At 36.7% G+C, this 72089-nt stretch overlaps 1 protein-coding gene and 1 pseudogene across 1 annotated transcript; both read left to right on the top strand.

Moving 5' to 3' along the window:
• Positions 1-38323: 38323 nt before the first annotated feature.
• Positions 38324-61967, top strand: LOC134678368 (glucose dehydrogenase [FAD, quinone]-like). The gene is made up of 4 exons (XM_063536920.1): positions 38324-39113; positions 54859-55016; positions 59894-60008; positions 60572-61967. Exons 1-4 carry the CDS (start codon positions 38484-38486, stop codon positions 61898-61900), a joined length of 2232 nt encoding a protein of 743 aa, XP_063392990.1. The 5' UTR covers positions 38324-38483; the 3' UTR covers positions 61901-61967.
• Positions 61968-63220: 1253 nt separating this feature from the next.
• Positions 63221-66592, top strand: LOC134672035 (glucose dehydrogenase [FAD, quinone]-like; annotated as a pseudogene).
• The last annotated feature ends 5497 nt before the right edge of the window (positions 66593-72089 follow it).

Raw genomic sequence — 72089 nt, 5'->3', positions numbered from 1 at the left:
TTCTTCACGACAGAAGGCAATTTTAGAAATAAACTACGAAAGTCCAAAAGTTCGGTACCTACACATGACACGAAGCTGTTTTTTTTTACTTTTTCCAAAAAACTTTCCGTATTAAATGTGATAAGAATCCTCCATTATACGTGGTCTGACACGCACTTATTCGTTTTTATTCGATTTTTATATCGGCAGCAAAACTCGACCATTTTAAGATTTTTTTCAATCAAATGCTCGTCGCGCTGTTTGCTCTGCCGTTCTCAAATATTCCTCGCTTGTTGGTCGTGAATAGAATTTCTTTTTCACGGTTTTCTCTATCCATTCCAGTGGAATGTAACTAAAATTCGAAATTCTCGCTATACGGCGGGGTAGGTACAATTTTGTTACACAAGAAGTCGAATGGAACTGCCACTTGCAGTGCCTCGTTTTTCATATGGGTATTCTGAAGCTTTGTTTTTTTTTCATATATGACAGTTGTGTGACTATGTATTGCCATCTTCAATTTTTAACAATCGCTCTACGGACGGTACAAAAACCATTTTTATGTATATATCATTTGTACACTGTAGGTAGGTACTCAACTCACTTAAATACAATCCAGTACCTAACCGAGCAAAGAGCTTGTACTTTGTAGTGGACTAGAAAAGATATTTGTATTGCAAAGGAGCAAAGTTGTTGTTTAATTCTTGTGCTATTGATACCCGAGCAATCTTAAAAAATTTGGTACAGTCACTTGCAGTAATATGTTACTCTTCGACGGCCGCAAAAATATGTGACACGCTCTTATGGCTCTACAAATAAGATTGTGTGTCAGATATTTTTGCGGCTTTCGTTGTGTAACATGTTATTGCAGGTGACTGTACAAAAACAGGTCGGATACAAAGTTTATATTATCATGTAATATTAAGTTTTTATGTGGATAAAATGCAACTTTCTCATTAGTTTTTGAATAATACATCTCCCCCCTCCCCCCCCAAAAAAGCTCACTCCAATACCCTTACGCATAATATATTAAACGTTTTTGCGCGTTATGCTGGAAATCTCAAATAGGTACCTAAATGTGTTAGTTTAGTAATGGTCGTTGACCTAACTGAATGATAGCAGAAAGACGCGTCGCGAAGGAATGCTAATAATTGCTCTCCTATGTCTCTTCGTCAAGTGTGTCACTTCATAGATTATGCTATAAGCATGTTAGGTTAATGTTATAAAGTAGACTAGGTATATTTTTTCCAAAAATAATACTATTTAATTACCGAATGACTTCATTCAATGTCATACTTTAAACAAGCAGAGAATAAAAGTTTCTAAACAAATTTTAAAATGTTGAACAAATTCTGCACAGATTTTTCTACGTAGTAACTTAGTTACTTACGTTGTTTCTAATATTCTGTACCATCCACATGCTCTCACTAATGCTATATGTCATCTGAAAGCAATTTGCTTCGCGGCGTGTGGTCCGTCTCTCATTACCTAACTATGTCTGGGTTTCTTGAGAAAACCGCCGAAAGCAATCTTTGAAATTTGCACTTTGAGATAAAAACGTAAGGTAGTTTTTGCTACTTGCATTATTTTCTTTAGGGCGTTAATAAATAATCTAAAAACTTGGAAAGGGTTTGCAGCTTTTAAGCGCATGTTGCTTAAAAATGTTATACCTATATGAGACGTGAACCTATGTTATTTTGTGTTATGTCGTATCATAAAGTCCATGATATTATCATCATCATCTCAGCCATAAGACGTCCACTGCTGAACATAGGTCCAAGGGGGAGGCCCCTTGGACCTCCATATTTGTGTTCTGCATGATGGGGGGTGAAGGTGAATGCCATAATCGCCACGCTTGGCAGGCGGGTTGGCGATCGCAGTCGAGTACACCGAATTTGAGGCACGCTGCTGCAAGTCCATGATATGACTTCTGTAAAAACAATTTTCTTTATCATTTCTCAGAGAAAACCTGCATAATTTTACAGCGACAAATTATATGTTCATGAAATTCAACTTTCTACAAAACACAGCTTTAAACATCATTGCGACGAAGTTTAAAATTTCTTTTTCAGGGTTACCTTTAAGGTGAAAAAACCAGTAAGTTTGACATTTCCGTATTTCTACAAGGCTTAGCATCTGTAAGCGGTACACTGAATTTGAGCAAGAAACTGGGATTTAAAATGAATAATAATAATAATAAGGCTTAGGGATGTGACGACCCCATCGCCCGCTGGTTTTACCAGTGCAATCAGTCAACGCAGGGCAGCTTGTGGCGAGCTGTTGGGGATTAGCGACCTCACGTACCCGAGTGCTCCTGGGGAGTTCTGTTACCCGCAAGGAGGGTGGGTGGGACAGGATTCTCTGCCTCTGGCTTGCCTTAGCCGGCCGGCCAGAGTGGAGTCGTTAGAGCTATAAGCTCCAGGGGTGGAAGTGAAATATGCATAAGACGCGAGTTGGCACAGTGGCTGTTAACAGCCACTGGGTAGAAAGCGGCGCACACCTCTCGACACCCCTGAGCCGCTCACACCGGTGTTGCCCTTGAGCCATCCTAGATGTCGCTTTTTGCGGGGGCCCATCTTGTGAGGGCGAGTCACCGTCTGCCGGAAATAAAATTGCATACCGTTTTATTGGGCAGGCGTCCGGTTTTTTACCCCATAGCGCAGTACTTAGTCCATCGCTTTCACCCAATAACCTAGTTCATTTTAGATTCCATCAACTCTTAATAGCCCTTACACCCTGGCGGGTGCTGCCTCTGCGTGCGTCCCATGACACGGGTAAGGGCAGCATCCGCTCGGTGTACCCCTTACATTTCATTAAAGTGTCATAAGGGCCTCTACGTGTTGGCTTCGGCTCCGCGCACGCCTCCCAAAGGTCCGGAACACCATTGTTCCGTGATGGGAAAGACATACAAATAATGATTTATGCCAATAAAGTGGTGAAATTAAATATTGTGAAGACATATAAGAATACCATGGTTTTTTGTTTGCTTAAATCCAATTGGGCTTAAGCAAACAAAAAACACACTATAGTGTGTGCGGATTCAGAAACCCAGTTATGATAAATACTTCAAAAGTGAATTCTGTAGAGTTCAGCAGCTACGCTTTTTTAAATAATTATTTTTTTGCACGAATACACTTCATAAGGAAAATGTTATTGAATGCTTGACTTTTAAAAGTTATTCGAAATTGGAATATTATTAATAATTCTTCGAAATTGGAAAATTTTGAATTGAAAAACTGAATACTGCATAACCTGACTTACTTTCAACGGTTTTCATTCAAACGACACGTCTGTCTCAATATTTTGAAAATATATTAGCTTAATAACCATGGTGCGTAATTACTAGACCTAAAGAACTACTAGGTACTTTTAATGTTTCAGTTGTTTGTAATTATTTTTAATACGTGGTCATTTTGTTTGATAAACTAGTACCTACTTATTGTCCTTAAGTGGTCGCCATGCCACAAGTTGTCCTTGCTGGTTTTCCCTGTGATTATTAGATTGACAGAATTCTCTTTAGGCACACTTCGTTATTGATTATTGACTTTCAGCGCTTATCGTATTAAGACCGCTAAGTAAGGACGTGTTCTCGCATAGGCATAAATTTTATAATATGGATGAGTTTGTTTCTGCATTCGTAACTCATAACATTGAGATTTGGAATAACTTTTGCGTTTCAGTTAAGTAATCCATATTTATGACTATTTTTTTGTACAGTGGAATCTATATAAATTAAGGTTTCTCACATTTCTCAGCAACTGGACGGATGCTGCAGTTAATCGGGAGGATCCGAAGTCTAGGGGGAGGCCCACTGCTGGGCATAGGCCCAGCAGTGGGACACCTTATAGGCTCGTTAAAAAAAAACCGGTCAAGTACGAGTTGGATTCGCGTTCCAAGGGTTCCGTACATAAGTCCGACTCACGCTTGACTGCACATTTCTAATAGGTTTTCCTGTCATCTATAGGCAAAGTACTATTTTGTGTATTTTTGCAAAATTTTAGGCCCAGTAGTTTCAGAGATAAAGGGAAGGGGGGATGGTCAGACAGACAGACAGACGCACGATCCTATTAAGGGTTCCGTTTTTTCCTTTAGAGGTGTGCAGTAAGGTTTATGTGCTGTCCATTGACGAACCTCTAAAATAATCCAGTCGTCATTAAAGCAAATACAGCTCCACTTACATAATCTTATTCAGTCGGTTTCCATCCACAGCCATTAAGATTATACCTATCAATGCTACAATACTATTAAGAGACCTATTTCTTCTTTGTTTCGCCACACTCCTAGGACCTCTGACATCCTCATCTATGGCTTACTCCCTGTCCGGCTGCTGTCCTGAACTAGTCCATAAATCGCTCCACTATGCAGTGATCCTTACACAAAATTAGGCGAGCATTTTCCGCGGAGACCTGTTTGGAAAGGCCTAATTGGGAACGCCGCGTTCCAATCACTGTCACTCACAGTACATTGCCGACACGCTCACGGTGGAATTTACTCTTAATTAACAAACCACGCTCTATTTAGGCTTTCATTTACCGTTATTTACCAATTTCCCACTTTCAAAAACCATAAGATCTGAACGAAGCTTTCGGAGAAAAATTAAATGGGGAAAGTGTCGACGAAGAATATAGAATAACTAATTGTTTCTAGAGCCTTTTGATTCCCCTGAATCTGAAACGGAGTGTTTATGTAACTTTGGATAAAACAGGAATGAGGAAAATTAAGACTGAGGCATAGTTCAAGGAAAAAAGTAGCGTATCTCTTCGTTAGAACTTGATAGGTATTCCGTATACCTACTTTGAAATAACAAAAAAATATCATTAAGCTGTCGGCGCTCTTATGCAGGTAGTAGATTATGTTAGTTAAATAAATAAATAAGGACAAGCTTACAACAAGCCGACTTAGTCCCATAGCAAGCTCAATAAGGCTTACAGCTCTGAAGTTCTGAACGTCGAATATCAAACATTTATTCAGCAAATAAGCCACAGCCTGGGGCACTTTTACATGTCAATTTTTTACAAGCAATATAAATAACCAAAATTTATAAAATACAATAACAAATATGGAATAAAAGAAATATTAGATACTTTATTACAGATGTATATAGTTACTAAATGTAAAATTACAAAAGAAAAATGTAATAAAAAAACAACAGACCAATACTAAAATTCTTTAGAAAATACAAAAATACTTTTCAAACCTTCACGGTTTCAAAATATTTATCCTAGAAAACAGGTTAGATATTATGGATGCTTTCATGTGACCCCGAATGAAACATGACGTAACTGTGACGTGATCCAAGATGACCCAAGAGCCAATTAGGGATCGTAATCTATCATCAATCGCACTAAATGCGGATATTACTGCGACATTCCGCAGCAATTGATAGATAACCGGGAATCGCGCTAACCATCTCTCTAGATAATAATTAATAACACTGAGCCTTTGATGCTCTCTTACGGCCCGATTCGAACTTTAAGATACGTCAAATAGTACGGATAGATACGATATGGATTGGATATGGCAGTGTCAAAATTGACGTTTCTTCAAAAAACACACATATCTTTGCCATATCGTATCTAGCCGTAATATTTGACGTATCTTAAAGTTCGAACGTCGACGTGTCTAAAGTGACGTTTCTTAAAACAAAAACATCATTTTTGACACTGACATATCTAATCCATATCGTATCTAGCCGTAATTTACGATCGAATAAAGTTCGAATCGGGCAGATAGTAGCGTCAAGTGTGGAACCTACTGAAGTGGATAGACTCCAAACATTTTGATTTTATTTTTAACGTGAGGATTTCAATTAGATAGGGTACGAGAGGGATAACTTCAGCTCGGTTGATTTTAGCTTTATAAAACAAACCCGGTAGCCGCGTTTTGGAGTAGGTACGCAATTTCCTCTTCCAAGAATTGACTTATAGTAATACTTCTTTAAAATTTAATTTAAAGTGGACTTGGATGACGCCTAAACGAATGTCTTTTTTAACAAGCTTTTATTAGGTCGACCTGTATGTAACTAACTATGTAATGGAATCTAAGGTAACTAATTTAAGCATCTTCCAAGGATCGTAGCATCATGAAAATTGGCAGCTGTATGTAGTTTTGATGACAATACCATAATATGGTAAGTACTGACGAACTGATCTATTGATGGAGACAGGAGGTGGCCATAGGAACTCTGTGATGAAAAAACGCAACCTAATTGTGTTAGGGGTTTTTAGAATTGTCTCGATGAGTATTAGTTGTCTGTCGTAAGAAAAGTACAGTCAGCGATAAAAGCTTGTACCAAAAATGAAATTTTTGTCAAAAACTTATTTTTGATTTGATGTAATATTTAATCCGATTGCAAGTATCTTAATACGTACGAAAGTTTTAATACGCATACATATAGAAACCACAACATTGCATTCACAATGTCGAATTGATCCATAATATTTTTTTAAGTAAGTATGTAAGATAATATTTTACTTGTATTCATACTTCATAAGGGTATTGGATTCATCAACACAACTTGTTATATAACCTCAAGGTATATATTTAATGTCGGTACTTTCGTAAAAACTCGTACCTCGTACCTTCGCGTATTTTCAGGTCTTTTAAGCAGCACGGACCACATGACGGGCCTTAAGGGGCCCACTGATTAACAGTCCGCACGGTATCGGCCTGTCAGTTGTTTGTAACTGTCAAAATTTTGTTCTAACTGACAGGCCGATACCGTGCGGCGGATTGTTAATCAGTGGGCCCTTTTAGGTATAACCAAAAGAAAGTCGACGAGGAAGAAGGGTTCACATTAAAAATTTTAAAAGATCACGATTCAAACAAATTATTTATCAAATAAAAAGACTGCCGATTTATCAGAAACGTGCTGTTCCTTGAACGGAGTCCTGCGGGGCTACCGCGAACTACATTCGACGTGTTGCCTCTCTGTCGCACTTGTAAATTCGTACGTAAGTGTGACAGGGAGACAACACGTCGAAAGTGGTTCGCGGTAGACCCTCTGAGCAGTGCTGGTGTTATTAATGCCCATTATCAACCATTTTCCTCTTACGCGCTGCTATATTTCAAGGGCCGCGAAATGAGAAAGGATTTATGTCAGCAGATACGTTGAAACTTAATAACTCATAGTTTTTGGGCGTATACGAAATATATGAGCAATTTAGATTTGTCGATAAATTTATGAGTTACCTTGTTATTTTGACTGAATTTTCAAACAAACAAACAAAACAAATGCAATGTAATGTCTTTTTAAATGTGAGGCAAATAGAGGCTTACTCGTAATAACGCAATTTTGAAACTCGAGTACGGATTGAGTAGCGATTTATATTCTATTAAATTGGGTTGTTAGGTTTGAATTAATTTCCGTAACCTTGTTTTCATACTAAAAATAGGCCTTCGTTTAGCTGGATAGTAAATCAGCTAAATTAAATCAGATCTAAGCCATTATTTACATATATTATATAGGGTAAAGGCACCAGTGCTCAGCCATGCACCAGTAGTCAGCCTTTCTTGCCTATTTTTGGCTGTAAATAATAAAGTTTTTCTAATTTTCATGTGAAAACTAGGTAATATTATAGATTGATAAGCTATTCATTGAAAAATACCTTAATTTTTAAACGAATACTCTACGATGATCCACAAAAAAAATTCAAAGTGGTGGTGTCTTCTGACATGAAAGGTTAAGAGATATGCGCCATTTTTTTTGGAATGTCACATGGTATTTTGATAAGACGATAGCAGCCGAATTGTGATTTATTTTTAAAAGAATATGGACTGCTTCACCTAATTAATACCTAAACTATCTGAAAAACGTAAAAGATTAATATTAATCCATGTGGAAGTAACATTTTTATGGCGGCTGACTATTGGAAACTACTTTTTTGTACAAAATCCAATAGTCGGCCTCCCCTGGCTGACTGGGTTTGAAGCAGTAATTTTAAAAATGTCGTAAACCCAGAAGTCAGTCGGGGGAGGCTGACCATAGGATTTAGGATTTGTTATTATTTTAAAATGAAGTGTAAGTCGTTATATCAAGCCCCTTTAAAAAATTACGTTATTATGAATTTATTTGATTGAAATACATTAAATACCCCAGTAGTCAGCCTGTGGCTGACCACTGGACAATAAGCTCACTCTATTTGAACCCACTAATCAGCCATTAGAATGGGATGGCTGGGCACTGGGTACCTAAAGGCTGTGTATTGGTATACAGGGGGCTGATTACTGGGAAAAATGCCCTTTTATCATATTTAATTAAATATTTCCGAACGTTGAATTCAATTAAGTTTTATTCTTTACAAAAATTAAACTTTATTAAATTCTTGAACAGAAAAAACATTGATAATACCTATTGGTCCATAAGTGTGCAAATTATACGATCTTGAACATAGAAATTTCGTTATAAGGCTGACTACTGGTGCTTTTACCCTAACTACCTACGTTTGCCACGGTTTCAATTCTCGTTTTCTTCGAAGTCATTTGTTGAACACATGCAACTATCTTGAACTGAATCCAACATCCTACAGGCAAAGTTTGTCAAGCTTTAATATGGTTTCCGACAAATATCAATCGAACTCTACTTGCTTGCTTGACATCGCCTAGAGAGTACTAGTTCTGGCACTGTGTTGGGATTCCAACCTGATCGCAGAATTTGAAGATTCAAACTTTGGCATGGATCGACCAAGTTTCGACATATTTAGAGATTGCTGTGAGAACTTTCCGATCTAAGCGTTGTAAAGTGATCTAGAGTTTACTAAGTTTTTTCAGAAATATTACTGAAATGGAAATGTGTGGTGTCTCTATAAGCAAACACTTCTCGTCTAAATTCCGCAACAACAACAAACAACAAGCCGATAAATCATAGGAATAAGACGACAATCAGTACCCACATGTGGTGGTGTGGTGACCTTTTTTAGGGTTCCGTACACAAAGGGTAAAACGGGACCCTATTACTAAGACTTCGCTGTCCGTCCGTCCGTCCGTCCGTCCGTCTGTCACCAGGCTGTATCTCACGAACCGTGATAGCTAGACAGTTGAAATTTTCACAGATGATGTATTTCTGTTGCCGCTATAACAACAAATACTAAAAACAGAATAAAATAAAGATTTAAATGGGGCTCCCATACAACAAACGTGATTTTTGACCAAAGTTAAGCAACGTCGGGAGTGGTCAGTACTTGGATGGGTGACCGTTTTCTTTTTGCTTTTTTTTTGTTTTTTTTTGCATTATGGTACGGAACCCTTCGTGCGCGAGTCCGACTCGCACTTGCCCGGTTTTTTTAATTATGAATGGGCTTACTCATGGCCACAGACTAGCCGAGGCGTATACGTGGCCTACGATGGAGCCTGCCTACCTACCTGCCACCTGCTACCTGTTGCTACCTGGTGACAAATTTAAAAAATTGTACCTACGGTATCATTTCCGCTACTAGTGTGTAGATCTGGCCAAGATAGGATACTCTGACAACACCGATTATCGTATGTGTGGCGAAGAGGAAGAGACAGTAAAACTCCTAATATGTGAATGTCACGCCCTTGCCAGACAAAGAATAAAGGACTTTGGAGCAGGGTATCTGGAACCAAAGGACTTTAAAACGCTACACATGAGCTCCATCATCCGGCACATAGAAATGGTGGAAAAAGCTCTTAAGCAGTTGACAGATCTTTTCTAGGGGGTAATTGCACAAAAGATCCCTATGGGTCGAAGTGTATCCGCAAGGGCCCCCGAAAACAATAAGATAAGATAAGTGTGTATACTCTTGTATACCTAATCATAGATGACAGGACAATATTACACCAACCGACCTAGTCCCACAGTAAGCTCAATAACACTTATGTTGTAGTTACACTTGTGTTGCGTGTACACTTGTGTTGTGTTACTTGTGTTGTGTATCCTAGTACCCATAACGAAACCACATCAACAGTTGCAAAAAGCGATAAAGCTCCTTATTACCCGACTACGGCAACGCAAAAGGAGGGTTATGATTTTGACCGGTATGTATGTGGGTATGTATGTATGTATGTATGTATGTATGTTCATCTGTTCCCTCATAACTTCTAAAGTACTTATTATATTTTAACAAACGATGAGTCATTCGAATCGTCTTAATCGTCCGCTGGTTATAGGCTATATGGCGTCACAAAAAAATGAACACTGCGCCCTCTAGAGGTCATAAAGTCACGAACCAAAAAACTAAAATTAAGTAATGATGATGTGTTATACATCATTGAATAGAGCTTAATTAGCACATTTCTAATATATAAATATTTTATATATGCTGGAACTTCGCTATTTACATATGTTAGCTTTTGCACCCGGCTTTGCTTGCATGCGCCAGATAAAACATTAATTTATCGGTTAGGTGATTCGAACTATGAATCTACAAGCGCTCTGGATTCTATCCGCGTGTTACGCGACTACGGCGATACAAGAAGGTTTTTGCAAAAGAAATTTGTTTGGCTGGTATACATGGTGTTTTTTTAATGTCCTACAACATTTTATAACGTGAATAGGTATAGAAGTCCTGATCAGCCAAAATGTACGAGTATGAAACGGTCAATTTTTTACAAGATACGTACGCGTTCCGTAGCCAGGCGCCTTCGGCGCCCTCATACTAAAAGAGTCGGGCGTAGCCCGACGGACGCGTTCCAAAGCCGGGCGCCTTCGGCGCCCTCATACTAAAAGAGTCGGGCGTAGCCCGACATACGCGTTCCAAAGCCGGGCGCCTTCGGCGCCCTCATACTAAAAGAGTTGGGCGGAGCCCGACGTACGCGTTCGAAAGCCGGGCGCCTTCGGCGCCCTCATACTAAAAGAGTCGGGCGTAGCCCGACATACACGTTCTAAAGCCGGGCGCCTTAGGCGCCCTCATACTAAAAGTGTCGGGCGTAGCCCGACGTACGCGTTCCAAAGCCGGGCGCCTTCGGCGCCCCCATACTAAAAGAGTCGGGCGTAGCCCGACATACGCGTTCGAAAGCCGGGCGCCTTCGGCGCCCTCATACTAAAAGTGTCGGGCCTAGCCCGACGTACGCGTTCCAAAGCCGGGCGCCTTCGGCGCCCCCATACTAAAAGAGTCGGGCGTAGCCCGACATACGCGTTCCAAAGCCGGGCGCCTTCGGCGCCCTCATACTAAAAGTGTCGGGCGCAGCCCGACATACGCGTTCCAAAGCCGGGCGCCTTCCGCGGCCTCATACTAACAGCCCGACGTACGCGTTCCAAAGCCGGGCGCCTTCGGCGCCCTCATATACTTAAAGTGCCGGGCGTAGCCCGACGTACGCGTTCCAAAGCCGGGCGCCTTCGGCGCCCCCATACTAAATGTGTCGGGCGTAGCCCGACATACGCGTTCCAAAGCCGGGCACCTTCGGCGCCCTCATACTAAAGGTGTCGGGCGTAGCCCAACATACGCGTTCCAAAGCCGGGCGCCTTCGGCGCCCCCATACTAAATGTGTCGGGCGTAGCCCGACATACGCGTTCCAAAGCCGGGCACCTTCGGCGCCCTCATACTAAAGGTGTCGGGCGTAGCCCAACATACGCGTTCCAAAGCCGGGCGCCTTCGGCGCCCTCATACTAAAAGAGTCGGGCGTAGCCCGACATACGCGTTCCAAAGCCGGGCGCCTTCGGCGCCCTCATACTAAAAGAGTCGGGCGTAGCCCGACATACGCGTTCCAAAGCCGGGCGCCTTCATACTAAAAGAGTCGGGCGTAGCCCGACATACGCGTTCCAAAGCCGGGCGCCTTCGGCGCCCTCATACTAAAAGAGTCGGACGTAGCGCCGCCCGTCGCCCGTCGGCGCCCTCATAGGCACTAAAGGGCGTAGCCCGATATAGGCGGCGCTCTGCGTGCATTTCTGTACTGAGGACGCCCTCGCAAAAGTAATATAAAGTGACTTCAAAAAGTTAGTAACGAAATCATGACCCCAAAATTAATTAAATAAAAAATAAGTTCAAAAACTAAAACCCGACTACTGCAAATCGCGCTCTAAAAAGTATGAAACAAGATAGAATTCTTATCTAAAATTATCAGGCAGGAAATATTATAAATGTTACCATTTTTTTATATAAAAAAACAACGTAATATAATTTACTGATTTTTTTATATATTTACAGAGATTCAGAGGATAGCCGTGGTCGTATGCCACATTACTTTTAAGTTTATAATCGTGGCATACGACCACGGCGATCCTTTGTATCTCTGTAAATATATAAAAAAATCAGTAAATTATATTACGTTGTTTTTTTATATAAAAAAATGGTAACATTTATAATATTTCCTGCCTGATAATTTTAGATAAGAATTCTATCTTGTTTCATACTTTTTAGAGCGCGATTTGCAGTAGTCGGGTTTTAGTTTTTGAACTTATTTTTTTTTATTTTCGACATTGAAATGACCAAAGAGCTCAGTAAATGGCATATCGCGACTGCTTCAGGAGCAGAGGTCCGGCGATTGTCAATAAAAATAAAACGTTTAAATTGGTTTTATGTCAAGTGGGAACGACGTAAACAGAGGCCACTGGAATGGCTGAAAAGATCGAGCAAAACACACAGCAGGTCCGTGGTTCGCAACTTTTTTTGCATCAAATTTAATGATGTCATAAGTAGGACTGAGTAGGTGTACCTAAACATATCACGTCCACATTTTCTTTATCTGTAATTAATTTCGCGCCTTTTTTCATCATATTACTCACCCTAGAAACGCGCTTCATTGGCTGACAGGCGGTACTCCAGTAACAGGCGGTTTTGCGAACGTACCTAATCTTAAGATTACGTTCGTAAAACCGGAATATTGACTATAATATGTAAGATCTTAGGTATCATAAATGTGCGATTGTTAAAATATCGTGAAAAAACCTGCATAATAATATAGTTAGGTACTTAGGTAAGGCAGAAGTAGGTAGATTTTCAAAGGTAAGCACCCAATCCGCATTAAGCTAGCTTGTGTAGACAATAAATAACCCAAATTGGACAGTACCTGTTCCAAGCTGTGAGACTTATAATACTCGTATTTGCTTACCTACATAATTATATACCTATAAAACTACACGTGGAAAACACGATAGGTATTATTTTCACTCCAGGCAATAAAAGCATTGTAGTGAAAATAACCCTTACCATAAAAAATGGACGAACCCATGAAACTGCAAATTTGTATTATATCAACCAATTAGGATAGTTTATTGGGCGGAAACAAGTTTTGCGAAGTTGTTTTTATCATGGGAAGGGATGCGAATAATATTCCGATTCGGAGTTACCAGGACTACAACGATTCAACTGTTTATGGCTTTATTACATAGAAAGTTATAAAATTACATTTTATTCATAACACTTGGCAAATCTCTGTTACATTTGGTCTCTTTCAAACAAATTAAAGTGTGAACGTGAAGGACCGGGACAAAAAAAATAACGGTTTTTTAGATTCGAGAGACATAAATTATTTTACTTTTACTATAGTATGTGTGTGTATAGGTAAATTCGTAAGAGTTGGCGGTAGAATTGTACTGAATTGTAATAATAATTCTCATATAAACAATATCCCCGTCAGTTTTCGTGAATAAACCTACGAGTAAGTATATTAGTATAATAAATTAATAATATTATATAATAATTAAACACTTTATTGTTTTTCTTTAGACAAGTACCTAGTCATTTAAGATACCGACCCTATTAAATTTTCGTTTCTCATCATAATATTTAGGGGCTATTCATAAATTACGTCATTTCAAATTGGGGGGGGGGGGGGGGTCTGGACATCGGATGATGGTAGCATGACGTAGGAGGAAACGGAGTCATTCGAAGCATGATTTTTGGATGATTTTAGGGGGGGGGGGGGTCAAAAATTGTAAAAAAACGATGACGTAATTTATGGACAGCCCCTATCATCATCGTCATCAGCCGATTCGGCCGGCCGGCTTTTGTCTGTTGCAGACGATTTCTGGTATCACACCCACCATAGAGACCGTTTTTAGTTGCTGAATAATACTCAAGATCGCTAATCACTATTTAACACCAACATTACGTAGGTTTTCAAATATTACGAGCTAATTACAATTACAGACGTATGTAGTGCATAATTATTGTCAATCGTATTTTCTCGGAAACTATCGTATTTGTCATGCTACTTCAGTCAACCTCAGTACTTTTTGTACCGAGGCAGACTAAAATAGCAAAACACGTTCGTACGTTTCCGTAAAAAATGACTGAAAAACATACTACTAATTTTAATTGATCGTTACATAATCCAGTAAATTTGTCGAATTTTGTAACCTGGCTCTTTTGCGTCAAATCCGGTAGTTCTGATTTTTTGCAGACTTGTTTATGATGTTGGCCCAATGAATAATCCAAGTTTGTGACTTCGAGCGCCGAACGCAACTTTGTCAAAAATCGAATAAACCGTAATTTTTTTTAGATTTGGGCGATTATAACCCTAAAGTACTAGTTTTTGGTAGTAACTTCCTAGGGCGTTTTTAAAGTAGACTAAATTTGCTACAATAAAACACTAGAATTGTCTCTGTACATCTAATATTTTCCGAGATAAAACCTTTCAAAATTTTATATTTAAATTTTTATATTTTTAAATATTTTTTCAAATTAGGCACTCATACATTTTTTTATGGAAAATAAATATTTTGTAGAACGTGCCGGTGATGAATTCCATATAAATTACCTACCTAACCCTTATATTATAGCTAAAAACTGATGTAAAATTATAAAATTTTGAAAGGCTTTATCTCGGAAAATATTAGATGTACAGAGACAATTCTAGTGTCTTATTGTAGCAAATTTAGTCTACTTTAAAAACGCCCTAGGAAGTTACTATCAAAAACAAGTACTTTAGGGTTATAATCGCCAAAATCTAAAAAAAATTGTGGGTTATTCGATTTTTGACAAAGTTGCGTTCGGCGCTCGAGGTCACAAACTTGGATTATTCATTGGGCCAACACCATAAACAAGCCTGCAAAAAATCAGAACTACCGGATTTGACGCAAACGCAAAATGTATAATTTTACTGTATTAACATTAACCTTATTAAAGTTACGACAAAACTACTGTTCCTGTCTCCAGTAAAGCCGCCACTTCGGTCGTCGGCTCGCACATTTCTACCCATTATATTTATTGCACCGGAAAATTGAAATCGGGAACGTTCACGCTTACATAAGCAGTTTGTCTGACTTTTAAACTATTTAATTCCCAAGATGTTTGTAAGCAACATTGTCGGGTTTAAAGATTATTCCGATTTCCCTTTTCTACTTTTGTAAGTATGTAAGTAAGTTGGTTGTTCTATTCTGTACTGAGGAGCACACCACTATTTTTATAAGCAATAAATTAAGAAGCACGGATATAGTAGAGTCGGACCCAAAAAAGTCTGCAGCGGATTTGATAGCACCACGCAGTGCAAGTGTCATTTATACGTCATAATTTCATAGAAGTTTGACGTTTAAAATAACACTTTCACTCGGTGAGCTATCAAATCCGCTGCAGACTATTCTTGGTCTGACTCTAGATAAAATTAATAATTATTTATTATGATAAATCAATATGTCAACATACCTTATTTATTTATAGCGGAAGTTATGTATCTGTGTTATAATGGACGAACGACATAAAATCAATTTTTTTTCTTAAACGCGGTAATAGAATATTTCTTCATTTTTTTATTTAGCCTATTAAAAAAAGGCTTGGAGGAACTAGTGTTAGTAATACCTATATTTACATAGCGAATCAAGCAGCGGTAATACTCGTATATCACTGTGGGCATTAGATGTGGTGTCCCGCCGCATCGGACTGGGAAATCGGTAGTGCATTAATTAAATCGAGTCTACGGCATAATCGCGTATCGATTTGATCGTCGCTAGCCTGCATGGTCAGCTAGAAGCTCCGTTTCGGCTAGTAATATACCGAGTGTGGCATATAACAGGAGCTAATTATTAAACTGTAGGCTCCTCAAACTGACCATTAATTTTGCTCAGACTTGTCCGCACCGCATTTGTTAGTGTTCCGTACAAAACTTTGTTCACGGAACACTTATGGGATCACTTCGGTCTTGCAAATCAGTTAAATCCGTTTTTCTCAGAGACCGTTAGACGTAGATACCTAAAATTTGGAACAGTTATAGCAATTACCACCACTCATATTGTAAATAAGTCAAAACTGCTTATTTTGTTTCAGTAACTGTCGTTACGTTTATGAACTGCAAGTAAAGTTCTTTAAGTAAATGTCTTAGTGTATGACACACTAGCCCAAATAGTTGCACCCTGCTGTCACTTCTAAGTATGACAGTGATGAGCACTTGCACACACATACTATCAACATATAAAGTAAATTTTAATTTCATGTCATGTTTAAATATGATAATAAACTTATTGTGGGGGGTAAATTATTTACTTAATACGTTTTATTTTCAATTCTTAAGCGGACAATTACAGTAGGTAACACAAACGCAAAATATGACTCACGTGATTTATGTAATAAATTCTGTTTTATTCACGCGAGCGGATTCGGCATTGATACTTTTCTATTTGTAGGTTTCTTTGATTTTGCAAGAAGCAAAAACATAGTTGACCGCTGTCAGTTCAAGGTTATTCTATTTAGCACCAATGTAATCGTTATAAAAATGTAAGTAACACTTGCGCAATAGATTGGCACAGATAATTGGCGAAAACACAATTAGTCTCGGTATTTATGTATAGTCGCACCAAACAAAGTCTGCAGCGGATTTGATAGCCCACGCAGTGTAAGTGTTATGTATACGTCATAATTGCATAGAAGTTTGACGTTTAAAATGACACTTGCACTGCGTGGGCTATCAAAATCACTGCAGACTTTTTACTGTCTGACTATAGGTATGTTTTTCGCATTTGGTCTAAAATAGGTGAGGATTAAAATGGAATATACGTAGGATCTTACCATTGGTAAAATGGTAAAATATTTTTTAAATTAGTCGTAGGTAAATATGTACCAGCACGAAAAACTGGTTCACTGACCAAGTAACCTAATAATTTAATGTTGGTGTTTGATCGATGTGACCTATATTCATTCACCTCGCATAATTTACTTTTAGAGTGACATTCCATTTCCAACTGCAGCTGCAATACTGTTCATTTTACTATGGAAATTGACAATGACAGCGACGCGTTTCCATACTAAAATGAACAGTATTGCATCTTGCGGTTGGAAATGGAATGTCACTCTTAGTAACCTAATTATGTATTAATTATGTGAAAGTAAACAAAGTAATTCTATATTAATTTTATTTTGATGTTTTATTATGTACGGCAGGTAAGATAAACGTACTGTGGCTCGACGCGCTCCCTATACATGTCATCTTGAAACTTAAGTACTTAATTGTCAATAAAGGTGACAGCAAGGTGTCATCTATTGGGCATTAGCATGTCGAGCACTAGTATGTTTACCTTATACGTATTTACTCGTCGTATTAACTTAATAGGTAGGTAAACGACGATGCTCTTTGTACAAAATTACAACCTTATAAAGCAATTTTCTCAACAATTACCTGCTATATTGAACTCTGCATGAAAAACTATTAAAATGGTGACTTCGAAAACGTCCAGTAACTGGGGCTCATATCCAATCGTGTATTTCTAAAACGTCGTATGTGCAATAGGTTGTAGAGATGCACCGGATATCCGGTTACTATCCGGTATCCGGCCTATCCGGCCTATCCAGCCATTATTTTACTATCCGGCCGGATACCGGATAGTAACATTGCTTGATTTCGGAGTAAACTAATTGGATTTAAGAAACAGACACGGTCATAATCGTACTTGTTTATTATTTTAAAACAATTTTATCATTCCACTGACTTGCACGCGCACTCATTTCGAACCTAGAAATGAGTCCGCGCGAACGTTCACTAGGAAACAGGTCAAACCTGCAGAATGCGCACCTGAAAAACCGAAATGTAGGTATAGTTCCGCTGGCCGAATATTCGGCGGCCGTATACGGGATATTCGGCCGATGGTCAGGCCGAATATCCGGTATCTGGCCAAACAACTATCCGTTGCATCTCTAATTGGTTCTCGAAGGCAGATAATACGTTTTGAAAGGGAGCGTTGTCGCAGCCTCAATTACACCGCGAACGTGGTGCAGGTGCTTCGTGGTGCATAAAGTGATTATCGCAAGTAATAAGCTTAAGCGATTATGAGTCTTCTAAAACCACTGATGTACTTGATCTTTGAGTGATACTACTTAAGTATACTTAACTATATTTCACTACATATTCCTGTTGAAGTCATACTTACTATTAACTTATTTTTCTACTTTAGAAACACCTTTTTTTTAATGCTTTAATTTCGAATTGTGATATGTAGGTACATATTACTAAATATGTTATTGAAATGATAGCAATACGAGTATGCAGGTGATTTTGCCATATAGGTACCTAAGCCGGTTTTGATTAGTCTAACCGGAAAATTTGTATACCTAGTCCTTTTTTTGGGAACAAAAATAGACACAGATTAATTCACGCCCTCTTCTCTCTTACAAATACAGCATCTAAACGTGCAAAACCTTCAACGGCTCGCCTCCCAATCCTTGCACCAAAAGCAATCGTCCGGTTATGCTTCCATTAGTCGAATGCACTATTGTTCGGGAAATAACAAGTTTGCATTGAAACACTAGTCATTGTTCCCATACAAGCTTACATGAAAAAGTGACAATTAATCGCAGCAGAGAAAGGGGAAAAACTGGTACATTTTTTGCCCCAGAAAATGAGAGAAATGCGCAGTGAGATTACAGAATGAGTTCCGTGCCTCATTGTTTATGCTAATGGATTGAGCGTTAAACACAAATAAACTGCTGATAACTAGTAGTTTAGATCCCAGTAGGTTGGTTTAGGCTTAGAATAGTAATTAAGTGCTTTTGTGGTCATAGATTGAGCGTAAATTTATAAGTTTAGCTTGAGATATAGTTTAGATTACCTATGTATTATGTTAGGCGGAACTAATTAGCCCAGTAAATACGTTTACATTACTTACGGCACTGCTCCATTACGACACTCTGTGCTATAATAAGCACATAACGCAACCACGTCGAAAACATAGAGGGCTTTATGTACTGTAAAACGTTGTACGATACACGTGCGAATAGGTAATTGGCACTTGTATCGTAAATCGTGAATAACCATTTCATTTCCTACATTTTGTTATAAAGCCAAAGGCGACGTTATTATATACGTAATTAAAAAATCCCTTTATACATTTTTTTAACGCTTCTCAGGTTCCGTTTGTACGCTGAGAGAAAATTTAATAATTAAGGTCAAAACGTTAGCTACTTTGTCTGTGTAATTTGTATTTGGGGCAACACCGCCAAACGTAGCTCTGTTGTCTACACATTGTTTCTCGACTAGCGTACAGCGCACAACGCTTTGTAAGGAAATTAGGGAGCAGTTTCAGTGGACCAGGTGTTTTGCGGACGGTGTTCCGGAATCTAAGCACGCTTGTATAAGTCTTTGTCTTTAGCAAGATTTTGTTTAAAAACCTTTCCTACTATAAATAATAGTTATTTAAGATACAAGTTCGGAAAAGAGGAAATACGAAGCTACATGATTTACGAATTACCTATTTGCACGTGTATCGTACAACGTTTTACAGTACATATGGCTCTTTAAACTTTTGACATACACTCGTGCGGGAAAGCATGTCTGTGAAGTTGGCATATCAAAGTCTAGCAGATCACGTTTTTATTGTAGTTCTATTAGCATGCGCCATAGTTCTAGAGTTCCTGATAATTTTTAGCAAAAGTTCTGTGGGGATCATAATATGTAGGTACTGTAATAGTAGTTTATGTGACTGCTACATAATGAAAGGCATTAAAATACGAGTGTGGGTTTATGAAACGAATGAAATGAGTTTCATAATAGTATCACACGAGTGTTTTAATGCCTAATTATGTACAGTTACATACACTGCTTTATCTACACACATATTATAAACTTTCTATGATATATTCACTAACTTCATATTACAGCCGACTTTGCTCTCTGGCGGAACTCGCGGATATGAGATGGCGTTTCCGAAATATCTTTATCGCACATTTTACACGAAACTTTTGTTATAGTTCCTTTAAAACCAACAAAACAAATTATATTTTACTTATAAACTAATAAAAAGATAAACTGTACGTCAAATGGCGGCAAATGAAAACTTTTTTCACGCACGTCACGCATCCGTAGTTTTTTTTTAATTCAGAGACAAACTAGAGTCGGGGTCGATTACCATATCGTCCGATACCAACTTACATGCGAGATTTGTCAATATTGTATGCAATTGTCATTTGATTTCGAATAAAACGTCATCTAAACTGATATTAGAATAGGGGTCAAATCAAATTGCTTTTTTTTTCAGAGATGTTCGAAATTTGAAATGCATTACCAAATCGATTTTGATATAGTAATGAAGCTATTACCACATTTTCACAGATAAGAAATTTGCTGTAACAAAACAGTTTATCGTAATGTGGGCCATTATTTACGAATTTTGAAGGCATCATAGACAGTTTATGATATGTATGTAGATAAAATAAATTATAGTTTAGGAACGGTTATAATTTTATTTTCGTGTGACCATCGTAAATCACTTTCCATTCTAATGTGGTCTTCGTAGATAGTTAATTTTTAATCCTCTGCAGGCGATACTCACATTTAAAATAGTTCCTAATCCTAGTTCCATATACAATATTTAATCGATTGGACTAGCAATACTGCAATGTATGGTATACGATTTAAGAACGATACAAATTTTTATTTTATTACTTTAAACATATCAAGTTTTAATATTGTCTTCGGTTACCGCGATAGTTATTCATGTTCAGTAGTTTCATTTCATATCAAGTTTTAGTTATTCTTCATCAAGAACAGAAGAGAATGTTATTATTATTATTCGGGCGTTACGGGCCTTTAAGTGCCACATCGTCCAAGCGGTGATTTATTGTAACGGTCCTTTAAAGGTCATTATCAATGCCCGTTTAATCACAGATAATTCCAGATTTTTTGGGCCGTAACCTCATAGGGTTACAATACATGCAACCCTAAGTAGGTAGGTTTACACAAAGAAAGTCTGCAGCGATTTTGATAGCCCACGCAGTGCAATATTCTAAATGTCAAACTTCTATAAATGCTACAGATTTTTCTCGGTCTAACTCTTCTTCTTTTTGACATAACAGGAGGACTCTAACTGCCCGATTCGAACTTTAAGATACCTACGTCAATCAATAGATCTAGACACGATATGGATTAGATGAATCAGTGTCAAATGTGACGTTTCTTCAAACAAAAACGTCACTTTTGACACTGACACATATCCATATCGTTTCTAGATCTATTGCCGTATCTTAAAGAATCGGTCAGTAAGTCACGTACTGAAGTGATCATAATTACAAGTGTCGCAATCCACTACAATTAGATCGTAACTGATAACCAATGGCATTGAATTAAAGAAATGAGCGGTTCGTGCTCATTTCTATCGATATTCAGAACTGTATTGTTACCCAGCAGGAAATGACCTGCCATTTGGACCTTGACTAATTACAGTACGCGGATAACGGCTAACGCAATTCAACCTCGTTATCATTCATATTTTAATTGTCTGATTAAAATTAGTTTTCAATACAGACACAAAAGAGCCGTGCGTTTTAAGATATGTATCATTTGTGCGTAATATAGATATACCTATATCATTTCAAAAGGAAGTGCAAATACGCAAGTATGCTTGGTAAATACCCTGTTTTTGATACATAGCACTTCGTCAAAAATATATACAAAGAAATAAAGGGGACACAAACTTTTGATATTGACCCAGGGATAGTCACACACACGGGTCTGTAGATAAAGATCTATAAATTGTCATAAGATTTTTGGTCATTGTAGGCAGTTTACATTACATTTTTACCTATCTACACTAAATACATCGTACAACTAGACTGATATATAATTATTTTCATCAGGTTTTCAGCATAACAATAAAGCGCAGGTTTTTTCATAATATTTAACCCATTTTCGAAAATATCCCTAATTAATTTACAAAAACAGCATAATAAAAAAGTTATACAAAGAGTCCAAAAGCGACACTTGGAAGGTCATCTTTTTACAAATAAAACAAAATGAAAGTACGTAAGTACATTGTCTTTGTGTAGTGTAGGTACATACAAAAGCAATTGCGAAATTATCAAATCTTCGAAGCTTTGTAGAATTGCTTTTGCGGCATTCATCAAAGTGGAACCTAAAATGTAAACCCATGCAATCAGCGGACATCCGGACAGCCGGCATGCATATTCACGATCTATTTACGTGTGTAACAATGTATCACATAGGATGGAACAAATCTTCCGATGGGGTCATGCATTTAGCAAATCATATTACCTAGTTGAGCGCAAAAATCACGTTCTTCCGCAGCGTTACTGTTGCAACATTGCTGTCGTTGTGTTTGTTCTGTCACTCGTTTAATCAATCAAATTCTCAGTGACGTGACAACGTCCGATATCTCGTTGCTGCAACGCTGCGGTCGCAATTGGAATGTAACCATAATTTGGTATTGTAATGTAGGTATATTCGCGCTCAAAAACATAACCACGTTCAAAATGTCATGAAACATACATTTATGGACATGTACAAAATTAATTTCCGATTTAAACAATAATACAACAAACCCTGATGGATTGAGAGACCGCATTATGCTTTAAGGCTACAAGCTTATTACCATTGTACCTACGTCCATGGTAAAGGAAAACTAAACAGCGAAACCTAATTTAGTTTTTCCATTTCCTCGGAAGTTTCCCAACGTAAAATGTATCATGTTTCGTTCATCGTCACGTTGAAAGCTAATTTCTAGTTAACCTCGGGGACGTTAGTATTTACAGTTCTCGTTAAGACCAGTTTCTAGGAAATGGAGCTATTTACTGAACGATTGGAGGCAAAATGATTGGTGCGCCGACCTGGCCCTTGTTTGATGCTTGTAAAGTTAGGCTTTATGAATGAGTGGGCAAAATAATTTTTATGCTGAATAGGATAAAAATGTTAATCTTTTTTTAATACCAGGGGTAGCATTCTTAAAATATCTCAACTTGATTTGTTGACTTGATACTTACAAATATTACACGACTCCCAGTGCTCGCTTGCGCTTATTGTTGCGCGCGCAGAGCCTAAATTTTAGTTCAGTGACAAATAAAAGTACGATGAAATAATAAACGGAAAATTGATGTCATTGACTAAAGAAAAAGTAACTAATCTCACCCGTGGTCAAGGCCGGAATTGAACCGGCGTCTCTTCAGCTTACGCGGCTAAAGCCTTTGACCCCTAGGCCACCCGGCGGCCCGTCCCAAATACAAGTACAATAACATGGAAACTTTGAAGGCGACTGCTAGGTGACTTCTAAAGACACAAATCAAAATATTATAAATAATTTTATATATCATTTAGATTTATACAATGACCGGTCGTACACTGTTATTTTCTTAGACTGCTTTTCCTATTTTAGCCGAACAATTACGACAATTCTGTCAAATTCATTAACAATTGAAACTCCCGATACAAACATTTGGGTCTCTATCTCGCATACTAGCGCTTTGGTTCGATGTATCTAATTGCATTCTGTAGATTGCATAACCTGAGGCACATTGCCATATTGTTTTACACCATTTGTGACATGGCTGTCAGAATTAGGCCCATGAAATTTGTTGTTTATACATAGATATGGAGCATGAGAATTAGAATATATTTAACAAGCACATATTTGGTAGTTTCCACGTTTCATAAAAAAATAGCTTTGTTATGAGCTGCTACTAAAATACGTAAAATATAATCCTTATCACTTTCGGGAAATTATGCCAAAATTATAATAATAGGCGACTAAAAACTGAACATGGTGTCAAAATGCACTGTCATAAAAAATGGAGTTGAAGAAAGAGCATACAAAGTGCAAGCTATCTATTCTTGTAATGTGACCAAGATAGCTACCATGAGATGTCATATACTGGTAATTTAACACGTTCGCGGACGCTCAGTCACACCAGTTGGACACCTAAATTTTGTATGGAAATATTGGGACTGTTATAGCATTCCTGTCACTACAAATATATCTTTTAGGTTTGTATATGACGCGTAATGCTATGCAAGGCGAATGCTATGCAATCCGCGTCAATATGAAGTATATTTTTTATACGCTATGTGACAACAAATGCTATACAATTCGGATGCATAAGCATGTCTGTCACATGACGTAGTCAAGATGGGATTTTATATGACATCGCATGTTATAGCATTCATACATCGTGCTCGATGGACTTGATGGCTGAGACTTCTGACTTCCTAAGGGCGCGATTTTTGCTCTAAAGACTCATTTGCTGACCTCTTCAAACAATTTTCTTCTTCTGTTTTGTTCCCTCTTTGCTTATCATTGTAATATTGAGTCCATCTCATACATGCCCCATGCCAAGCACGTTCGCTGTTCATTCGACCTCAAATTATGTGATACTACCTACAAATTATGCGTTGGAGACCGGCTCTAATCTAAAGGCCGAGTCATGGGTCTCATAGCATGTTGTACAGAGCCGAGTTGCAATGTTGAGCTCTCTTAAAATGAGAGGTTTGTTCTTCTAGCTGTCCAAGGTATACGCAGCATTGTACGCCAACACTACTTCTCAAAAGTGTCAATATGTACCGTATTACACTTTTTCAGTTCCCTGTAACGCACCGCCGCGTTAAGTTCTGGACGTAAAGCGTCCACCACTTTTCCTGCCAAGCGATGATTCACCCAACTTTATATTCTTTTTCGGATGCATCTGCACCAAATACAAGGCATGAAATATACACAGAATGATACCACAAATGCGTGTCATAAGGTGCTTACCTTGTGGGAGGTGATCATCGAGCGCCAACAGGCTATAATTCACAATTATATGACCAAAACTATGACTAGTAACGTAATTATTTCAATAATAGGTATACACATTCATGCCTCACTTTTTCACATTAATCGTTATCAAAATTTTACTGTAGTGTAATTAACAGCAAGTAAACACGTTTGTTTATTAAAACACAATGAAAAACTTAAAGAAATTGTAAGAAAAACATTAATTACGATTTTATAAAAATACGTCAAAATCGCTATCGCGCACGAAATTGACCCAAATTACATGTGTCCACTCCCAGACGCACCTGCCGGGCTACTAAAGGAGCTGCCATACAAAGACGAATGCTATAGCATCCGCGTCACAGAAAGGGGGGCCAATTTGGAGACGTCACAGGATAAATTTTAACTTCGATAAAACTATGTAATATGGCAGTACGCATTATTTGACTCTGGTGACTGGTAGAGGAAAAGTTGATGAATAATAATTATTATATTGTGGTTAAGCGGATTGATAAGCATTTCAACGAAGAAATTTAAAAAGAATAACGGATGCAATAGCAGGCGCGTCACCAGGAGGAGTACAAAAACGGATGCTATGCAATCCGCATCCGCGAACGTGTTAAACTGTATATAGGTCTAATGTCTAATCCAGCACAAGGTTTGACAAATGATAACGTACATTACTTATACACCGTGTTTTTATTGAATTCCGTTAACTTCGGGGTATGGTTAAGTACGTTTAAGTGAACTAAATGGCATAGTTAATTTTCAAAAAAATATTTTTTTTTGCTGATTTTCAAAAAATAAAATTCTGTTTAAAAACTAATTAAATGTAGCATATAGCGTTGTTGTAACACGGGCATTACATTTAACTCAAGCAAACAATTGAAATCTGTGACATATCAATGTCATTTCGAACATCGATCGACCGAGATTGTACTTAAGTTTAGTAGCAAATGTATGAACTCATTCTAAACACTAATCAATATGTAAACCGACCCTAAGGCAAGTGGGCATGCTTGTAGAGACCTTATAGGAAAAAAATAAAGTATTCATTATCTCCGAAATGGAGTTAATTTGAACATCGGTGTCTTTGAGAAAGTTACTTGATTTAAGCTCAGGAATGCACCCTTGAAATTAACGGAAATCAAAAAGAACACGGTGTATACATCATAGTCACTCACTAGTTTAGCACGCCCGGGTCCATTTGATCATGTTTATCGATCAGACGGAGGTGCCACTAATCTTCACCATGAATATGCACAGACATTACGGTTTCCCTAGCTGTATCAGATGGAGATGACATTAATACTATGCAATGTATAGTCACATATAGTTTAGTTTAGTTTAGTTTATTTCATAATGATAAATTACAGTATAAATTATTCTTACACTAATGGAGCATTCCACGGGCTGTCTCGTACAAACGCATTTAATTTCCTGTGTTGCGAGTTTTTATTCGGCATTTAAAGTAATCGATTATTTTTCTGTGCATATTTTTGACTATTTTTCATAAAAAAGAAACTCTTATACCTGCAAATCTTCAGAAAATTCGCGTTTGTACGGGACAAACGGTAGACGATTTCATGGAATGCCCCTAATCTATATGAGTTTACATTATGATCGTCAATAATTTAGCATGCAAACGTAATTATACAATGTCAACAATGATAATCAAATTACAAATTTATAATAACTAATAACGAACATAATTATATACATACAACAAAATAAATGTCACGCGCATGGAACCATTTTGTTCGTTTGATTAGTACTAAAAATAAGTTGTTAAAGCATATTCACACTCTTAGTGGCATACTTTAAATGCATTATTAGATTATTACTGAAGATAAGCCGCAAACTTACCTACTTATAGATTAAACAAAACAAAACAAGGCCTATAAAATAAATACTTTAGTCATAAGGGAGCGAGCAATTAACAAGAAACATTTAAGCAGCTACCTATCCGGTTGTTATTTATAATATATGACATAATTTTGCTTGACTTATTTTGGGATAATTGAAATTCCGTAGCTTAGATAGCCTTGTGAATTTTAGCTATTATTATTATTTTAACCTTAAATTTTAATTATTATTATATTTTTACTATTATGGCCTTTCCTTTCCTGTCCTTCTCCTTGGTTGCAAGCTGTGCTAGGTTGCATGAATAGCGATTGTCGTGTTTACCCCGCTCGCTTCGACACCCACAATTCGCCATATTGTAAGCAATACTATGTAAGTGATACCTATATTATGCGCCAATGTGCGTTGTATAACCATAGTTTATACAAAAGTTTAAACTTTGATAATAAATAAACAAAATCGAAAACTATTCCATGCTTTAGTCCCAACTTATGGATGAAATATCATGTAATTAACATGTTAGGGTTCAGGACATAATATTTAAACCAGCACTGCCCCAGGTTTCTTAGAAAATTAAAAAAATCGTACATCAGTATTTTTGGTTAAACCTACAGTCCAATAATACTTACATAATGTATCAAAAATTTGTAATTCTGCATGTAACAAACATTATCAAGTGAAGCCGTGTAAGCTCCCGCGAACGCTGCGGCCCGCTCGTAAAAATGACAAATGAGCTCGCATTACGACACACACGGTGTCCGCATAAACATGCCTTAATGTGCCTTAATACATTCCAGATTTGAATTTAGTTTTTTTTGTTTGGACTCCCGGTGTCTGTGGTATTGTCAATGACTTGATAGTCAATGGTAGTCGTGGTCCAGCCTCTACTTATTCAGTAAATATGCATAGTCAGAGATGTGAAAATGTGTACAAAAAACCCTTACCCTTTTTTCTTCTTGAGCGGAAACTGTCGGGAACAGAAAACTCGTAAAACCCTTTATACAAATGGATGGAGCATGTTTCTCTAAAAATATAATAATTATTTTTTGCATATTTTTTAAATATTTGTTATAAGTAGTTATAATGTATGGTTATATTTACAAAAGATTGAATTAATCTTACTCAACTAGCAAAATACATTTTAATTGTAACAGGCATTAATTTACATGTGAAAATTCAATTAATAAAACCGTTTCCCAAGCGGTATACGGTATCAGGTAATTGGTATTGTTAAGCGATAGGTTATGGCCAGATTACGCCAGAATTAAACAATGGAACGTAAATGATCGTTCACGTAAAATATGTGTGTCGTACGTGGACAATTGGCATTACGTTCAAAAGCGTCCCGTAGTGAAGCACTTAGCACTCAAATAATTTCTTATGTGTGAATAAGATATATTTTTCTATGCATACTTATACTGTTTTATGAGTAGCAGTCTATAGCGCAAATGCGAACGCAAAGCCGCTGCAACACTATACTGGATTATTAACTGGTTTGTTAGTTTTACAATCAATGTATTTCATAGTTAACCTCACATATTAGTTTCTAGGTATCCTACATATACAATTTAGTACGTACATATCGAATGCATCGTTATCTACTAACAAATAATTCCTACGGCTAGAACAATTTAGATATAGGTAATTCCCAAGGGAAAGAACTAAAGCTCATAAATTTTGCATTATACTGCTTTATGCTTTGAGTTCGTTTAAGTTATATTTACTAAAGTAATAGGAGAGATAATGTAAAGTTTAATAAATTAGTAATGATTCTGTTATATGTAGGTACTATAATTATGATCCGTCTTGCATCAAGAAAACAAAAGAGTTTCTAAATCAGTTCGTAGATTTTGAAAATTTATTTGTTTTCTTTACAAATAAGCGCTGGTGGCCTAGTGGTAAGAGCGTGCGACTTTCAATCCGGAGGTCGCGGGTTCAAACCCCGGCTCGTACCAATGAGTTTTTCTGAACTTATGTACGAAATATCATTTGATATTTGCCAGTCGCTTTTCGGTGAAGGAAAACATCATGAGGAAACCGGACTAACCCCAGTAAGGCCTAGTTTCCTCTCTGGGTTGGAAGGTCAGATGGCAGTCGCTTTCGTAAAAACTAGTGCCTACGTCAAATAATGGGATTAGTTGTCAAGCGGACCCCAGGCTCCCATGAGCCGTGGCAAAATGCCGGGATAACGCCAGGAAGAAGATTTGTTTTCTTTACAAAGTTATAACTCCTGGGGCCTGTTGCATAATAAAATACCAGCTCATACTATTAGTTAACAGTAGGCATAGTTAACGGTTAAATGTAATATTAAAGGGACAAATCAGATTTTTAAAACAGCTCTTAGTTAAAAAATAATACCCAGATGTACATTTTTGTTAAAATTCTCCTGAAAAATCTTAAATCATGACTGAAATTTATTCACAGCTTTTAGCGCTTTCCAGCATATCTCCCTGCTGCCGAGTACACAAAAGAACGGTTCTATAAAAAGAACAATCCTTTAAATACATATAACAATCCAGTGAAAGAATTCAAAAAGAACGGATGAAGTATTTTACAGCGCAACATGAACTCATAGAGTTGGCAGCGACAAGTAAAAATGTTATGTGCTCGAGTTTTATTAGTTTAGGGTTTGCATTGCTGACGGTACTTTCGAGTGGATTTAAAATGCTATTCGAAATTATTGATGTTGTTTAAGTGCATTTTTTATTGGGATAAGTGTTTCAAGGATAAGTTAATACAATCACATACATATGAAACTTCCAAATACCTAAACTAAAATAAAAAATATTAGATAAAATGAGTGACACCGCTGCATTAATCTCGCTATTATGACATTAAATCCGTCACTCATTTTATCAACGAATTTGACAAATGCAGCGGCCAGCGCCCACGTCAAGGCCACAGCACTCAGCAGTAATGTCGCAATAGTAATGCAGCCTGCAGTTACCCTCTGAATGTCACCGTTACCGTCATTAGAATTTGAAGTAGGGTCAAGGTGGAGGAAACAGTGTGAGTGGCTCAGTTCGAACATTCACCCAAATATCGCCTCTCTCGTGTTGAAATTAGGTTGAGTGAGCCACTGTACCCGGTCTTTTTCTACCGAGCTACTGCTTCCTCCTTGACCATAAGAAGTTCGTCGTTTAGCGTCACTCGATCTTACAGCGTATTATGGAGACAATTGATTTTAAAAACTGCTTTCGCTGAAATGTTGCTTCTCGGTGATCGTGAGGAGAGGAAACCGGACTAATCCCAATAATTTTATTTTCCCTATTTTCCCCTCTGGGTTGGAAGGTCAGATGGTCGCTTTCGTAAAAACTAGTGCCTACGTCAATTCTTGGGATTAGTTGTCAAGTGGACCCCAGGCTCCCATGAATCGTGGCAATATGCCGAGATAGCGCGAGGAAGAAGAAGAAGAATTGATTAAAAAAAATCAATGAGAGTCGAATGGCAAACCGTAACCGCGAGTATCCTGCGGTAGGCAACGAGATGTATACAATCTTTACAAGTTTACCCAGCACCGCACTCCACTTTATGATCCGGAATTCAATATTCGATATCTGTTCACGATTTATGCATGTAAAGTCTGAATTGCGACTTTGTACTTTATGACAGGTTTTATGGTGTTGCACTTTATGGAGTGGTTTGGAGTCGTGCCATTGTTTTGTCACTGAATGTCACTACGGGAGCCACAGCTGGTGGGTTTGGCGTAGAGGTGTAACTTGCTTAGTGAAACGACGTATTGGAAGTGTTCTTTATTCGTAAAGCGCTATCTCACTCTTACTTAAGTGTTAATATTAATAATATTAAGTGCCAAATAGAATAAGTATGACCCTTTTTTGCAGGTAAGTAGCACGTGCGGTTTTACTTAACAATAGAAAATAGGAATAGCCGCCGGGCTCTGTTACAAAGTGTCTATTCTTATTGCTCTAGTGTTGTTATTAGTGTTATTAACTATCGAATTCTGGTTTTTCCTAGATATTGACTTTGCCCTTACATGCTCTTTGAAATTTTAAGTTTAGAAAGTGTTTTAAATTTCACATTTCTCTAACCCTTACAGAAGTACATTCTCTTTTTCGATAACTAAGATAAGTTTTGCAAACCGATAAGTTTTTTATACTTATTAACTGTTAATGACTTGTTTTGATAAAAAAAAATTGAACAAAAAAATGCTAGAGTAAACAAAAATCTTTTTATAGACCTACATTTTGTAGCTCGGTATATTGTAGACAACATTCATTTTCATAATTGATTTGAAAAGCAACGCTACTAAAATTGGAATCAAATAAAAATTCATCCTTTGAACAACGTGCTCGCTGAGTTCTTAAGAATTTCGTTTTATCTTTATTTAACTTTAGAAGTATATCTTGTTTACTTTAATCAAACTCAAATGATAATTTATGACAAAGCCTGCACTGTGAATCTGAAAGTATTCTGTTATTACATATTATGTTTTTTAGTCAGTAAATTATTTGTTGTTAATGATAAATTTATGTTTGTATTAGATAAATGATAAAGAGTAATATATACAATAACAGTTGATATAATCTATTTTTAATATCATTCACATTTCACTTATTATAATTACAATGAATGAGTTTCCTGTACTAACTTTATACTGCCAGGAAGTCACATAATACCGATTCGCGTTGATTTTTGTAAGGATTTCAGCAGCAAGATTCATAACAAATTATATTGTCAGCAAGTATATTTAACGCCGTTGTCTTGCGTTAAGTTATCGCGAGTGCCATGTATCAGTCCCACAATACAGCGGTAGTGCACTGGTGAAAGATTTATCACAGTTTGGAGACTTCCAGCCATATTCCAACAATGAGATACGTCTAATACTAGATATTGAAAAGATATGCAATAGATATGTCAGTGTCAAACAAGTGTCAAAAGTGACGTTTTTGTTTGAAGAAATGTCAATTTGGACACTTTGACACTGACATATTTAATCCATATCATTTCAATATCTAGTACACATTTGACGTATCTTATTGTTCGAATACGGCTGTTCGAATGATGTTTGTAACTTACCTAAAATAGTAATTTCTTATATGTATTTAGAAATATGTTGTCATATCTATTTTGCTATTATTAAGATCGTTGACATTTAATATATTTTTATGTTATTTTTGAGTTAAAAATCTGATTAAGTTATTTATAACTTAGTATTTTTTGTAAATATAGTTTTTTTGGTTTTCTTGTTTTGACATTTCGACAATATCTAGGTTGGCCCTAGCTAAGTATACTTACATTGACATTTTCATTTTTTTTTGTGATATTGTTTTATTTTGTATTTATTTTATATTTTTTTGCCGTTTAATTTTCTGTTTTTAATATTAAGTTGACGACCTTCTAGTGAAAGCCTTTGTTTTAGCCTATTGTGTAAAATACTGTCTTTTCTTTAAGAAATAAATATACCTATCGATCTATAATCTATTTATTTTGGAATGTCTACGTTTAACGGTATACCAATTGAAGCGTAAATCACTTGGTGCAATACTTTGCCGAACATATAATTAACAACGCATTAACGGTTGGTAGTAAATTAACACTTGTTGTTTGTTAACATTAAGGTCAGCGCATGAGTTACGCTTTCGTGACTTAACGGCTGAAATCATTTGATGATAAAATCATTATTGATTGGCATGTTTGAAACCATATAAGTTTAGTAAGTAATATATTGTAAAGATTTAATGTCTAAATTAAAAAAAAATAGGTGTATGGGTGTGTACTTGATTTTCTTAACTATATATTATGTACTTGATACGCTTACGATTTTTCAGAAGGGAAATTATATGTTAATGATCAATAACTTCATAACAGGATTCAAATGCAGATTTAATTAAATAATTATGTCTTTATTTGTAGGATTTTTTGTTTATTTTTATACAGGATGGCTAAAAATAAATGCATTCCCGTTGCCAGGGAGACTTTGGGATTATACTGAGCAACTTTTACTATGGGACCCTACCCGCAATCACGAAAAAAATTTTAGGTGTTTCATATATTTTGGCTGGTAAATTTTCTATGGAAAAGTAAAATATTTTTTACGCGATTTCGGGGTTGGTTCCATAGTAAAAGTTGCTTAGTATAATCCCAAAACCTCCCTGGCATCGGGAATGCACTTATTTGTTAGCCACCCTGCATATCCCAGCTACTTGGAAAACTTGGAAATAATCATCTGTTATTTCACGTCACGACATTTTATAACCAACCTCTTTGTAGGTATCATGCGTAAACCATCTTGTATCACCAAGTTATTAACAGTAACTATCTCCATCAGTTCATCACTATTCCTCGTATTTTGCAGGAAATTGTAGCATTATAACCGAGTATACGTGCCACTCGACACAACAAAATTGCATTCAAAGCAACTAGAAATGGCAAAGGAGCAAACCACTCTATTGAACACCGTGTTGTTTCCCACAGGGGTACGCGCGTCACTACGAGTTTTCATTGGAAACAGTCAAACTACAGAGCCAAAGAGACCAATTTAAACTTACAGACAGATCTAAATGATGTCAATAGCACGTGCATTTCGCTCGGACTTGCCCGTACTATACTGTTTTAATACTACATCTTTTATAGACCGACCGCTTAAATGACTCCTCGCCTGCGCGGTACGGGGGCGACGGGGTAGGACGACTAAGAGTGACATTCCATTTCCAACTGCAGCTGCAATACTGTTCATTTTACTATGGAAACGCGTCGCTGTCATTGTCAATTTCCATAGTAAAATGAACAGTATTGCAGCTGCAGTTGGAAATGGAATGTCACTCTAAGGGCGGCGTACGCCTGCCGCCCGCACCTTCCCCGCCGCCCTTAGTCGTCCTCCCCGTCGCCCCCATACCGCGCAGGTGAGGACTCGTTTAAGCGGTCGGTCTATAATCTCATAATACTATTTAAAATGTAAGTTTGGATTGGCTTCCTAGTTTGTAAAAATAATTGACATAGTTACGGTGGCCACGAACTGTCATTCTGAACAGTATAACAAACCTTCTTTACGCGTATTCTGATTGTAATCACAAGTTATGAATTCGATCTGGGTTTGTTATAGATATGATCAGTTAGTCTATGACAAAAGTAACGTTTTTGTTTGAAGAAACGTCGCTTTTGACACTGAGATATCCGATCCATATCCGAAATTTTTGAAGTTAGTTTAAACCAACCAATAAACAAGTTGGATGACAATATATTTAAGTAGTAAGTACATAATTTATTTAGTAATTATATTGCTGTATCATGAAATTGTAATTGATTTCACCTAGATTTCGATATCGAGTTACAAAAGTAACAATCGGTTAAAGTGTAGGAAATGTCAGTGTTCGCAAATGTACTGCGACATTATTTCCGACCGGTATTGTTCGGGTAACTTACTGCAAAAACTTCCTACTGCTGCAATACTATATTTATTGGACGTATAAATTCTGCATTGGTGAATGTTACGTCTTTGATAAAGGCTGAGCAATAATTAAAAATATACAAATCTTCCGTATATCACAAGTATTTAATAGTACATGTTTTATTTTTTCGCGATAAATTGTTCAAAATTTTTTAGTGAATTTGGGTACAACGAATATTTAGGCTTTACATGACATACTAGATAATATTACACAAATACAAGATCAATGAATCAGTCGTCAGTTTTTGTAGGAGATTCAATACAAACTGACACGTTTTTTGCTCTTGACCGTAATAGATGTAAGTACCACTCTGAACTATACCAAGCGTAACAGTCATAACCATACACGCGAAATTCCGGTAAACAATCAAATAAGTTTTTATACTGTTATGTAAAAGGAAATAAGACAGTTAAAGGCTTAAGGATATTATTTCAGAATACCTATATTTTGACACTAATTCTGAATTAAAATAAAATCAAGAAATACCTAGATAACGTACCGTTGTTCCTTGAAATACATATTCAGTCTTATATCTTCCATGATTATTTTACATATATTTTTTTCATACATATTATTTAAAAGCCAACATAATTTTGGTAGTTACTGCCAAGTTTCCGACTAGGTATAATATTTTCATTCCACCAACATTGCCGCTACACTGGAAACGCTGCAAAAACTTAAATTACACGTCAGTTGCGTCGCCTCGTGTGAAAGATGCACATTGTTCTCAAATGAATGAATATTTTTCAAAACTTTCTGTAAAATAAAATAATGTAGAAATGTAATTGCGCCGTGTATAAAACTGCCTCCCGGGACACTAGAAATGAAATTATAAGCATTTTTGTCTTAATATAGTTTTTATTTTAGATAGATACCTACCTACCTATAAATATTTAATACCTACCTATGAAATATTTATAGCTTATACCTTAAGTCCTTTCAGTGGATACTACATTTTTATATGTAACTTATCCGTAACAAATTTTATATTTAGTTTCCTTAAATGTACTTAATCATACTCCGTAGTTAACGGAATACAATAATAAAACACTATGTACCTATAGGTATTACAGGTGGTAGACAATAATGGTATTTACTATTATCTAAGTACTATTTAATTCGTGACTGGCCTAAGGCTATAAAGTGATTGGAATAATCAGTTAGGAAATGGGCATGACTAAGATAATTTACCTGACTAACATTACACTGTTGTATGCAAATAAAGTTTAATCGCAAAAACAATCGTATATCTCACTGTATAATATAACTTTGATTTGAAATAGAGTCTACATGCAAATAGATCTACAGGATAACAAGTTCTACAACGGTCCGATTCGAACTTTAGGATACGTCAGTTAGTATATCCAGAAACGATAAGGATTACTGACATATCTAATATAAATCGTTTCTGGAAATATTAACTGACGTATCTTAAAGTTCCAATCGGACCGTGTACGATACGTCAATACGTATCTTTAAAAAAAGTATTAAAGTAAGTGTTAAGTAGTAGTAGTATTAAAGTTCCAATCGGGCAGCAAGACCCAATGCTGCAATGCTCGGTATCAATGTCTCCGCAGTCGTATATCAGACATTTACAAAGCCCGAGTTGAGGCGAACGCCATCAAAAATTCAGGCCCGCACTATAAACCGGCCATAACAGTTCTCATACCTGCGTTGTGGAACATAAAACAGGTGAATTCCCCGCTGCGGCTGCGCCAATATTGTTATGGCGGCTCAAATGTTGCGAAAAAACATAATGCTGGGCTCGAAGCGTTACTGCTGGAGGCTTTAGTCGATTGTTCTACTTAAGTGTGAAAAATTTGGAGTACAGATATTATTAAAGAAAAAAAGGATTTTGTTTAGCTCCAAATTTTGTAGTTTTTATATGTGGAATCAATTAACTGTGAACTTGGCACGGCGTCGGAATGACAAGTTTAAAATTATATAAATATGATGAACTCCAAGCAATGACAAGTATGAAAGGAAATAAAAAAACGAATGCATTTTTTATCTTTTCAAGTTAAAAAAGCATTCTTTTCGTTGTCCTTTCTGTGACTACTCCGCAGCGCTTTCATTTGTACCTAACTACCTAAGAGTTTAAAAAAAGTTCGGTGCATTTCTCGCAATACGTCCAACTTGATACAGGTCAAAACGCAATTCCATCTCATAAAAAAACTCAACTCAGATTATTTGAAAACAGAGAATAAGACAATGAAAATAATGCATCATACTATTAGGGTTTGAATCCTGCGGTACATAAACATTTTATATATAAATATATACTTATTTTATTCGGTTATCTATGTATACAGTATAGTAACGTCTGCCACGTCGGGATCCAATCTCAGAGCTCGACCGCATCACTTTGTTACCTGTTGAGTGTATCGCTGATTCACCTACATTTGTACAAAGCGAAAAGATTGGTGCTTACTGTTTACTAACTGTGAAGCAAACTTCTTATTCCTCAGCTATTACGTACATAAATTAATTCATTGGAAGTGAATATAGTACTTATCATATTTTTTTGGAAGGAAAGAAGAAGTAATTAAAGTAGATTTAGTGTCATAGGTAATTAACAAATATTTAAGGTTTTCTTGTAGAAATAGCGTCTAAAAATATAAGTTGACATTTCTTTCGCGTAGTACCACTTCATTACGGAGCAGCGGTGTTAGAGAAAACTCGAAAATATCAGAACTGTAAACAAGATGGAAATAACAACTTACTGAACACTGCATGAATAGAGATGCTCCATTTCTCCCCTTTTAATAATAAAATACAGATGGAACGAAATGGGATTCGTTTTGTGTATATTTTTATACATTTCATAAATGTGGTTTCCATATAGATCAGTGTGTATTTATGATACAAGGCAACAATATGAATATATTGTAGAGTTAATAGCATGGACTGAATAATTATATTTTTACTGAATTCGATGTAAGGGATTATTAAGCACTTGGAAATATCAACAAAAAATCATGAAATCTACAATTTTATTATGAATTAATCTCCTTTTCGTTCACTTCAATATATTTTCTATAATTCTCTGGGACTCGTATCAAATTTTATTAAATTGCTTCGATAAAAAAATAACATGAGCTTTGATCATACGCATCCTTTTATGGGTATATTTTATGTTATTTTTATATTTGAATAAAATGAAGGTTATAATTATATTTCATTCAAATATAAATATTATATATTATAATATTACATATATTAATATAATATACGATGTAATAAATTATTTGGTAAGATAGTTAGGTACATATTTTAAAACATGAAATAAAAACAGATCGAGCGCGGGAAAAAACACAAAAAACTATCCAAATAATCGAAAATTGTCATAATTTTGTTGAATTATTTTTTATAACTAGCAACAAAGTCGTATTGTTTCAATTACAGGACTATGAGGGGTCTAACGTAAAGATTCGGCCTAATAATTAAAGTTCATGAATGATTAAATATAGCCTTGCAAATCCTCAATATCAGTTGACTAGTTCCCAATACGAGCTAGCCTTTATAATCATGATCCCGTGGAATATTTCTTGTTTAATTGTAGCCATTTCTTAATGTAATGAATTTAGTCGGAACTGTCGGAAGTTAGCCTCAGATTTCCCTCGAGTGTTTGAATTTCACAGCTAAAATTAGATATATAAATTATTATTTACTAGGCTGAATGTGATTTCATTGTATAAATACTTAATATTATATCTGAGGATAGGAATTGGGAATTTGAAGAACATATTATACACGTAGGTACCTAATAGGTACATTCGAAACTATGGGCCGGGTAAGTAGGGATCCGTTTCGGGCACACGTGTTTTGTTAGCTTAAAATAGATACCTTTTCTATGAAAATAACTGTTCCGAATTTACAATCTGATTGATTGTGCCAACTACGATCTTGCCACGAGAGGTTTTCATGTCGCAATATTTCTTCTTTAGATAGGTACTCACTGCATCTAAAGAAGAAGTTTGGAAATACCTCTGTGCTTTGTTATATTTAAGCTGTTATTTATACAATAACAAGCGAAAAAAAATATTAAGTTGCAACACTGTATTTTTCGGTTACAGATGAATAGGAGATATTGCAGCCAAAATCAAAAAAATGCGTCAATGCATATATATGTATTGTTGTTAGCGCATCGTAATTAAACGTGTCTATAAGCTAACCAGTGAACGGCTCCACTGAATTGAAAAGATAAGATTTTGCAATTAGATTTTTCGCACGTTTATGAATAACCTAAGACTAAGGACACGCCACCCGCTTACTGCTCAGGCGAATGTAGTTGAACGCGCGCTCACGGTGAAACAACACTTGCCAGAGTTATGCGACTGTTATAGTGCCTCAGTGAACTCGGTTTAAACTCAGTGACGATGGCCTCTCAGTGGATCCCACCCGACATAAGCCAAATATGTGCTGAAGCAACCGCGCCGCTGACCCAATGTTCCCAAACAGGGTTCCTCTATTTGACTCTTCTTGCACAACTGTTCGGACGCTCAATAGATGACGACGCTTACCCTAGAAGAAACCCATATTTGAGTGCTCCTAGCTCGATCGGGTCAAGTTTCGAAACAAGTTTTCTACAGCAAGTTCCATTAGGACCGACACCTTTAAAATTAAACCCGGAAATTAACGCGCCTCCCTTAGGCCCTCTCTTGCCGAGCTCCACAATCAATCAATACAAATCACCGAATGGCGAAAGTTATCTCATGCAAACGTTCTATTTGAAACCGGATAAACAGGAGCCTAAATTCGAATTCGGAAGGAAATTCGAGCATCCGTATTCGAAGTTTGATAAACCGTTTGAGTTCGGATTTAATGAAAACAGATATTTTGATCCGGTTATAGCTGACTCTAAGAAAATACCGGTGGCCGTAGAGAAGAAAACGATGAAACGCAGAAAAAAAAGACAGGCGCCAGAAGAATATGACTTTATCATAGTCGGTGCCGGATCGGCGGGGTGTGTTCTCGCAAATCGTTTATCTGAAGTTAAGAAGTGGAAGGTATGTTATTTCTATATTTGCACAATTATCTAATTTTCTTCTAACTATAAATAATTGGCAAGTAAATAAGCTAGAGCAGTAAGTGTGCAATTTCACGCATGTGCAGCGGGAGCTAAAGTCCATTTTACTCCCACAGAAGGTATAGCCTTTTAATTATGTCACAAACTCATACAACACTCTGTTCTTGGTTCTGGTAAAAAAAATCGGGGTTCAAGTAACAGACACTTACCTATCTATATCTATACATATAATAAAGCTGAAGAGGTCGAAAGTCTGTACATGGAAGATATTTGGAAAAAAATTGGCTGGGGATACTTAGAATCGATAACAGAACACGTTCCAAAAGTTTTTAGAATGTTTGTCTGTTTGTCTGTTTATCTGTTTATCTGTTTATCTGTTTATCTGTTTGTCTGTTTATTTGAACGCGCATCACGTGAAAACAGCTGAACGGATTTTGACGAAAACTTTACTAATCTGTCGAGAAAATCCCCGGCCAGGTTTTAGGCTATAAAAATTCAACCCCTAAAAGGGGGGGTAGCCACAACACTCGCTTGACTTAAGTTTGCCCCTGAATCTTATGGCGCTACTTAGGAAGGAGGGGCAAACTTTGTGCTACCACTATAGAGTAACCTGGTAAACTAACAGATGGCGCTGAATTTAATACGTGTTGACATGAATAAGCCACCGAGGAAGGATTTTGCCAAATTAACTCTAAGTTTAGAAGAGAGGGTACGGACATCAACAAAAATTGAATAATTATGTTGATTTAATAATACAACAAAATTAAACGACAGTAAATTATATAATTACAAATACAAATACAAATGCGTTTATTTCATTACTTAATAATAATTAATTATAATTAATTATAATTGCCCCTCATTGCACAGAGCCATCTTTTGGAGAATTGAGTAAACATTAAGTAATCAAGAAAACTAAAAATTAGTTTACATAGTTACGTAGTGCTAAAATAAACACACATATCAACACGCGTATAATTGCATAATTATTTAAAATTATTAATTTTCTCCGTCATGAATTATACCTAATCGTAATTATATCACATCCATATCAAATCCATATTCATATGTATACCTACATCACTTAATAATGGCCACAAAGGTGGGTACTTTGAAAAAAAAAACATTGACCTCTGTCATTTGCAGTGCCGGATTAACCCTTTTAAGCAAAATAAGCACTTGCTTAGGGCACTACGTCTAGGGGGCACCAAAACGCGCAGGCTCCATCAGCATTGCAGTCGTCGTGGAGTAGGTACCTACATGAAACATTTATACATGTACAAGTACCTACCCATCTAATAACGAAGGGTCGTAGGGGTCAAGTAAGAGAGTGAGGGTACGTAAGAACATCTCCAACGTAGGCTTTCGATTTCTTGCATCTTTTCACCTCTCTTGCATCAAACAATTTCGCTGAGACCCTTAAATATCGAGCCCTATGCGAAGCTAGGCCGATAAAAAACTGTCCCATCCCTTCTCTGTATGAAATCCTGGATTCGCGCCTGGTTGGGACTGAAAGTAAAAATCTACAACTGTCTATCAAATTGCGTTTTTTTTATCGAACAATTTTCGCGCTCGCTTCGCTCGCGTTTTGAATCACTTTCTAAGATATGATAAAGGTGACATTCAGGTGGCGACTGTAGCAGCATAATGGTAACATTCCATTTCTAACCGCAGCTGCATTACTGTCAATTTTACTATGGAAATTGACAATGACAGCGACGCGTTCAGTACCGGTAGTGCAGCCGCGGTTAGAAATGGAATTTTACCATAACTCTGTTGCAACGTTACTGCTGCAGCACTGTCAATTTTCGTTATAAAATGATGTAAAGTACTGATTTCCATACTAAAAGTAAAAATGTACAACTGTCTATCAAATTGCGTTCTTTTATCGAAAAATTTTCGCGTTCGCTTCGCTCGCGTTTTCAATCACTTTCTAAGATATGATAAAGGTGACATTCAGGTGGCGACTGCAGCAGCATTACTCTGTTGCTACGTTACTGCTACAGCACTGTCAATTTTCGTGATAAAATTATGTGACTGATTTCCATACTAAAAGTAAAAATGTACAACTGTCTATGAAATTGCGTTTTATATATCGAAAAATTCGGGTGGCGACTGCAGCAGCATTACTCTGTTGCTGCGTTACTGCTACAGCACTGTCAATTTTCGTGATAATATTATGTGACTGATTTCCATACTAAAAGTAAAAATGTACAACTGTCTATCAAATTGCGTTTTTTATATCGTAAAATTTTCGCGCTCGCTTCGCTCGCGTTTAGAATTACTTCCTGAGATATGACAAAGGTGACATTCGGGTGGCGGCTGCAGTAGCATTACTCTGTTGCTGCGTTACTGTTACAGCACTGTCAATTTTCGTGATAAAATTATGTGACTGATTTCCATACTAAAAGTAAACATGTACAACTGTCTATCAAATTGCGTTTTTATATCGAAAAATTTTCGCGCTCGCTTCGCTCGCGTTTTCAATTACATTCTAACATATGGCGACTGCAGCAGCATTAGGTACTCTGTTGCAACGTTACTGCTGCGGCACTGTCAATTTTCGTGTTAAAATAATGTGACTGATTTCCATTCTCAGCTGTAATGCGGCAATGAACGTCACTCAATTGACCAAAAAAATTCAATGTAATCTGGATGACCCTAGGGAGAGGGGACACCATGGTCTAGAAATGCTTAGGGCATCAAAATATCTTAATCCGGCACTGGTCGTTTGCGGAGTCAAACGATTTGGGACTCGCATTTTATACGCATTTCCATGCCTTCCCGAAAAAAATCGAATCATTAGCAAAAGTCTCGCAACGCATTGAGATTACAAACGGCACGCGGTCTTCCTCAGGAGTCTGAAGAAGACCACGGTGAGTGGCGCTCTAGCCAGGCAGGCCGCTTCGCTTTCGCTTGCGCGCGTATACCTTGCTGTATGTCGTTAAAATCAAGTGTAAAATTTTAATAAGGGCGAAAAAAACCATTGATTTTGGAGTGTAGTTTTATTTAGTGGTACCTAACTGTAAAATATTTTATTTGGACTACAGTCCTTTAGCATATCCATCTGTCAACTTTACTTCAAGTTCCGCCTCCAGGAGAGAGGGAGAGAAATTAGGATTAGAAATTAGCCGCTTACTGATGAGACAGACCGAATTCCACGCGGGCGGAGCCGCGGGCACAGCTAGTAAATAATATGAAACATTTACTAGTTGTGCACGTGAAACGACCATTTGAAATTTCAAAAAAACTATTTGCATTAGTTGCAAAATTGTTGGGCCATATTAGCATTGAAATATCCCTCACAATTATATAAATAATACTGTTATTGCATTAGTATAGCCGGAGCGGCTAACATCTTTAGGAGCAGCTCTCGTATGGACAGCGGGGACGATCCTGCTTTTTGTCCGTCCGGGGAAAATCACGTAACATATACAGCGACCTATAGTCGTGATATTTTGACAAATAGTCAACAAACGTCTACGAGTATGTAGAAGAGTAAAAGTGAACTCGGAACAGTGCATTGTAATGCAACAATGCCCCACTTTTTATATGGGAATTAACGCATATATGCGGTGCTGTGGGAGACTGCGTTGCGAAATAATGATTTAACAATACACATTTAATGATTTTAATTATATTGTGTTACTTACCTGGCTATAAAGATACTTTTAAATGCATATACACCGTGTTTTTATTGAATTCCGTTATCTTCGTTGTATGGTTAAGTACGTTTAAGAGAACTAAATGGCATAGTTAATTTTCAAAAAAATATATTTTTCTTTTGCTTTTTTTGAAAAAAAAAATTAAGTTTAAAAAGTAATTAAATGTAGCATATAGCGTTGTTGTAACATGGGCATTACATTTAACTCAACCAAACAATTGAAATCTGTGACATATCAATGTCATTTCGAACATCGAGCGACCGAGATTGTATTTAAGTTTAGTAGTAAATGCATGAACTCATTCTAAACACTAATCAATATGTAAACCGGCCCTAAGGCAAGTGTATACGCTTGTAGAGGCCTTAAAGGAAAAAAATAAATTATCGATTATCTCCGAAATGGAGTTAATTAGAATATCGGTGTCTTTGAAAAAGTTACTAGATTTAAGCTCAGGAATGCACCCCTGAAAATAACGGAAATAAAAAAAAACACGGTGTATACTGACATACTCGTAAGAGCATTTTATGAAATGTTTGGTACGGTCAGCAAGTTCCACTTTCTTTACATAACCTACCGAATCGTTAGAGTAAAAGTGTAAATAAAATAGTAATAGTTCAGGTAGTAATAATAATAGGCCTTTTCATTTGTGTCAGATGTTTTAAGCAGAATCCCGGTAATGACACTTGCGTTCATGGCTGTATAGCGGGGGGTGGTACTAGTTCATAATAAAATGTGTACCTAGTAAAAATTTACTACTGATTGCCCTAAAGTGACACCAACACCTTGTGTACTGGTATTTTTTTAAGCCTAAGGTACAATTCTGACATGATACATCAGTCAAGTTCCGTGTTTAAAAAAAAAAGGTGTGAGATTATAAAAGGTAGTTACATTTTAAAACAACAGTTGATTTTAGCGTAGGTAACTAATTTTATGATAAAACGTAGTTCGTAGTTCTCTAATTGAAAGAAAGATAAAGTTTAAGTTTTTACTAAGAACATTTCGAATTGGAATCTTACCTTAAAAAAGTAATTCAAACCATTTAACATGAACGCTTAAGGAAATTCAGAAGACACGACGAGAAAACCCGTAAAGAAATAAGAAACTGCGTTGAAAAGAAAAACTATTATTCTCACTCGCGATATCGTTTACTCAGATCGTCTTTAAATTAGTATGTCCGTACTAAACTTGGGCTTGCAGATATAGATCTACTGGATGTGAATAGAACATTTTTTTGCATACCTGTGCTAACTCGGGGCATGAACACTAAAGTGAATCGTAAGTATTAAATGTTTTTACCTTAAGAGGCTCAATATAATAAAACAAAAAACCGGGCAAGTGCGAGTCGGACTCGCGCACGAAGGGTTCCGTACCATAATGCAAAAAAAAAAACAAAAAAAAAGCAAAAAAAAAACGGTCACCCATCCAAGTACTGACCACTCCCGACGTTGCTTAACTTTGGTCAAAAATCACGTTTGTTGTATGGGAGCCCCATTTACATCTTTATTTTATTCTGTTTTTAGTATTTGTTGTTATAGCGGCAACAGAAATACATCATCTGTGAAAATTTCAACTGTCTAGCTATCACGGTTCGTGAGATACAGCCTGGTGACAGACGGACGGACGGACGGACGGACGGACAGCGAAGTCTTAGTAATAGGGTCCCGTTTTACCCTTTGGGTACGGAACCCTAAAAGAATTGTCAAAAACAAGTTACAGGTAGGTGTTGAAATCCCTGACTTCTGAGCTAGGTAAAGACCTGTGTTACAGAAGTCAGTGTCCTCTCCCCTCTCCCAGACAGACAGACAGATATTAGACATGATATTGAACCTGTTTACAGCAATACCAGGGGTGCCAAACTCCTGACTTCGGTCAAACTCGGCTCCGCTCGGCTCATCATTGCTCCGAGCAATTATTAGGGTTGGCACCACATGACTTCCTTTTGCGTGCACGACCACAGATAAGATAATCGGGTCTCTATTGTTTCCCAAATAGTTTTAAGTTATAATGTATTGTTTATACAAACCTAACCTAACCTAACCCATCTATAGAATAACCTTACGAAAATCCTGAAAAGTTAACGGTTTCAGTTTTATGACTAACGATAATATGACAAACAATACATTATGACTTAAAACTTTATGGGAAACAAAGGGACCCCAAGATAATCACTTGGTTTTTGACAACCCAAAATATCCAACAGGGATAGTGCCATATATTAGAAAGGGATAGCATGATTCGACCCTGGACCGCTGTCATACTTCGTTTTTGTAGGAAGTTTCCTTTCTGTACGGTAGTACCTACTATTAATTATTCTGTGGTAATACAGGATCTCCGATAAGCAAATGCATACCTAAATATACGCCCATAAACATCAATTGGTATTCGCCCCGAAATGAAAACAGATGCCCATGTTTATTAGTAAACTAGATTCTGCCTACCAAATTATTCCGCGTTAAGTTGCCATAAACATGCAGACAGACCCTCAGCTCCTTGAAAACGTTTCCAAAAATCTCGTGGAGGGGCATTCGTACTGTAAAAATCTGATCTTGATTTGATAATTGTTCAAACATCTCGCTCGTACGAATAAGATTAAATCAAAGAGAATAAATCATGTTTATAAAAGTATTAAAAAGTTTAAAAACCGGATAAGTGCCAGTCAGACTCGCCCATCGAGTGTTCCGAACTTTTAAGTATTTATTGTTATAGCGGCAATAGAAATACATCATCTCTAGCTGTCACGATCCATGAGATACAGCCAGGTGACAGACAGACAGGCGGATAGACAGACGGACAGTGGAGTCTTAGTAATAGGGTCCCGTTAACCCTTTGGGTACGGAACCTTAAAAATGGTATGCCATGAACTGAAATAAGCCTGGGGCACTGGAGGCCTTGGTCACTTTTTCTTAGTATATGACATTTATTTCAGTTTATAGTTTATATAGTAGTGTTTCTACTTGATAAAAACAAATTAAAATATTTTCTGAGAATAGTTTAATTTGTTCAAATAATTCTAATAATATGGTATGCTATGGTTTCTGGCAGTATTAGGACAATAAATGAAGTGCTAACACCCGTTTAAAAAAATCTTGACACTTCTATAAACAGCATTGTTGTCCTTGGTGTCGCTTCCAGCAAAACGCCTCTTCCGCAGTAAAACTAAAACAATGAGAGTTGGTCTCAAAGCGAAAAACTTGTACAATTGCAGTTCGTGAGTTTTGTCTGAACTGTATTCTCTTTCTCTACAAGCTTAGGTACTTACTAGTTGTAGATACCTACAGTGTAAGCTAAATAGGTTTGCAACAATTTTGCTGCTTTCATAGTATTTTTAGGGTTCCGTACCCAAAGGGTAAAACGGGACCCTATTACTAAGACTTCGCTGTCCGTCCGTCCGTCCGTCCGTCCGTCCGTCCGTCTGTCTGTCACCAGGCTGTATCTCACGAACCGTGATAGCTAGACAGTTGAAATTTTCACAGATGATGTATTTCTGTTGCCGCTATAACAACAAATACTAAAAACAGAATAAAATAAAGATTTAAGTGGGGCTCCCATACAGCAAACGTGATTTTTGACAAAAGTTAAGCAACGTCGGGCGTGGTCAGTACTTGGATGGGTGACCGTTTTCTTATTGCATTTTTTTCCGTTTTTTGTTTGCTTTATGGTACGGAACCCTTCGTGCGCGAGTCCGACTCGCACTTGCCTGGTTTTTTAAATATTTACCTACGTATAATATATTTAATGTAGGTAACAGTACTCTGCTCTTCTGCGTAACTAAAAAAATATTGTACATCACGTTTAAAAATCAATAGAGACAAATCAAGCTAACGCTGCATAAATGCGGGATGCGGGAATGTAAAATCATAAATGTCAAATATCCATGATAATAAATGATGTTTATAAATACTTTGAAAATAATAAGGGCAAATGGCAAAACAACAACCTTGTGAGATTAACGAGTCTTTGACGCTAAAGAAAGAAGGTTACATCTTTCTTTAACCAGGTGCAAAAATCCTGGTAAGAAAATCAAATCAGTCAATGCAGTAAGTGTATCGTAAACGTTTTCGACTTAATATTTGTACGGTAAGAACATAACCCCAGCAGCATGATCATACTTAAGGGGCCCACTGATTAACAGTCCGCCAGACGGTATCGGCCTGTCACTTAGAACAAAATTTTGACAGTTCCGAACAACTGACAGGCCGATACCGTCCGGCGGACTGTTAATCAGTGGGCCCCTTTAAAGAAAACGGTTGCTCGGCTGTCGTGTTATAACCGCGCGTTATTGTCTGATCACATCAGTTTGAATTAATTTCTGCATAGATACGTCGTAATTAGAATACGTAACATTTAGGAATCTGTAATTACATGATTTCTCATACATTACGAGTAAGTATGTAGCAATTTTTTAATCGTTCATTCTTTCCGTACATTAACTGACGACACTAACAGAAATAGAAAAGCCTGGAGCTATATTAGACCACGGTCTATCCTATGACAGTTTTTGTCACTATCGGACCCTTCATTAAATGTGACGGTATCAAGCAAAACTTGGTCACTTACCATAAGAGCGAAATTTTCATGTACATATCTTTAAACAAATAACTCGTCAGAGCGTCTTTATGACAGCGACAAGGTACCTTTTGCTTGAAAACGACACTAATTTTACTAAATTAATATCGACAGCAAACGAGGACAAGTAAAAACAGAATCTCTATTGTTTTTTTTAATTAGGTGTCATGGTCATGGTTCATGATGTCATTCTTTAGAATCATTTCACCACATAGGTACGTTTAATTGAATGTTAAAGAACTATACTTTGTATAAATTAGTATATTGATATGGTTGGCAAGCAAATTTAAAGTTTTAGACTCTCAACTATGCCTCTGTAGGTATGATATTGATTTGACAATACTATTGTTGTACCCACCCCACCACGTACCTATCGATGTACGCATGGTGCTACAAAATTAAAAAGTCTGCCAAGAGCGAATCGGACTCGCGCCCCGTGGCTTCCATGCCATTATGCACTTCCGTACATGTTTTTACAAGTACGGAACTACATGTTTTTACATGTTTGTACAGTGATTTTTTTTTTCCAAATCACGTTTGACCAGTTCATATTGCACAAGCAGCAAATACACCTGTGTATAAGGTATACAGTTTATAAAGTATAATTTTTTACGGCATTCGGAGCAAATATTACAAAAATTTCAAGTTATTTTGGAAGGTTTATAGAGTACATCGACGTATGCCTCTTTTTGAATTGTTTGACTTTCAGTGGCATGTAGGGAATAACATTTTTTTTGTATCTAATTTTACCACAAAGGGCGGCAGGTAAATAGTTTCTGAGCGAAATATGAACGCATGGACAGATCCGGTTCTCCCATTTTGACGGAAAAACGGAACCCTGAAAACGGAATTTCTGCAAACAACAGTTATAAAAAACAACAGTTCTTTTGTTATTTATCCACGGTCAGGGCTAAAGTGAACGCAACAGCCTTTGTACTTAGATCAGGCCATAGACAAGTTCGTATTGCAACACCTTTCGCCTATACAGTCGCCATCAGACATATCGGAGCGGCCAAGGTGCTCACAAATATCTGAACACGCCTCTATTGTCAAGGCGTTAGAGTGTGTGTTCAGATATTGTGAACACCTTGGCCGCTCCGATATATCCGATGGCGACTGTACAATAAACAGTACAAGGCATTCTATAATTAACAGGAAACTAGGTGCCCGATCCGAACTTTAAGATACGTCAATTAATATATCTAGAAACGATATGGATTAGATGTGTCAGTGTCAAAAGTCTCTTTGCTTTGCCTTAAGGTTGACTGGTAGAGAATGCTTTTGGCATTAAGTCCGCCTTTTGTATGATAATAAGTTTTCTTTTGTGCAATAAAGATTAAATAAATAAATAAAAGTGACGTTTTTGTTCGAAGAAACGTCACATTTGACACTGATATATCTAATCCATATGATTTCTAGATATGATAACTGACGTATCCTAAAGTTCGAATAGGGCCGGAAGTATTTTTATAGTCAGGAGAAGAAGCTAAGCTTGCGAGGGGTCCAAAATGATCTGAACACAACTTTCTCATTAAGGGCCACTTGCATCAATCACTAACCCGGGGTTAACCGGTTTAACTTGGGGCTACCATGGTTACCCAGTACAATTATACACTAACGGCCCGATTCGGATTATGAAATAGACATCTATTAGACATCTTTTAGACATCACCAAGATACGATAACGATATGTTTAAGATAGCTAACCTGTCAAATTTGACATTTGCGCGATTCTGGAGATACTCTTGAACGATTTCCACAGGATATGACTCAGAGATCTAATTCACATCTAATAGATATCTTACTCTATCTAACGTAAAAGTGACTTTGGTTGCCCGAATTGCGCTGCAAAAGAGAACTAGTTGATATCTAAACTATAACGTATCTAGAATGGATCTAGTACGTGTCGTCTCTTGTGAATATCTTGAAGTTCGAATACAGCAGTAAGTTAACGGTTTAACCGGTTAACCCCGATGATGTTAAATGATGATGATGATTATTATTAAAAATTATCCTTTGTCCTTTCTCGAGCCTCAAACTTTCTCCATGCCAAATTTTTTTTTTTATTATGAATGGGCTTACTCATGGCCACAGACTAACCGAGGCGTAGACGTGGCCTACGATGTAGCGAGCTCGCCCAGAAGGTGCCTGTTCACTCTTGATTTCATCTAAATCGGCTTAGCGCCACTTTCACCATCCCACTAACCCGGGGCTACCCGTTTAAACCTGGAGTTACCATGGTTACCAGTACAATTTGACCTCGGGTTAGTGGGATGGTGCAAGTGACCCTTAGCGCTAAGGCATGAAGAGGTAACAAAGAGACAGAGTTATTTCACATTTATAATATTATGGTATTTTATGCAACCGTTGTTTAAGAGAGGTCAAAAAAGGCGAGTGGCGTGAGTAACAATTTGAGGCTAAGCCGAAAGTGCCAAAAAGATACTGCGTGTATGCACAAATACTTTTTTGGGAATAGACTAAAGACTTGTCTTGACAACTGTATGATAGGGGTTTAAAGGTATGTGCCCTATAAATGACAAATAAAAGTACGGGAGTAGAAAAAGTATAGTTAGAGATTAATATATAAGTATAACGAATAAAAAACACTGTTAATAAAGCACATAAACGAGGCAGCATACTCATTTTCATACATAACACCTTCCTGCACGAGTTTTTTAAACTAACCGCATCACAGAGGCCATTAACTGAAAGTTTAACAAACTCATCTGACGTTGATAAAACTTCTATTGGGTGTAAACTATCAAAATGAAATTAATTGCTTTCAGCATAGTTTCCAAGCTTGTTTATTATTGGGTTGGAGTTTTTTATGTATAGTTGTTTAATTTATGGAAGCGCTCATGGTATAATAATATATTCCGCCTGGTACTCTTTTCCCGTCTTTTCGTGGTCACGTGACTGTCACAAGCCTACCTCATCATGCGACAGCGCTATATGATAATATGCGATAGCGCTATATAAAGTGGCAATGTTATTGTGACGTAGGCTTGTGTCACTCTGGGAAGAGAATAAAGTAGAATACCCAAATTAATTCACAATAAAAATATAAATTAATTAAGGATGACTCACGTTAGACCGGGCCGTGTCCGGGCCGGAGCTTCCGGCGCATCGTTTTCTATGAAAAGCATCACGTATAATACCATGTTTTATTAGACTATGGAGGCGCTCGTGCCACCGTGAATCCGGCACGTGTATCAGAAGGAAAGAAGCCATGTGTGAAATACCGTGTATGGCGAATTAAAGGATGATTCACGTTAGACCGGGCCGTGTCCGGGCCGGAGCTTCCGGCGCTTACTTTTCTATGACGTGACAGGCGATCACGTGATGCTTTTCATAGAAAACGATGCGCCGGAAGCTCCGGCCCGGACACGGCCCGGTCTAACGTGAGTCATCCTTAATTAATTTATATTTTTATTGTGAATTAAATTGGGTATTCTACTTTTTCACTCTCTGGTATTAAAGTAACTCCTAATACATTACTTATGTCAATACGTACGGTATACGAATACCGAAGACGCTTTTAAATATCGCAAATCGTTAGGCGCAAAATATTTTCTGTGATACTCGTAACAGTCGATAGTCGATATGTTAGAGTTATGCCAAGAAATGTCTGCAGCGATTTTGATTGCCCACGTAAGTGGACACGTAGTGCAAGTGTTTTTTATACGTCATAATTTCATAGTAGTTTGACGTTTAAAATGACACTTGCACAGCGTGGGCTATCAAAATCACTGCAGACTTTTCTCGGTCTGACTTTTAAACCAAATCGAGGCAGATACATCCAAGAGAGAGAGGATTATCGCATTCACTGACAGGGGGCGTGGCCTAGGAACAAACTTGTATGACGGTGAACGCACATATGCGTTGGGGGCAGTGAATAGGTATGTTATGGTTTTTACAAGACATGTAATTGTGGAACGATTTTGAAACGAAATATAACATTAAAAATCGAACAAATAAGAACTTACTGCTACAAAAAATCTTTACATTTATTTTAGGCATCGGTAAAAAAATGTGGTCTTTGTCACCCGAGCTATAAAAAGGAATGGTTTGACACCTCCTTCAGCAATATTGGCTCAGAAGTGTCGGCGCTGCAGTGTAAAACTCGTATGAAATATAAGAACATGTAGGGGAGGTCGGTTATATCGTACATGTTTTTATTTAAACGTCGGTTTTTTATATATTTTTCCTTCTGTAATTTGTTTTTAATATTTTTATCCGTAGGTCATGTCTGATCATATTATTGAAGGTAAATTTATACCACTTGATAATTGTAAATAAATTAGGTTGTCTAGAGGTGATACGATTTAACCGGCGGTACAATAAAGCCGAGTTTCCTTTACATATAATTTTAATATACACACGTATAAAACTAATACCCTGGTGAAACAAACTAAAGTTAGTAATGTAACTTGTCTGCAACCTATTGACATTGTGAACTTACTGTCACTTTTCTAAATCAGTACTTACCTACCTAAGTACATATTATTATTATGTAAGTACCTAAGTTGTAGAAACTGGTAAAGGCAAAAATGGCAAATGCGTGAAATAACGATAAAATCATAACATTTACGATGTGTCGAGGTGTCTCAGAACAATTTAGAATTACGTTTGGATTCTCTGCGGTACAGCTATTATGCAAAATGGCGGCCTTCATGCAACATTGACAATGTAACGCAAACATTGACACTGTGATGAAATGTCACCCGGCGGGGGAGTTTGGTGCGATCTTACAATGTTATGAAATGAATGAATACATATTTGTTATGTTTAACCTAAATAGTACCTACTTTGAATTAAGTAGTTACTTGTAACCCTTTAAGTAAATGTGATGTCCCACTGGTAAAGGTACCTTATGGCGGTTGGCGCTTACTCTATTATTAACGCCACTCCAATATTATTGCGGCGCTATGCGGCATAAGCGCCAGCCGCCATAAAGTACCTTTTGCCGTGTAACGTCACAAATTAGCAAGTTACGTTCATGCCCACACATGCGATGAAATTATCAGAAATTCGCCAATAATATTTCTTTAACATTGGAAACGAAATTGGCCGCCATATCTGAATGAAATAAAGGAACCATGAATGATTCAGTGTGCAAATAGGATGATATTTGTCAATTCACTCTAAATAATATAAATAAAATAAGGTTTCACAAATTTGATGTTTGTGAAACCTTAGAACATAATTTCAGCGAATCAAAGAGTTGTTCAAATGTTCGTCTCCTCATTGCTTGGATCCTTTATTAAATACACGAGAAAGTTAATTATTAGAACTCCGGAGCTAGCGGTAGAACTATTGCAATCATCTGGCTAACTTTGGTACCGCATCGGTACAGTATGGCAATAAACGTAAAATAGTCTCATTTAAAGCATAGGCGCTGTAACTGGAACAGATTCTACAACTTTGTCGCACTTGTAGTGGTATCGAAATTTCGAATTCGAATAACTGACCAAGCGTCAGTGAGTCGATGTCTCGCTCGGCCCAGCCATATTAATGGTAACATTCCATTTCTAACCGCAGCTGCACTACCGGTACTGAACGCGTCGCTGTCATTGTCAATTTCCATAGTAAAATTGACAGTAATGCAGCTGTCGTTGGAAATGGAATGTTACCCTAAGTGTGTTGTAGAACAGTACACTATACTTAATTTACCGGACTCGAGGTCACTTTACACTGGTTTAAATTAAAACTCGGCTCCCCAGAGCTCGCGCATCTAATGCAAATAAAGGACAGAACGGTGGTAAATTGAGCGTAATGGCACTCAGAACTGCAGCGGAATTATAATACACATAATATATCCCTATTAAATTCATTTTATAAATTTAAGCTAATAAATAATGGGTTTAAATGCTAATGCTTTTAATTCAAGATTTTTAACTAACCGCAAAATAGGCTTTAACTGCTATAATTACTAAAACAATTATTGAATTGAAAATACCTTCTTTAAATGTAGGAGCGGTATTCAGATTTCAATATTAATTTGTTGCATTGCATCTTGCGCATGCCAATAAGTGCGACCAATTAAGTATAATAAAACAAATGAAGATGAGATCTCAAAATTTTTATTACCGTTCTAGGTATAATAAAGCCTATTAGGTAAGACTTTCAGATTATCATCTCAAAGATAAAATATGAAATAGCTTTATCCTTCGATGAAAATCACAGCAGAGTAACTCGAACGCTGATACAAGTTTGTCCCGCAAATTAGCGCTAGAATATTGAGTTGCACCGGAGTTTGAAACTCTAACTGCTCGAATATTAGTTAAAAAGTAAAGAAGCAACCTATATTACATTGGATATGCTGTAGTTTAACTTGCAAAGCTAGTGCGATTTGGAACCAGACTCTATAACTTAATACATCATGTAAGTAAATACGATGCTAGCCCCGTTATGCGCTAGTATCGGTATTTACTGACAAGATGTATTAAGCTATGAAACGGGATTTTCGGCTATGAAATTTTACGGTTACTCCTTTTATGGCTTTAATAAAAAAAAATCTACATATATTTTATAATTCTACATGAAATTAAATCGAGCTGATCTGTTTTCAGATAAATCTGCGTCATTTTAGATAGGTACTTGTCCAAATGCGTTTAGTGCAAAATTAGATGAAAATAGTTTGGATATCTTAATAATCGGAAGTCATGTTTTCGAATCATCTCTCGTTCTAGAGAATGAGTTTCTCGAACTTTGCGACCATGAAGCCGAGGAAGTAATAAAACGAAAAGGACTTAATATAAATGAAGAGCTCAATAATCAAAATGACTGCAGTATTCTGGAGCTAAAGTTAAAACTAGTTTAGGCATCTAGCTTGAAACTTGTATCGCAATAAATGCAAAATGGCTACGTTCGCCGATAATGTGTACCTACAGACAATATTGTCTGTCGCAACTATTAAGGCTGTGTAGTTCTTTGTTTAGCTGCGAGTGCTGCGACCGGTATTTGGAAGTAGCGTTTGAAATTATATCAATTAAAACGCATTGGTACTATGGCGGCGTTTATTGATAACTAGTTATTAAATATCATATCATGTAATTCCCTAACAAAACAAACATGACATGATACATATTAGTATTAGTAACGGTTGAAGAAAGAAAGTGCTGTAAACTTGTCGTGTACTGCACGATAATTGCAAAAATTGACATTTACTATGGTAGGTGGGTAGGTACTTTATTTAATTATTATGTGAAATATTTATTTAATATTTTCTTAATAAATTGTACCTAAATCAATTTTAAACCAGTAGGTAGTATGCAAGATATATAATTTTAGGTATACTTATTAAATACAAGATATTTAGCGTACGTTTCCCTTTTATTATAGGTACAAATCCATCATCAAGCCTACAAAACTATTTACTTAGGTACTTACAACAGATCAACCTTCATAAATTCCTACCTACTGGATTATTTAAAGGGAGTGAAGATACATAAAATTCAACCAAAGTTTAAAGAACACTAATTCTCGTTTCAGATACTCCTTCTAGAAGCGGGTCCCGAGGAACCGGAGGTAGCTAGCGTGCCTGCGCTGGCGCCGGTTTTAGCAGCGTCCAGTATTGACTGGGGCTACCGAACGCAACCGGAAGAGTTGACTTGCCTGGCTCAAAGAGGTCGCACTTGTGCTTGGACTAGGTGCGTACATTATCATCGCGAAAATCAAAAATCTTAATTTTATTATACATACGTCTCTCTATCTCTATATGTAAATTCAAACGAAAGAAAAGCAAATAGACAACTGAACGAATGAAAATAAATAGGTAGGTTAGTTTGCGATAAGCCCTCAGGTGTGGCTGGAAGTAAATGTCAAATAGCAAATATTAACAGGCCGCATGCCTGACTCTTTCGGATACGAAAAGTCAATGCAGGCGTGCGACTTTCAAATACTAGGTCATGGGTTGTTCCTGCCTTGTGCCAATATGTTTCTCGGAATGTAACAACGTGCGCGCGTGAGAATGGCAACATTTGTGAGGAAACCATAAGGCTTATCGATTGTAGGTAATAATTTGATCTGGATTTGTTACGGATATGATCAAAATTGAGATTAGTTCAACCAGAAATGACACTTTTGATACCGACAGATCACATCCATACCAACTCTCTGTAACTGACAGGCGCCTAGCTTGTAGATAGTTCATACCGCTAAGATCATAGGTGGAGTTTTGAGATAGTGGTATTTTCATAAACCGGTGAAAATGAAAAAGACAATGGTGTATAAGATGTTTTAAATACTACTATGGTTCATCTCTATTAATTATATTATTAATCATGGATATATTATGGATAATGCTCATTAATGTTTTTATCGTATTATTGTCGAGATGTAAGAACACAACCTCACACAACACAAACTTCACAATAAAATACTACCTACCTGATTTTATTATTAATAAATAAAAGTATGGAACTTATTTTAGATTTAATTATAGTGAGTTATGTAGTTCGAACAATCTAAGTTTCTGCGGTCCCCAATAATTTTTGTTTTACAGTGGTAGAGTGATGGGTGGTTCGAGCTCAATTAACTATTTAGTATACATGAGAGGCAACAGAAAGGACTACGATGGATGGGCGGCTTTAGGAAATTCTGGCTGGAGCTACAACGAAGTAGGTCTCGCATCATTTCAATAAATAATTTGAAATAAAATGAAATAAGCATCTCCTAAGATAACTTAGTTAATAAAAATACCACAAAACTTTTCCAGGTACTTCCGTTCTTCAAAAAATCTGAAAGCAATCAAGATATAGAAGCAAAAGACAAGACATATCATGGTGTAGATGGACCTTTGAATGTTGAACGATTTACTTTCGTGGACCCAAATGTTGCAATGCTTGTAAAAGCGTTTCACGAAACTGGACTGCCTTTAGTTGATTTTAATGGTCGAGGACAGATAGGCACAATGATAACCCAGACAACATCTCGAGATGGGAAAAGAGTATCAACAAATAAAGCCTTTATAAGACCAATAAGAAATTATCGACGAAACCTTACAGTTAAAACGAATGCTCAAGTTACTCGAGTTCTCATAGAACCTGCAAGAAAAATTGTCTACGGTGTGAATTACATTGAGAATGATACATGGAAAACTGCTTACGCTACAAAAGAGGTTATACTGAGCGCAGGCGCCTTAAATTCTCCTAAAATTTTAATGCTTTCGGGAATTGGACCACTTGACGAATTAAAATTTCTAAAAATACCAATTATCAAGGACTTAAAAGTGGGATATAACTTGCAAGACCACGTAACTACTAATGCCATGTTGATGGAGCTCACGAGTGCAACCTCAACGCTGGTGAGCGGTACGAAACTGATAAAAGAAATAAATAATTATAACAGTTCATACCACAATAATGGACCATTAGCAGCTACTGGGCCTCTACATATGACTGCTTTTATTCAAACGAAATATGCAACAGAAGATAAAACAGTCCCTGATATACAGTTCCACTTTGACGGTAGACATAAAGAAGAATTTTATTCAGACCCGACTACTTACCTGGAAACAAATACTTTACCCTTGGCTTTCTACGATAGTATAAATGTTAGACCAATACTTCTATCGCCCAAAAGTAGAGGTTACCTAACGTTGAACAAGACAAATCCTGTATTCGGTCAACCGTTAATATATCCAAGGTTCTTCACTGAAGAAGAAGATTTGAAAACATTAGTTGCAGCATTAAGGTTTGCCGTACAATTAGAAAACACACCACCATTTAGAGATTCCGGTACTAAATTCATAAGAAAACCGGTGTTAGCGTGCAATGAGTTCAATTGGGGGACTGATGATTATTTTTCATGTTTATTTACAAGATATACTGGAACTATTTATCACCCTGCGGGAACATGCAAAATGGGCCCGAATTACGATGAATATGCAGTAGTCGATCCGAGACTAAGAGTGTATGGAGTAAAACATTTAAGAGTGGCTGACGCATCAATAATGCCAAATATAGTTCGTGGAAACACAAACGCTCCTGTAATTATGATTGGAGAGAAAGCTGCGGAAATGATTAAAGACGAATGGAGAGGTCACTATTAGAACTATATATAATTTCAATTTGCCATTTTACAACTATTTTATTTACAAATAAAAATTAGTATTTACGTTTTTACATGATGCCGCCTTCTGTTTTCTTATTAGGTTAAGCTTCCCTTCTTACTTTATTTTAAATAAGTGAATCGACCGTAAGTACCTACCGATTAAATTATAAAGTAGGTAGAAGAATTTAAGACCCCGTTGGCACTATTAGTAAGACACTAGATAAAATTCATGTACTTACTACACAGTAGATGAAATTCCTATACATGCACCACACGATATATTACACCACAGCTTTCTGTAGTAAAGGCTTCCATTTACATACTTCATTTTATTATAAGTACTAATAACTGTAAAATATATGTATATATAATGTTAGGCTTCATATTGATAGCTTTATGATCTTAATTAAAACAGTTTGTTTTCTCCGCTAGATAAACAAGCTAAAATCAGTCCACGCTAAGTCCCTCGCCAAGTTTTAAGTGAAGTATTAAAGGCGCAATCAAACAAGGTTACTTTCAGAAGTGCCATGTTGGTGCAAACTTAGCGTGGTCGGAGCCTAAAAAGCAAAACTAAATTATATCATGGAGAAATTTTAAAATTTTTCAACATTCTTTGAAAATGACTAATACAAGAAGTTTAGCAACCTTGCAAAGAGAATAATTTCTTCACTAATGATGAAAATTTTTAAATGGAGCGATTCTTTAGATATCGCTCACTAAAGTTGCTTTTTAGGGTTCCGTAGCCAAATGGCAAAAAAACGGAACCCTTATAGATTCGTCATGTCTGTCTGTCTGTCTGTCTGTCTGTCTGTCTGTCCGTCCGTATGTCACAGCCACTTTTTTCCGAAACTATAAGCACTATACTGTTGAAACTTGGTAAGTAGATGCATTCTGTGAACCGCATTAAGATATTCATACAAAAATAGAAAAAAAATAGTAAATTTTTAGGGTTCCCCATACATAGAACTGAACCTCAAAAATTTTTTTTTTATCAAAACCATACGTGTGGGGTATCTATGGATAGGTCTTCAAAAATGATATTGAGGTTTCTAATATCATTTTCTTCTAAACTGAATAGTTTGCGCGAGAGACACTTCCAAAGTAGTAAAATGTGTGTCCCCCCCCTGTAACTTCTAAACTAAGAGAATGATAAAACTAAAAAAAATATATGATGTACATTACCATGCAAACTTCCACCGAAAATTGGTTTGAACAAGATTTGGTAAGTAGTTTTTTTTTAATACGTCATAAACCGTAAACCGCAATTTTATTGTTACTTGCTGTTACGGAACCCTTCATGGGCGAGTCCGACTCGCACTTGGCCGCTTTTATTTAATCGTTGACACGTTTCTTTTTTAAGCTAAGACGTAAAATATCATCAATCCAAAATTCGCACTTTTTCAGAAGTAGGTATTCCAAGAGCAAGCAGCTTTCATAAACAAAAATAGTGGAATACTTCAATTCAGTTCAACCCCTTCGGCTGCTAGAAAATACGTATTGGTCGGTCTGCGGGCTGAAAGCAAATACGTATTGGTCGGTCTGCGGGCTGAAACATATACATAATAATTATGTATATGTTTCAGCCGGGGTTCCTTTGTTTCCCATAAAGTTTTAAGTCATAATGTATTGTTTGTCATATTATCGTTAGTCATAAAACTGAAACCTGAAACTTGACGACCGGTCTGGCCTAGTGGGTAGTGACCCTGCCTGCGAATCCGATGGTCCTGGGTTCAAATCCCAGTAAGGGCATTTATTTGTATGATGGTACAGGTATTTGTTCCTGAGTCATGGGTGTTTTCTATGTATTTAAGTATTTGTATATTATATATATCGTTGTCTGAGTACCCACAACACAAGCCTTCTTGAGCTTACTGTAGGACTTAGTCAATCTCTGTAAGAATGTCCTATAATAATATAAAAAAAAAACAAACCGTTAACTTTTCAGGATTTTTGTAAGGTTATTCTATAGATGGGTTAGGTTAGGTTAGGTTTGTTTTATGGCAATCCTGAAAAGTTACGCGTTTTTGAGAAAAATCAATTATGACTAACGAAAATTCGGACAAACAGTACATTATGACTTAAAACCATTTGGGAAACAATAGAGACCCGTTTCAGCCATTATTTGTTTTAGCCAAATTATTTTAGGTATATTTTATTTACGCAGTAGATAGTTACTAACTTTAAATCATAGTAGTTAGATTAATATTATGCTGACCAGATTGGACATTGCTCTAACAAATATGTCGCAATTCTGAAATTTCTTGTTACTCTCACTTTTTGTTTAACCTTTAGTCTCCAAGTCATTATTGCAATGATGAATTTGGAACCTTCTTGTATTTCATTTTAATTCAAAATTCGATTTTCACAAAAGGCCTTAGGGAATCAGGGGATTAAATTATTTTCTTTAGAGCAATTTCAATCTGTAAGCCATAATGTTTTGACCACTTTATTGATTATGTTCTCGTGTTTCTAGGGGGAAAACTATGGGCGGCTCGAGTGCGGTAAACTACATGGTCTACATGAGAGGCAACAAGGCTGACTATGATGGATGGGCCGCCGCTGGAAACCCGGGTTGGAGCTATCAAGAGGTTAGATCAAATTTTAATATTTTGTGATATTAGATTTATGCAAGAAAAAAAAAGTGAACCACAACTCTGACATACTACAATTATTGTGCACGTGTATCAGCATGACAGATTAAGGATTTTTTGTTTTCATTTTTATTACTTACAACATTGTGGTAATGGATCATATATCTATCACTTAAATTAAATTATTAGATTTAGGTTAATTAATTGTTTAATACTAAATAATCCGTAAGAATTGTAATGTACTTGATTACTGTTCCTTTATTCCTCAAAGTTTTCTAACTCTCAGATTTAGAATATTTTTTGAAGATTTTTCAGTGAAAGATATTACTCCATCTTTTATAATTGTATACATATTGTACCACTAAAGCTAACGCTAATACATGATACTGGAAGGGCGGTGTCTCTTGACACAAGTATCTCGATACTAAAAAGAGACACCAACTAGCACACTGTAAAACTGTTTGGTTTACTGAAAAATTTTTTTTTTTATTAGTTGTATTAGTTGCACCTTAACTTACATGTATAATGTTTTAACTAAAACTTATTTAATTAATTTTCAGGTGCTACCTTATTTCAAGAAAGCGGAGAACAATCGGGATATCGAATCACACAACACACACTATCATTCTGTCGGCGGTCCGCTTAATGTGGAACGATTTCCATATATGGATAACAATGTTTTAATGTTAGTGGAGGCATTCAGAGAAAGAGGTCTACCGGTCACTGATTTTAACGGAGAACACCAATTAGGAACAGATGTAGCTCAATCAACGTCACTTCACGGTAGAAGATTTTCCGTGAATGCAGCCTACATCAGACCTATACGACACATTAGACCAAATTTGAAAATAGAAAGTCAGGCGTATGTCACTAAAATTCTTATCAACCCGGTAACCAAAACTGCTATCGGAGTAGAGTATATCAAACATCACGCAGTATTCACTGTATATGCCGGTAAAGAAGTTATTGTAAGTTCAGGTCCAGTCAATTCCCCAAAGTTACTGATGCTTTCCGGCGTAGGGCCTGAAGAGCAGTTAGCACATCATGGTATACCAGTATTATCTAATCTGAGAGTAGGTTATAATCTACAAGATCACGTTACGACGGATGCGTTAGTTATTTCTCTTTCAAACAAAACTTCAACTCTAGTGGATGGTCATCAACTACTGAGTGAGCATTATGATTATTCTAGACAGCATTCACATAAACACGGACCTTTATCATCTAGCAGTACGTTAAATGCCGTGGCGTTCATTAAGACAGAATTTTCCGAACAAGGCTTGCCTGATATTCAGTTTCACTTTGACGGCAGAGTCGTGGAAGAATTTTATGCTGATCCGCCATCGTCCTTAGCAAGTAATATCTTTCCTTTAGCATTTTATAATGGATTGGCAGCGAGGCCCTTACTTTTAGTACCAAAAAGTAGAGGATACGTGACCCTTAACTATACTGATCCTCTTTTCGGTTCACCACTTATATATCCCAGGTTCTTTACTCACCGGCTTGACATAGATACGTTAGTATCTAGCATGAGGTTTGCTGTATCTTTGGAAGAAACTCCTGCGTTTAAGCATAGCGGCGCTTCTTTTGTAAAGATTCCCGTACCTGGATGTGAAGGTTTCTTGTGGGGATCTAATGAGTATTTTACTTGTTTGCTAACACACTATACATCTACCATATATCACCCTGCTGGTACTTGTAAAATGGGTCCTAGTTGGGATACCGAGGCTGTAGTGGACCATAAACTGAGAGTGTATGGTATAAAGAGGTTAAGGGTCATAGATTCTTCAATTATGCCTCAGATTATTAGAGGAAATTTAAATGCACCTACAGTAATGATTGCTGAAAAAGCTTCTGATATGATTAAGGAAGATTATTTTTCATTTTAACTTATTTACCTAATTTAATTATTAGAATTACACAATAGAAGAACTATGTACAAAATGAAGAAATACATAAGTTACCTATATAATGACAAGCGTTTTAATTTTCTAGTATTTAAGCATTAAAAATTTAATACCTGACGACCGGTCTGGTCTAGTGGGTAGTGACCCTGCCTGCGAAGCCGATGGTCATTGGTCCTGGGTTCGAATCCCAGTAAGGGCATTTATTTTTATGATGATACAGATATTTGTTCCTGAGCCATGGGTGTTTTCTATGTATTTAAGTATTTGTATATTATATATATCGTTGTCTGAGTACCCACAACACAAGCCTTCTTGAGCTTACTGTGGGACTTAGTCAATCTGTGTAAGAATGTCCTGTAATATTTATTTATTTATTATTATTTATACCTAAGTCCGCTAGCTTTTACCTACAATAGCACAGTGGATGCGTACACCCGCTCCGTAAACAACGCCAGCTAGCGGAGGCCCTTAGATTTTTTTTTTTTTTATAATAAACTGATCGGCGATTGGCTCTAGTCACACCTGATGGAAAGTGAAGACAGAGCCTAAGATGTAGCTCACCGGTTCAGTAATAGCCTATTCACTCTAGCTTTAAAGAGACCGAGGTCATAATTATTTTTCAGGGAATACAGATGCCGGGAGCGCATTCCATTCCTTAGCCGTCCTTACCAAAAAAGACGAGGCAAATCGTTTTGTGCGGACAAATGGAATACTAACCACGAACGGGTGCATTCGCTCCCCGCGCCTGGATGTCCGATGATGGAAAGGGAATGGTGGGATCAGGTCATGCAGCTCTTGTGCGCACTCTCCAGAATGTATCCGATAGAACACCGATAGACATGCGACTCTTCGGCGATGATCGAGGCTCTGTAACTTCGATTTGACAGCTGGGTCATCGCCTAAAAGTCTATGAGCCCGGCGCTCTATTGGTATTGGTATCAAATGAATATTTTTTATTGTAGAGCAATCAATTCGGAAACTCACCAAATGCTACAAAACGCAGTTTTAAAAATAACTGCTTTATAAACTTGATTATGATTACTCATTATCATATGGGCTCATTCAGAAATAATCAAAAGTAACAGTACCAGTTTTTATCATCACCATTATAAAGACGCCACCGAAGCGTGAAGATAAAGTTCAAAATACTGCCATAAAAACCGAAAGAAATAGAATGGCATTTGTTTTTTATACGAATGCTTAATCGTTCGGTCGTGAGTCGTGAGTAGCCAAATATGCCGATTATACTGTAATTAGCCCCAGTGTTTTAGTTAATGCATTGAATGTGACGATGGCCTCTCAGTGGATACCGCCTGACATCAGCCTAATTTGCGCTAAAACAACTGCACCATTGACCCAGTGTTCAGAAACAGGATTTCTCTATTTGACACTTCTTGCTCAACTGTACGGCCATTCAGTAGATGATAAACCGTACTCTGGAAGGAACCCGTATGCTGATATTCCACTTTCCGACATTGAAACTACGGAAGAATCTACGGAAGAGCCATTAGAGTCAAAGTTTTTGAATATGAATGCAATAAGTTTACCACCTCCTTTAAATCCTGTTTTCCAAAACAGTAAAGCTAAAACTTGCGTTCCACATGCGGTTCACGTAAAAGTGGCGGTTGGGAAAGGAAAAAAGAAGATAAGGCAAAAAAGACCACAACTGGTTGTGGTACCAAAAGACCCACCATCATCACCAGGAGAATATGACTTCATCATAGTTGGTGCTGGTTCGGCAGGGTGCGTGCTGGCTAACCGCTTGTCCGAAATCAAAAATTGGAAGGTAATCTAATTTTATTATTTTTCTAAATATTTTGAGACCTAGTTTCATCGTAATTAGACATTATTGATCTTATTGTGAGAATAGGCTTGAAAATTGAAACATAATACATAGTTCTTTTTAATTGTAAGATTTGATTAATATTACTTCATGATTTAAGTACATTTATTTCATTACGTTGCAAGACTTGCAAGTATTCAAATCACATCACCGCCAATTATTAACGTAGGTAATTAATTACACAAGGCACAGATCATATAATACTAGTACTTAAGGGTAGCACCATTTTTATTGATACTGTCTGGTCAGCATTACCAACAGTAGCAAATTCATCTCTACGACCAAGTTTAAATAGTAATGACCTTATCTGCAAAGGTACAAGGCTAATACCCGGAAAATAAGAGAACGTTCCTAAGTTAGGTAATTATAGATGGACATAATTAAATTTATACATACCTATATATATTTATAATAATTATATTTATGCATACCTATGCTATGTTAAGGCTGATCTGTATGGGTTTGTCCCTAAAAAGTTGTTTATATATTCCTAGATTCTTCTCCTGGAAGCGGGCCCCGAAGAACCGAATGTGACTAGCGTTCCGGCGCTATCACCGGTTCTGACATCTTCCAGTATCGATTGGGGCTACAATACGCAACCAGATGAGCTTTCATGTCGGGGGCTGAAAGGACACACATGCCATTGGACTAGGTACAATTGCTTAATTATTAGAATTTTTTTTGTTTGTATTTTTTTAAGGAAGCAAGTTGAAAACACTAAAAAAAAGAAGAAGAAGAAGTTGAGATACTATTTTTGTGTGTAGCAACTATGACGCAACCTGCGCTGTAGATTGATATTATATTTAATTTGGATTGTTTGTATCTTATGATACTTACTTATCTATATCCTAGAGCATTATCTTAATTAAAAATACATGTCGTATACAAGAGAAAAAGTGACCATCTATTTCAGTAGTTAAAGTTTTACTGTAAAAGTATAATTTTGTAGTAGATACAAAAATGTTATATTACTGATGTTTTTGAAAATAGTTAACAATTTGCAGGGGGAAAACCATGGGCGGCTCTAGTGCGGTAAACTACATGGTGTACATGAGGGGCAACAAAGCTGACTACGACGGATGGGCCGCCGCTGGCAACCCTGGGTGGAGCTATCGAGAGGTTTTTTTTAAATATCTTATTAGTTAGCAGGACATGTAGGCATAGAATATTATTTATTTATTTAGTAACAACTTTATCAAAAAACATTTTAGGTTAGGTACTTAATGGTTGGAGGGCAAAGACCTTCTTTGCCAAAGAACCCCGGACAAAAGTAATGGACTTAGCATTACCAAATTATCACCTTGTTTTAATTACTGAGACCGTGAGCATACTTGACTGTTCTGAAACAATTACATATGACACTGAGTCTCTTTTGTTTTTTATTGATGAAGGAAATGCTTTGAAATTTGTATTTAAGTAAACAAACCCAATTATTATACCTTCTTTGTCTCTCTTTTTTATTTATAATTCAATACACCTACTTAATTAACCAACATTTAAATATTTCCCCCAGGTGCTGCCGTATTTCAAGAAAGCAGAAAACAATAGAAATCTTGAATCATACGACAAAAAGTATCATTCTGAAGGCGGACCCTTGAATGTAGAAAGGTTTCCATATATAGACAATAATGCCTTAATGTTAGTCCAAGCATTTAGAGAAAGAGGTCTTCCGATCACAGATTTTAATGGAGAAAACCAACTTGGAACAGATATAGCTCAATCGACTTCACTGCGTGGACAAAGATTGTCCGTAAATGCAGCCTATATCAGGCCAATACGCCATATTAGGTCTAATTTAAAAGTAGTTACAAAAGCGTATGTAACTAGAATTATTATAAATCCGGTTACTAAGACTGCTGTTGGAGTAGAGTACAACAAAGATGGAGCGGTGTTAACTGCATATGCTTCTAAAGAAGTTATATCAAGTGCAGGTGCAATAAATTCTCCCAAGTTACTGATGCTATCTGGTGTAGGACCCATAGAGCATTTAGCGAAACATAATATAACAGTTTTATCAAATTGTTCAGTTGGCCATAACCTACAAGACCATGTCACGACTAACGCATTGCTTATTGCGCTTACCAACAACACTGCGGTTGATGGCCCACAGTTACTGAATAACATTTATGATTATTATAATCAACCACCTCACAAGAATGGTTCTTTGGCTTCTACAAGTACTATCAACGCAGTTGCCTTTATTAAGACAAATCTATCGAAACAAGATCTACCTGATATTCAGTTTCACTTTAATGGGAGAAATATCGAAGAGTTATATGCTGATCCTCCGTCATCCATAGCTAGTAATATATTCCCTTTGGCGTATTATACTGGCTTGTCAGTGAAACCTTTGTTATTGGCTCCTAAAAGTAGAGGGTACATAATGCTTAACCACACTGACCCTGTTTATGGTCCTCCGCTAATATATCCTAGATTCTTTACTGAAAAAGAAGATTTAGAAGTTTTAATATCTGGAATAAAATACGCTACCACTCTAGAAGATACCCCAGCGTTTATAGAAAATGGTGCTTATTTTGTAAAAGTACCTATATCAGGATGTGAAAATTTTAATTGGGGTACTAATGAATATTTCTCTTGCTTATTGACACACTATACGACTACTCTTATTTCATCCAGCTGGCACTTGTAAAATGGGCCCTAGCTCGGATACAGAAGCTGTAGTTGACGCAAGGCTAAGAGTGTATGGCATTAATAAGTTAAGGGTGGTAGATTGTTCAATTATGCCGCAGACTGTTAGAGGAAACTTAAATGCACCTACGATAATGATCGCTGAAAAGGCCGCTGATATAATCAAGGAGGAATATTGTTAAATTTTTAAATACGATTATAAAAAGCCGTTCGTCAACTAAATCAACATTAAAGTTTTCGTTAAAAGTACGTAGAAGACGCCCTATCTTAGTGCAAGTTGCAATTCGTGATAGTTTAAGAAAAAGGTTACCGTGTACTTTCTAGTCCAGATTTCTAACATAAATCACAGACTTGAGACTAGCTACCAGCTGGTGTAGTGGACAACAAGAACGCGTAATATGACAAAAAGGAAGTGTTACTATACACAATTAAATTAATTGACAATTATCAAGGTTGAAATTATTTTACCCTCACTCCTAGCACCCTAGCACAAGAGCGACGCGACGGTATCTCGTATGCAAGATAGTCTTCCAATTTAAAACTGTCGCGTTTTAAACACATATTACTCACATTTATAGACGGGTCTATTGCGAATTTATTTTATTACCATTATTTTTTTATTAGCCGCGACCACGACCAGTGAAACCTCTGTCGAAACGTCGTTACATATAAATGTGAGTTAATAAGTCTTGCAATATATTTTTAACTAGATGTGCATCCATTTGAAATGAAACAAATTGCCCAAAGTTAAGAGCCCAAAGCTGAACTGGGAGGAATGATGGCGATTATATTTGCAATACAACAAACCGATTTGAGTGAATTTATATCGAACGTTTCAAACTTTTCTTAACTGCATGCCGTTTCCAGAAAATATATCTGTAAAGAGACTTTAACAAGAGATATACAATTAGAGCGTGCACGGTGCCGTGTGCGATTGTATTTTGTTTTATCTTGTTAGGAGTCGAGTGCGAATTCTCTTCTTCCTTCTAGATCTTACGCAAGCGGAAAGTCGCTTACAAGTATTATCTACAGAAATATAATTGAGCGACTTATCTGTTTTCAACATAAAAGGCCTTACGTAATTGGCGGCGAAGAATTTCTGTTGTGTGCTGAAATAGCTAGTTTCTTAATGAAGCTTATAAGCTTATAAGTGGTCGTCTTAGACATTTATGTTCAAAAGCAGAAATTCTAAAGATATTATTGAAAACATAGAAACTAGTTACAACATAAAAAACATTGGAAATATTTTAGCGCTAAGAAAACTAATCAATAGGTCACTGATAATGATTGTACTTAGTATTTGGGACACATAAATTAATTCATAATAATTATTTTGTTTGGCTTTATTCCCTCTATATTAGGTACTCGTACCTATGTACATCTGAAATACTATTAACATAATATTAATGACAAAAACCTGATGTTACTTTTCATTATGATTGTTGTATCAATTAGGAATTTATAAGTCTATTTAACTATTAATGAAATATATTTAGGTATCGGCACCAGAGTCGAGATTTAAAAATTAATAATTTATTTGCGTACTACCGATAGTAAGTACAATATTAATACAAAGTGCAAAAAGGTTTTTTTTTTTTGTTTTCCGTGCACTTAAATCACATTCAAATATTCGTCGCTATTAGTGTAATCATTGTGTGTGTAATGTATTGATCATTAACCTCAACGTCCTCAACTCACTTGCTGACGTCTATACCTATTATCCAATTAAATAGCTAATTAAGCTTACACACATTAATGTTTACAACGAGGAAGAAACATTACTTTTAACAAGCATTAAAACAGTAAACATCTAACAATCAGCCATTATTTATAGTTCTTTGATGAAGTTCCGTACTATAAAATGAACGACCATTTTATATTGATCTGCCAATCATTTCCCGTATAGCGTAGAGGATATGAAGATTCTTATGTTGGACGGGGGAAGGAAGGCCAGTTTAAAATGGTGATGATTTCAGAAGCTTGGAATTGTACGCGGTTTATGGAGGCAGATAATGGGGGTGCAGCAACAGCAGATGGGTCTTGAGTTAGGCCACAAAATGCGCGAATACAATTTTAACCCCCATCCTAAATTTTATACAACAATAATAATTGTCAAAGCAACGCACCTGTTAACTACATTAAAAAAACCGGACAAGTGCGAGTCGGACTCGCTCACCGAGGGTTCCTTATAGCGGCATCATCTGTGAAATTTTCATCTATCACGGTTTGTGAGATACAGCCTGGTGACAGACGGACGGACGGACGGACGGACAGCGGAGTCTTAGTAATAGGGACCCGTTTTACCCTTTGGGTACGGAACCCTAAAAAACAACACACAAAAGAGTTATCAGCAGGGCTCGGAACCGGTATATTTAAAAAACCCCGAAATAGTTCAATATTTTGAATTATTTTATGCTCATTACCTGACTGAATCAAATATTTAGGTAACGAGTTTGTATTAATAGATTGTCCCATTAAAAGTGAAATAATAAACCAAAGAACGAAAAAGAACGAAATAATACCGGTATTTTTGTATGGAGCAAATACTGGTTTCCGACCCCTGGTTATCGGTAAACAGTGTATAAAACTTCATTATTTTAGTAATTCAACTCGCGATAATTGAAAATATTTATAGTAAAATAAAAATTTTGAGTACCTACCTTATATATTTTATATTAAATTGGCGGCAAAAAAGCGTACGGTTGCGGGTACAAGGCTTTACTGGGTACCTGTGATACCTGGGGGTACCTGCCCTTTTAAAACCTATAGGTAGGAACCGACAGATGTACTGTATAATTGTTTTCCAATTTTTCCATCTTATTTACCTACTCGGAAACGTTCGTATTTGCCATGCTACTTCAGTCAACCTCAGTACTTTTTGAACCGAGAATGACTGAAATAACAAATTCGTACGTTTCCGTGAAAATACTATGGAAAATACTTAGCGCTACATCTGTATAATCCTTTCTTCAGATATTTTTTTCGTGGCCCCAAGATTTTCTTGCGGATGAGTCAGCGCGAGATATTTTGTTGGTCTTTGTTCGTAACTTTCTTGTTTCTACTCACTCGGCCTACAACATAACTGGGCTTTGAGTGAAACTGTACCTAGATGGCTGTTTAAAGGATGACTCACGTTAGACCGGACCGTGCCCGGGCCGAGGCGTCCGACATGTAATTTTCTATGACGTCTGATCGGTGATCACGTGGTGCTTTCCGTAGAAAACGAAGCGCCGGAAGCCGCTTCCTTACTTGCGCTTCCGGCGCTTACTTTCTTATGGCATGATAGGCGATCACTTGATACTTACCATAGAAAACGATGAGCCGGAAGCTCCGGCCCGGGCACGGCCCGGTCTAGCGTGAGTCATCCTTTAACCGACTTGAAAATTTCGAACGAGATGGTTCTCAATTAGTACGGTTTTTATATCGTCCGATTTCTTAAAAAAGTCAGCATGTCCCAGGAGCAAATTCGTCTAAAGGATGACTCACGTTATACCGGGCCGTGCCCGGGCCGGAGCTTCCGGTGCATCGTTTGCTATGAAAAGTATCACGTAATCGCCTATCATGCCATAAGAATGTAAGCGCCGGAATTTCCGGCCCGGACACGGCCCGGTCTAACGTGAGTCATCCTTAAAACCACACAGTACCTATGCGACTATTTTAGGTTCTAGTGTGTTCTCACACATTTTATACGTATTATTGCTGAAATATTTTGAATGTATTCGTGTAACGTTCATTATAACTCGGGTAATTCAAATTACTCCATTATTGAGTGCAAAATGAACTTCCGACACGCAGCGACAACTCGATATGAAATGAAATACATAGCTTAATGATATGGCTTAATTCGGACCTCTCTTGCCTTTACAGTAGGAGCGACAGTGACAGCTAGAGACCAGTAAATCAGTTCTGTTTCATGAGTAAACACGGATATAACTGCGTTAAGTTATTATCCGTGTTCCCTCATTTGCTTGATTAATTTTAGCACTTCAACCAGATCTGTATGAAAAGTAAAATTAAGTTTTTATTGTTTTAATGTTTATTGTGATCGTATTATTTGACGCACCAATATGTATGACCTGATACTTCAGTGTAAACAAATATAAGAAGACATTAAAACTATGAATTAAAGATTTAAAAACTAAACTTAAATTAAAATAAACGTACTTAAAAATTAAACTTGATACTTAATCAGCGAAAGAGGTATATCAGGATCGTAGCAAGTAGAAATCCGTAGTCTCTGCCTACCCCTCCGAGAAATAGGCGTGATATATGTATGTATGTATGTATAAATGAACGGTGGTTAAATTTCAGCCTGTATATTATAATTATGATTTCTACCCCTCCGGGAAATAGTCGTGATTATATGTATGTATGTATGTATGTATGTATGTGTAAATAAAATTTCCGCCTGTATATTATAATTATGTTTTTTTCTGGTTAGATAGGTACTCTTGAATCTCCAATTGTTGTAAAAAAATATTGCATTACAGAAACCGAGTAAAACCCAATACGACCAGAGCACTAAAACTCCAGCATCGCGTTGCATTAAATCGAATGAATTTTAAAATTCAAATAGATCATTATAGAAATTAATTCCAGTTGGAAAATCCTGGAAAGTTTGCAAAGAAAATTAGAGTACCTGGGCTACTCATTTAAATTTTACATCAAAGTTGCATCCGCCTGCATACTGTCAAACTTTGTGCTTGTATTAAGGAAAAGTGGCTTTCTTTTCAGAATACTTTTGCATAGTAATTGGCTTAATGCTTTTAGAGGTTTGTCTGCTTCGACAAAAGAACTAACGATGCCAAAGTAAGTAGTTTCGATTTACATCAGCCGTAAAAAAATCCGCAATAAGAGTTTAAAAGCAGACTTGCTCGATATTTTTACGAGATAGCTTAGTAGATTTGGTTTTAGAAAGATAGAATTACAATAATTACTTTCGTAGGTACTTATTTCGGATTTTAACCTTTAAAAAGGATTTTTGCCCTTTAGTAGTAATTTCACCATTGTACATTAAACATGTCTGATGTCTAAAATAAATAATGTGTTGTTGATAAAAATTTTAATAAGAAACTTGTACATTATTTTTCAACTGTATGAACATGAATAAATAAATACCTTAGTATCTTATTATTTTGAAAAGAGTTTTATTTATCTTAATTTAAAAACCTATCACGTCTGCTTTTCATCGATACATCAGTTTTTAACCTTATATATAATTACCAATTGTAATATGAGATCGTAAAATATTATAGTTAAATCTTGCATATACTGTAATTAATTAATACAATTAATCATAATAACTAATTTACATCTACAACAGAGCAAAGTGTGTATGCAAATCAGATAATTCATTCAAAAGCAAACACTATCATTAAAATTGTTGTAAATAGTATCTACACTAATTACGTAATTATGAATGCAAATTTAAGGTGACATTCATGGCAACGGCAGCTGCGTTACTGTTGCGAAATTACTGCCCTGGCCTGGACGCGGGTGCTGTCACTGTCAACACCTGCGGTTAGAAATGGAATGTTACCATAAATAAAATGATTGAACGTTGGAATCGTAAAAGCGTGAAAGTAAAAGTGACAGTCCATTTCCATCGACAGCTGCACTACTGTTGCGACCTTACTGTCATTCATTGTCTTATCATTCATTTTACTATGGAAATTGACA

The sequence above is a fragment of the Cydia fagiglandana genome, chromosome 2 (genome assembly GCF_963556715.1).
Source record: "Cydia fagiglandana chromosome 2, ilCydFagi1.1, whole genome shotgun sequence".
Classification (NCBI taxonomy): domain Eukaryota; kingdom Metazoa; phylum Arthropoda; class Insecta; order Lepidoptera; family Tortricidae; genus Cydia; species Cydia fagiglandana.
The sequence above is the reverse complement of the archived record's forward strand: the minus strand, read 5'-3'. Positions and strand labels throughout refer to the sequence as shown.

Bases quoted from the DNA above. Each gene is read 5' to 3' on its own strand.
- LOC134678368 (XM_063536920.1), top strand. From the start codon at position 38,484: ATGGCCTCTCAGTGGATCCCACCCGACATAAGCCAAATATGTGCTGAA. The intron at 55,017-59,893 runs GTGCGTACATTA...TCGTGTTTCTAG, and splicing joins CGCACTTGTGCTTGGACTAG to GGGGAAAACTATGGGCGGCT. The intron at 60,009-60,571 runs GTTAGATCAAAT...ATTAATTTTCAG, and splicing joins CGGGTTGGAGCTATCAAGAG to GTGCTACCTTATTTCAAGAA.